This window comes from Pistacia vera, unplaced genomic scaffold (assembly GCF_008641045.1).
Source record: "Pistacia vera cultivar Batoury unplaced genomic scaffold, PisVer_v2 Contig1000, whole genome shotgun sequence".
Classification (NCBI taxonomy): domain Eukaryota; kingdom Viridiplantae; phylum Streptophyta; class Magnoliopsida; order Sapindales; family Anacardiaceae; genus Pistacia; species Pistacia vera.
The window spans coordinates 251,973-324,061 of record NW_022195029.1 but is presented as its reverse complement, the minus strand read 5'-3'; the positions used below and the strand labels follow the sequence as shown (position 1 = coordinate 324,061).

Below are 72,089 nucleotides of genomic sequence, written 5' to 3'. Positions count from 1 at the left end.
TTTAATCAATCATTTTGCCAATTTCTCTTTCGTTAACTCAAATATACATTAGGTCGTTAGTCTTGCTTTCTATGGATTCGACCTTGCTTACCCCTAACTACGGTACTTAGGTTTAATTTTGTGACTGTGATGACCGGTCTAACAGAATTTTGGCGCCTTTGCCGGGGAGCAACGTGCTTTTGACTTTGTGTGTATTTGGGTTTGTAAATACTTTAAGTCTAATTTTTCTATGTTCTTTAATTTTCACTAGGACAGTTTCATTCGTGTTTGTTTTTATTTTGCAGGAAGATCGCAATTGGGGAAACATTGCAGTGTGTCATGTGCTTCAAAGTTTAAGCGTGACCCGATTGTGATATTTTCTAATCTTTTTAGCTTTAGTTCTTTTTAGTGCTTGTTAATCGTGTGTGTGATGTTTGCATGTTTCGTGTTCATTTAGTTTCCATGTTTGTATTAGTTTTGCATATTTTGTTTTTATTTATAGGATTTAGTTTTTGATTTAGTAATAATTTCTTTTTGTTAGACTATTAGTTTTAGTTTGTTTGTTGTGTGGATTTTTTTTTTAGGGGGTTATCATATTTAGCTTTATTTTTCTTTATGTGTGGTTTTTGAATTTGCTTTTAGTTCTTTTTCTTTCTCTTTTTCTTTTAATTTTGATGTTGTGGATTATTGGTGGAACCTTTGGTACACTTGTGATGAATGCTTGGTAGATAGTCATATCAACCAATTTTTGTACCCTTGGATTGAAAATAGAAAGCATGTATGATGGATGATAATCTGTATCCCATGCACAACCATCTAGCTTCTAGGATTCCTATCATAGGCCAGCCGCCTAGGAATGGTGGCATTTATGAGTTTTCTCCCTTGGATGATATAGACTCCAAGTTGGAGTCTTTAGCCTATCAATTTGACACGTTCATATCCATACAAGGGCAAGGTTCTAGGCAACCACCTCCCAGTTGGCCAAGTCAGGATGTCTTTTCTATGCCTTCAGACCTTTTAGCTATTGAGTACGCATTTGAGGAACCAGCTCCCTACACTTTTGAGGGGCAAGTGCAAGATGCACAAGGTTTCCAGAGACGGAATGATCCGTATTCAAACACATTTGATAGTGAGTGGCATAACCATCCTAATTTTGCATGGAAGTAGGAACAATCTCAAAATGTCTCCCATAATATGCCATATAGTTTTTCCAATAACAGGGTAATTATTGGGACATGTATTCGGTCCAACCACCCGCCCAACCTAGGATCCCACCTCCCGTCCAATAGCCCACTCTCGAGCCTAGTCCACTAGAATCAATGATGGCTCAAATGCTCCAGACCATGCAAGAACAAAAAGATGATATGAATGGTAGGTTCAATGACTTAGAGCAGCATTATCAGATATTACATTCCCATTCCCAATCTATTAGTAAGCTAGAGACCCAAATTGGTCAAATAGCTGAAGCGGTTTATAAAAGAGAGGAATGTCATTTGCCGAGTCAAGCTGTAGATAATCCCAATGGTACACCTCACCAGATGGGGTGTTATGAACAAGCTAGGCTTGAGAGGGAATTATATGCTGAGTTTGGAGAGAAAGAGAGCTTAGAGGGAAACCAAACCGAGAGGAGTGAAAGAGAACCAACCATAGAGTTAGGTGTGCCGAGACATGAAAACGAGGAAGTTAGGGAGAAAGAACCATCCCCTGAATTTGACATGTCGATAGAACCTTCTCCTCAATCCCTAGAGTCGAATAATGCATCTAACTTTAAGAAAACTACTAGGATGGAAGAAATGGTTGAGTTGTTTAGACAAGGGCTGATTGGTATTCCACTTCTAGATGCCATTAAGCTCATACCTGCCTATGCCAAGTTCTTAAAAGACTTGTGCACATGGAAATGGCATATTAAATTCAAATATGCCTTCTTGGGACCTCGTGATACCCTATTTGTTGCTGAATGGCGAGGGTCATGTAAGGCACCGCCAACATTTCAACCACCTTAAGCTTGATGTTTGCATTCAGTCTGGCTGAAGACTTAAAACTTAGTGCTAGTAGGAGGCAACCCACCTTTTTAAATATGTTTTTATTGCTTTTATGTTTTTGTTGTTTTTGTCTTTGCAGGAATTGCCATGTTTGGAAATTCATTAACTAGTCCAAGGCTTCGCTTATGCATGCTCCACGAACTCCGTTGGTGACAACCCCATCATTGTTCCTCAGGTTGTATCTCACCACCTTATATGCTGTTATTATTAGATTTCTTGTTTCTCAAATATGTTAGACGATTTTAATGTTATTGATCATATTGCCATTTGAGATCATTTGATGCTAAGTTGGGGAGGATGTTTGTAGTTGTGAGTCATTGAGGACAATGACATTTTAAGTTAGGGAGTGTTGATTGATTTTTATTTTGTGGAGTATGTTGTTGATCATATTTTTGGAAAGTGTTGTTGATGATGCTTTTGTGGAGATTGTGCGTTGAATAGAGTGCTTAAATTTTTGTGGCATGATGATATTGTTTTTTGCTGAAAATTGTTGAATCTTACTCTTGTAAGTCCAAAAGTCGTTAAAGTGAACTAAAGCGAGTTATTTTTAAATTTTTTCATGAATTCATGCATAATCACCATTTTAGAAGCAATTGAGGTGCTAGTTGAAATGTTTTGTGAGGTTTGTGAATTTTTTTTTTTTTTTTTGTTGCAACATGTTTTTAAACATTGAACTATTGGTTTTTTTTTGCGCTAGGTTTGTCCATAATTGTGGTTAGACACCGTTTTGTGTAAATGTCATGTGTTTTAATGTTTATGCAAGTCTCCCACATAGTTTACATGCCTATGGAGCAAAGTTTCATTTATTATCTTGCGTGTGTTAAAAGTGCTTAAATGTTGCTTGATGATTTGGTTTTGATTTGTAGCCTAGTTGACTCGAGTGAGTACACTCGAGGGGTGTTCTACACCTAATCCCCTAAAGCTATCTAGCTTGAGAGTGGTTGGCCTAAAGCTCGTTACATGGGTCCTCTAGAAAGCTTAAGAAATCATTACATAGATCATGAGCTTTATAAAATAAAAAAAAATAAAAAATAAAAAAAAAAGTCTTGACTTGTAGCCTAGTTGGTTCGGGTGAATAAGTTCGAGGAGTGTTCTACACTTAGTGCCCTATAGCCATCTGGTTTGGGAGTCATTAACCTAAAGCCCGTTACACGGACCTTCCAGAAAGCTTAAGAAGTTAAGATTAAAAAAAAAAAAAATACAAGTGATGAATGAAAAGAAATTATATGTCAAAATCTTGTGCGGAAAATGAGCATTATGTTGCATGTACATAAGTTGGGGAGCGTTGCATGACATTTTAACTTTGTGATATGAATATGAAATGTGTGTTTGAGAAGCTTGAATGGAGATAGATAAATCTTGATAGAAACTTTAGTTCATTATTTAGGATTGTGTTGTTTGCTTGTTATGTTCAAATTCTTCACTTTACCTTTTGATGAATATCTTGGTTGTTGATGAATATGGTTGTGTATGATTTTGTGAGAATGTTGAAAGAGTTCTTTTAACTTTACTCGAGGACAAGCAAAGAGTAAGTTAGGGAGTGTGTTAGAGTCATGAAAGTGACTATATTTTGGTGATAAAAATACCCCATGTATGATTAAATTGAAGTATATTGAGACAATTAAAGAATTTATGAATTTATTCATGAAAATAGCTTCCTAATATTTTTCTTATGAATTAAACGTGTTTGGAATGATTTTGGAAAATATATGAGTTGATATTAGGTTGTGGTTTATGGATTAAGGGTGATTTTGTCTCATTTATACTGTTTAGGGTGTAAAATGTCATGTTTCAAGGGGTTGATTATGTCATGTTTCAATCGTGCAGGGACCAAATGGAAATTTGCCAAATTTTGTATAAAACTCCAGTGCAAGTTCGCAAAAACGTGGCTGTCGCCCACCAAAACTCTTCACCTTCTCCGATCAAGCTTCGACGACCCTTCATCTTCATTTCCAGTGACGTTTCAGCTTCCCCTTGCTCCGGTCACCATCATCCCGTCATCACCACCGTGAAACACGCCTTCCACCGCGACGCTTCATCTTCCCACCCAACGCTTCACATTCTCGGCCAGTTTTGGCCGTTTTCCCATGACGGTTGGACTCCCCAGGACTTGATCTCCCTTCGCCATAGCCAGATCTAACATTTCCAAGCTTCAGCCGCCGCAAAAACCGCCGGAATCCCCGACTTTGTCGCCGCGCCTCTTCATCTTCCAGCCCAGGTCTTGCTCATTTTCGATGACTTCTCACCTCCCCAGGACCTGATATGAACTCCCCATCACCAGAGCTTTCCATCGGTACCTTCGGATCCCATTTCCGCCACCGTTTTCTGGCGAAGTGCCGCTGTTCGTATTACGGGCTGTCCGTTGGTCGTTTTCGCCCCTTCTTTGCATCATATTGCTGTCGGTTGCCTCCTCTCCGCCATGATCAGCTCCGTTTCCACTGTTTCAACCTCCGTCATCACCACCATGAGCGGCTAAGTTCCCGGTTGTTCGTTACGGTGTAGGCGAGATCGAGATTGACTCCATTGATCTCCTCATCAGCTCTCGACTAGTTGGATGAGCCCGAATGTTGGATATTTGGTTAAGTTTCTTGTATTCAGATTATATTTGTTTTCGTTTCAGTTTGTTTGTGATGCTTTAATATTATTCTAATGCTCGACATGTTGAATTGATAATGTCCATTTAGAATGTTTATTGATATATAACTTTTCGCATAATTGAATATCGGTTTGAGATTATTGAATGTTGATTATGACTTTAAATTGCTTCGGCACTGATTGCAATCAAGTTGTAGTAGCGTTTAATATCATTTCTACTAGGAATGCATTTATTGTGTAATTAGTTGATTGGATGATACAGGTTGATAGGTTGTACTTGTTAACGTTGTANCACTGGACACAAATGAATGAATAATGAAAATTTGTTAGGGGTGTATTTGTAAACTTATAAGGTGTTTTTGTTATTTTTTAAACTAATAGGGAGGTAATTATTTTTTATAGGGTACCCTGGAAAGGAACGGGAACCTGCTGATTTTTTATAGGGTACCTTGGAAAGGAACCGGAACCTGCATTTTAGGTTCCGGTTCCTTGAATTGAAGAACTTGTACTGTGCGGTTCTGGTTCTGGTTCCTTTTTTTGGGAACCTGCACTGTGCGGTTCCGGTTCCGATTCCCCCGGAAAATACAGGGTACCCGGAACCGCTCACCCCTAGTTATACCACTAGAATTATAAGTTGACAAAATAACTTACAATCTCCCACTTTTTGTCAAACTTATGAACAAAACACAATCTTTTCATCCACAAACTTGTCTCAATACATATCAACAATCAATCAACAAGAGACAAGAATTAAAACAACACAAAAACATATCTCATAAGGACATAATCATCAAGGCATAGAGATAAGTATGAAACAAAGACAACAAGCAAAACATAATTAGCATGGTTCAATTAAAAACGGTTTTGCAAGATAAAAAATTAAACTAAAAAACTCTCTCTCAATTCATATTCTCCCCTTGAGTAACTAAACCAAGTCACATTCAAACGAATTATCAATAAACGGCAAAAAGAACGGTTAGTTTAGTTCAACAAAAAGAATTTGTTCTTTGCACATGAAAGAATAATATTAGCAATGACAATTTAATCAATATCAAACATGCACTTTCAAAAAAATAACACCTTGAAAAAAATCACTACATAAACCATAAACTATAAGAACAAAAACTGTATTAGTACCAACAAAAGCAAATTATAAAAGTTCAAAAAAAAATACCAGCAAGTGATCACTTCTTCTTAGAGTGATCACATCAGAAGTAACATCTTGTAAGGAAAAGATTCAGCTTTCATTCCCCCTCTTTGTTCATAATTTCTAAACCCTTGTGAGCACACAAAATTGAAAAAATTCAAACAACTCATTCAGTAGGTGGTGACATAAATGTTAGTGTGAGCATACAAGGAATCAATTTAAAACAATGTAATGACTGCTTTATACTAGGATACTCATAGAAATATATCAAGTAGAATACATTTATATTAGCAAAAGTAAATGGGCCCAAAATTTCCTTTTATTACATATAAACATTCTTTATACAAAATAAACTATCATTTACAAAATGCCATTAAAACAGCGGACAATGTAAAGTGTTAAAAAGTTGAGAAACAGACCTAAAATGTGTGTATGATGGCGAAGGAATCATCAACTGATAGTGTTTAGAAGGTTTTATTCTTCTTTTTCGTATGTTAGTTTCTGTTGCTTTATAAACATTTCTAAATAGTCAATTTTTGTTCCAACTTCGTTGAGTCAAATATATGATTATTTATTGCACGAGTTTGAGAGGTTGAGTGCAACATGGAAGCAATGCCGCCTTCAACAAATCTTTTAACCACATCTTCTCAGAAAATAAAACCAAAGAAACGAAAGAGTTGGTGATTACGAGGTGTGCGATGAAATGTGATCCTCAAGTTCTCTAAGTTTGTACTAATTTTGATCCTGACGTTATTGCTATACAGATCAGTCATTTATCATTCTCTCTGTTGATGTACTTTTTTGATAATGCGTTCTGTTGTTTGAAGTGTGATTGTGTAATGGGCCATGCGTATTTTAGGTTTGGGTCATTTGGTGTTACGAGATTCTCATATTTGATTATTTCTGGAGATGTAGCTTCTGATTTTGTTGTTGTATTTGAAGCTGGACTTGAATTGAAACGATTGTTGTGTTTGTTTTATTTGTTTCTTTTCTGCACATTAAGCACATTGATGGGTTACGAATGTGTTTCACGAATTGCATTAATGGGTACTTGGCATCTGAAAGATTTAATTCCTTTACAAAGTGAATTAACCTAAGTGGAATGAGTTGGTTTGTTGATTTTAGTGTTCATTCTTCATCATTGCAAAACAACCAACCATGAAACAAAATAAAGAACACTTAGGGTTTTACATGGTTCGGCAGCATGCCTCATCCACGGGACCTTGTCCAGATGAGCCATAAATATGGTAACATTTATAGTTCAATCACAAAGCTAAAATAAGCATCGTTGCAGAACACTCGGTTTTATAACGTTTCAAACTCCACCTTTTAGCGAACTTCGAACTACCATAACAAGCTCCACGTTCACAAGACCACCTAGTCAACTTTGAGCTCTTCTCAAGATACATCAATGAGATGCATTTCAGCTATAAAGCTTGAATTCCATCAAGAAACACAATGAAAGCCCACATTCTAGACATAAACAAATTAACAAAGTTTATCAAATGTATTTGTAAGCCTATCTAAGGCATATGAAACCTGATTCAAACAAAGAAACCTATAATCAGAGGAATAATTAGGCAAGAAGACTGCATTGGAGGAGACAAATATATAGAAACTTGGGCTTCAATGCAGGGGACAGGTGGCAAGGAATAACTTTATTGAACTCACTTTATAAAGTTTATTCTAAAATCAAAATGACACCTATCAAAGAGAATAAAACTTTCCAGCACATTGAATAGAATTTGATAAGTGTTATGGACCACACAAATAGTGTTGGAAAAGTAACCCGCCCGCCCGCGTGTGGCAGGTTACTGATTTTGGCGGGTTGGTCCTAACCCACTGCCAACAAAGGCAGGTCGGGTTAGGCTCGCCATTTTGGGGATTGGCTGGCCCAGCCCAGCTTGCCACGGGCGGGCCGGGTCGGTTAACCCCCTTTTTTATTTTATTTTGATTTTTGATTTATTTTGTTTTGTTTAGTTAACTTGTCAAATAATAATTAACAATTATATGAATAAATATAATTGTTTTCAGTTAACTTCTTTTCAAATACCAATAATCAAATCAATAAATTAATTTTTTTTTTTTTTTTGTTAACATTTCAAATATTGATTCAATTTTAATACCTTAAAATTGTAATATAAAAAAATTAAATTATTCATTTATCAAAATAAAATAAGAAATTACAATAATTATGCCTCGTTAAAACCTCACCCAGAAAACCCAATAGGACAAAAACTTGGTAAGGAAAAAAGAGTGAATAATTGACAATTAATTACAAGTTACAATTTACAAGACAACCAATTTTGGGGTTGATAGGACCTCCCTCATCCGTATCATCTATATTACAAAATTGAAATAATTTTATTAAAGTATCGTCGAAAACCTCGTCTTGATCTTGATGACGTGACCGTTCCCAATCTCGAAGACATGTGAGGACTTCAATCATTTTTTGTGAAAGTTTAGTCCTCCTTCATTAAAATTCTTACTTGTACTAAATGTTTGTTCGGATGAGACGGTTAAGATAGGAACAGCAAAAACATCCGACAAAGTCTTGATATACTGGAAAAATACATTTTCTGGTTTTCCAATATTCAAGACATCAAAGTTGGCTCTTTTTTGTGGATATGTTGGTAATATTTCGGGAGTTCCCAAATATTGTTGAAGCTCATTACTCTGTGATTGCATGGCGGACAGTATATTCGTTGTTGCCGTTAATGCTTCTGAAGGGAGGTTGTGCCTATGCTTCGGTTTCGGGTCCTTTCGACCTATAAATGCACTCCAGGTGTAGAAGTCTCTTGTTTCTTCTGATGCAACTTCCCTGTGTATTTCGTGTCTTTGCGGGTTCCCATACCTATTTTCATATTGGAAATATACCTTACAAGACATTTTTTTACCTCTCCTATTTGATTGGCAAATGCTATGTTTTGTAAAATTTTAGTTAATTTCTCTAAACCATTTTCTAACCTTCTTTTAATTCTAGGATCAAATATAGCACCTAAACAATAAAAAAAAAAAAAAAAAAAAAGAATGGGTTAAAATATTTAAAAAAAAAATTTCATTGCCTTTATTAGTTCTTTTAAAATTTCATTGTTTTTGTTTTTGTAAATAACTCTGAAATTTTTATAGTTGTATTACAATGGACTAGGATAATACACATCAGAAAGTTGTAAAGTGGATTGGTTAAAAAATTTTAAGAAAATAATAAAATACTTTAGCTATTTGCCAATCATTTCTACCAAACAATGAGGACCTCTATTATTTGTACAAAAAACTAATTAAATTGCATAAGGTAAACATGAATCAAGCTTAAATAAGTACTATTCCACTTAACGGATGTCTAATGCAAAAGTTCTAGGAGACATATTTGATTTTATACAAGCATCCTGAAATTCAGCATTTCTTTTATTACTACCAGTAATCTAAGCTAAACAATTTCTAATCTTATCAATATTTTCTTTAATTGTTTTCTATCATCTTTAACAACAAATTAATAATGTGACATGCAAACGTTGGTGAAAAAACTTCAAATTGTTATAAAAAGGATAATTACTTTGAAAAAAATTTATAGTTGTCGATTAGCACTTGCATTATCTAAAGTAAACTTATTACTTAGATAATATCATAATCTTCTAAACTTCAACAATTTTATTTAAATTTGTTGACCACTATGATCCACATCTATTAATCTAAATCTTAATAAAGATTTATTTATTTACATTCGTTATCAAAATAATGACTAGTCACATAAATATAATCTTGTTTAGCTCTACACTCCAAATATCGGCAGTTAGAGCCATACTAACATGACAACATGTATTTATTTTTTAATTCTAATTTATTTTCCTAAGCAATTTATTAAATCATTTCTAGTTGTAGTTTTAGAAAACTTTTAAATCCTGGAAAAAATGAATTTTAATAAATCTTTCAAATATTTATCTTCAGTCATATAATAGGTTGATCAGTTGCAACATATATAAAACTAATTGTTCCTATATACATCAGAATTATAAGTCAGTAGTACCATATTAGTTATTTGAGTTTGATGGTTTCTCTATTTCCATGTTGAGTAATATGTTTATTAGCATGCCTTTTTAAAGTACTAGTACCATTACTTGAAAAGCTTTATAACATTTCCACAATACTTGCATCTTGCTTTCTTATTTGAACTCTATTTTCTGCGTAGTAAAACTTATCGAATGCGTCTAAACGCTCAGTGTGTTGTGGCGTTCGACAACAGTTGATGAACTCGCTTAGCTTGAGATGAAGTGGACGAGGACGACTTCTACAACCACCGAAAGCTGTAGGTGTAGCAGCATGGGGAGGAATCGGGGGCATATTTTGAGGTATATCGGATTCTGAGACTGGGAAAGCGGGGCTATTTGAATCTCCTCTTGCATTCAGTTAGTAAATTCAGGGGACTAGGATTAGGATAATAGTTTCCTTCATCATTGAAATTGATGGGAGAGAAATATCTATCCATTGTAGTTGAAAAAAAAAATTGATGTAGAAGAAATAAAAAATAAAGAAGGAGAATTGGATATGGAAAACTGGAAATAAATTGAAAATTGAAAAAACTAATAAAATTAAAATAAGAACAAATTGAAAATTGATAACAAAGAGATTAAGAGAATAAGTGAGAGATTTCAATAGAGATAGAGATTAGAGAAAATGAGAGAATTTGAGTTGTGAGAAAATATGAGAATTAGGGCCAATTTATAGAAAAAAATGGGAAAAGAAAATGACGAAAAAGACTCCTCCAACTACTATAAAATGGCTATTTCCAGGGTAAAAGGGGAATTCAAAAAAAAATTAATTTTATTTTTTTTTGGCCAACTTGTTGCCAACCCACGGGTTAACCGGCGGGTTGGCAGTTGTTGCAACAACAACCTGCCGATTGGCAGTCCTTCTTCAGAAAGGACAAAATAGCAACTGTGGGTGTCGGGTTGCCATATGGCAACCCAGCCGCCCAAGGGTTGCATGGGTTGGGTTCAACCGGCCCGCCTTATTGGCGGTCTAGGGTGAACCCTCTTTAATGCGGGTTGGGTTAGGTTGACCTGCCTAACCTGACCTATTTGTTCCATCTCTATACACAAATATCTCAAAAGAATATAACAATTCATGTGTTTCTAGAAGCATAACATGTGTTACCCAAATAAATCTGCCATATACGTTGTGATCACTCTTACTCAAAGGTGCTCACTGATAAGGCATATAACCAACATAATAAAAGGTGGTCACTTTTAACACTGAAAATTTAAACGAGAATGATTGGCAAATTCAAAGTGAAGTATTCATACCAGACTAGTGTTATACCTAGGGGTGAGCACGGGTAGCGGGTAGAACCGGAATCGGGGTAAGAACCGAACCGGAATCGGGTAAGAACCGGAACGACCGGAACCTACCCAGAACCTGCACTGTGCAGATGGTTCTGGTTCCAATTTTTTGGAACCGCTACTGTGCGGTTTCTGTTCGGTTCTTGCATGTGGAGGAACCGGGAACCGGAACCGGAACCTATAAAAAGGGTACTCTGTTTGGAACCTGTAGGGGGTACCCGGTTTGGAACCTGTTTGGAACATGTTTTGGAACATGTTTTGGAACTATTTGGAACCTGCTTTGGAACCTGTTTTGGAACCTTGTTTGGAACCTGTTTTGGAACTTGTTTTTGGAACCTGTTTAGAACCTATTTTGGAACCTGGACTATAATGATATTTGTTAAATGTAATAATGTGGGAGTTTCTATTATTTTACATATAAAAAATTTAAAATGAAAAAGTTAAATTTTTAAAAAACATAATTAAATAAATATACGAATACAATTGTACTTATAATATAAATTACACCATATTAAAAGCTTTAATATATTATAATAATTAATATAAAGTTTTGATCAATTAAGTGAATAATTGGAATTATGATCCAATTAAAAGTGTTTTACATTTTTAATGTTATTAAAAAATTATTTTTGAATAAAATAGTATATTTGATTGAGTAATAATATATTTAGTTATTTACTTCAATTATCAAGTTCTAAGATATCTATAATAAATTAGTAATTATAATTATTTATGATAAATTGATAAACATAATAATTTAATTACTAGTTAAATATCATACTAATCAATTTAACATTACATTATAGTTAAATAATTACTTAATTAATTATATTTTATAACATACTTAATTGATTTTAGTATAACTAATTATAGCATTACATAATTGATTACTACTAATTAATTGACTTATAAGTTTAAACATAATTAATAGTTAATTAATTGACTTATAATTAGAAATTTAATTAATTATAGCATTACGTTATAGATTATAGTATAATTACTTAATCAATTATAACATTTTTATAAACATTAGTAAAACTTAATTAAATGATTAAAAATTTAATTAAAAATATTTACATTAAAAATTTATAGTATGATTACTTAATAGTTAATTCACTATAACATACATTATAGTATGATTATGTAATTATTATAACATTACATAATTAAATATTACTTAATGATATGTCATATTTATAATAGTAATTACTAATTACTACATAAACATTAGCATAATACTTAATTAAATGAAAGAAATTTAATTAATTAAAACATTACCTATAAACTTTCATTATAAACATTAATTAAGCATTACATTAATTAAATAATTACTTAATTAAATTATAATATTATTATAACATTATATATTATGATCACTTATTTAGTTATAGCATTATATAGTTAAATGATTACATAATTACATAATTAGTTATGAATTTATAACATTCATTTAAAAATTAGTAATTTACTAATTTAATATATTATTACATTACTTAATTAACGATTAAAATTTAATTAATTATAAACCTACCTAATATTTAATATAATTACTTAATCAATTATAACATTCCATTATAAACATTAGTATATTAATCAATGATTTGAAATTTATTAATTAAATATAAAAATTATAGATTTATAGTATGATTACTTAATTCATTATACATACATTATACTATTATAGTATGATCATATAATTAATATACATTACATAATTAAATGATTACTAAGATATGAGTTAGAGATATTATGTTTAAACTTAGCAATACTAATTACATCATAAACATTGCATAATATTAATTAAATGATAAGAAAATTTAATTAATTATAACATTACTTATAAACATTAAAGCATTACATTATAGTTAAATAATTACTCAATTAAATTATAATTTTATATATATACATTTATATTATCACTACTAATTATAGCATTACATAGTTAAATGATTACATATTACATAATAGTATGAATTTATAACATTACATTATACATAGTGATTTACTAATTTACAGATTATTACATTACTTAATTAAACGATTAAAAATTTAATTAATTATAACATTACCTTATATATTAATATGATTATTAATCAATTATAATATTCCATTATAAACATTAGTATATTAATCAAATGATTTGAAATTTATTAATTATAATATTAAATTATAGATGATAGTATGATTACTTAATTCATATAACATTACATTATACTATTATAGTATGATCATATAATTAATATAACATTACATAATTAAATGATTACTTAATTGATTATGAGTTATGATATTATGTTTTAAACATAGTAATACTAATACTACATAAACATTAGCACAATACTTAAATGATAGAGTTTAATTAATATAACTATTATTAAAACATTTCATTATAAACATTAATTAAGCATTACATATAGTAAATAATACTCAATAAATTTAATATTATTATAACATTATATGATCACTTACTTAATTATAGCATTATATAGTTAAATGATACATAATACTTAATAGTATGAATTATAACATTACATTATAAACATTAGTTTACTATACTATTACATTACTTAATTAAACGATTAAAATTTAATTAATTATACACTTACTTATATATTGTAATATGATACTTAATCAATTAACATTCCATTATAAACATTAGTAGATTAATTAAATGATTTGAAATTTAATTAATTAAATATTAAATTATAGATTTATAGTATGATTACTTAATCATTATAACATTATTTATACTATTATAGTATGATCATTAATTAATATAACATACATAATAAATGATTTAATTGATTATGACATTATATTATAAACATTAGTAATTTACTAATTTAACACAAACTTAATCAAATTATTATAATTATTAAATAACATTATTAAAATTTATGGTTGATTATTTATTAATTATAACATTCTAGTATAAACAATATTACAATACTTAATTAAAATAAGATTCAAGTGTGTCTTAGAGATTATGGTATGAGTTACCTACTTTTTCAGCCATAACAGGATTAATAACACATATTGGACATCAAAAACCTAATTAAAACTTGATTAATTTCCATAAACAAAGACCATTCACAATCACAATCACATTCACATGCATCGTTTTTTCGCCCTTTGCTTCTCCGCATCTTAACTAAATCAGAGAGAGACTGAACAAAATAGAAAAAAATAAAAAATAAAAAAGAAGAAATTCGCTTAGATCTACGACGAAGAGCAATCATATCCATCTTTGACACTTAATCTCACAATCACAACGCTTGCTAGAAATGCAGAAGACGGCACAAGCATGGTTCATCGGAGGTCCGAGCACCGCAAACTCAAACGGCCACCGACAAAAGCCTTCGTCTCTGCTGGCTGATTGGAACTCTTTCGCCTCTTCTCGAGAATCCGATTCCTCCGCATTCGATCTGAAAGCTGCTCTGCACCACCACTGACAAAGTTAGCGGCACATGATATGTTTTGTATGTTTGAGAGATTTGAGTGGACTCCAACACCATTCCAATGGTACAGAAGGCGTAAGTTTGGCTTCAATCAATATGGAGTTACACCAATTATTTTTATTATGTTGTATGGATTTATGAATTAGGGTTGATGAATGGGCCTACATGATATGTTTTGTATAATCTGCTTTGCGTGGTGTGTACAGGTTGTAATGTAAGTACTGATTAATATTAAGGGAAAGTGAAATAGTTTATGCGGTTCATTTCTTTTGTAAGAACTCTATGTGGAGTTTAGAGATTCCTATGTGTTCTGCTACCTTTTTTTTTTTTTTTTTTTTTTTTTTTAATTGGGTGTTCAGCTAAACTTTGACACTACTTTTTTGAAAAATTTGTCATACAGGCCATTCTAGCTGAAGCTGAGAAACAACACTCTATTCAATTTTAATGTTAATTGTGGCAAGTTCAGATTTTTATTTTTTTATTTTTTATTTTTTTTTTAATTTCCGTTTTTGGTTTTGAATTAGAATGGCGGTGGGGCTGATGAAAGGCCTGAGGACTCTAGGAAATCCACTTATGAGGTGCATGATGAGGCTGAGCAAGAATCCAGCTCTTAGGTATTCTCTCACTCTATTCAATTTGTTTATTGAGTTATTGTGTATGTTTAATTGCTGTGATTGGTGATTAATGGATCTCATTTGATGTTAATTTTTGCAGATATATCTCAGAGTTGCTTTGGGATCAGGGTGTGTACAGTGGCGAAGGAATCATCAACTGAATAGCTGTTTAGAAGGTTTTATGCTTCTTTTTCACATGTTTGTTTCCCTACTCTGTCTCAATCATGGTTATTATGGTAGTTGATAATGATAAAAATGTATATTTTATTACTAAATGTTGATAAAAAGAAAAATTACAATAAAGCCTTCCTGTTACAACTATACTACATGTTAAACTGTGTGTATAGTCTGAATCTGGATATTCTTGAAACTGTCATTAATTAACCAGATTAAACATCAACATCTTCACCTACTTTACTCATTTCAGATGTACATTGCTTCTTAATTGAGGACATTAATATATACTAACAAAGATATATTTTATTATTTTAATAAAAAAATGTATGAGATTGACATAATGTTTGATACAGATAAAGTTTATGTTGCATTTCATGATGAATCCTGGGGAATTCCAGTTTATGATGACAAGTAAGTCAGTTGTAATATTTAATCCAGTGAATATATAAATTATGAAAAATCAGTGCCAACTTTTAAATGGAAAATTATCATCAAACAGTCAACTGTTCTAGCTACTTGCATTGTGTGGTATGTTGATGGATTACAACTAGATTGAAATCTTGAAAAGGAAAGAATTATTCAGGTACTACTTCTTTTGCACTACTCAAATGTAACTAAAATTTACATATTTTAAGATACCTTCATCATAAATCTAAACATTTGGTCGATAACGTAGAGAAGCTTTTGCGGGATTCGATCCTCAGGTTGTTGCCAAAATGGGGGAGAAAGAGATCTTAGAGATATCATCAGACAGAGCAATAATGTTGGCAGAGAGCAGAGTGAGGTGCATACTGGACAATGCCAAATGCATAATCAAAGTAATTTTGAATATCCAATTCCTTAGCATATATTTACTTTTTCTGCAATCTCTTTCAATTGCAGTGCTCAATAGTTGCTTACTTAACCTCATTGTCCAAATGCAGGTCCTTCAGTAGCTTTATGTGGGGTTATGTAAATTACAAACCAGTTATTAATAAATACAGATACCCAAGAAATGTTCCCTTAAGGACTCCAAAAGCTGAAGCCATAAGCAAGGATTTACTGAAGCATGGGTTCCAAGTTGTTGGACCGGTGATAGTTTACTCATTCATGCAGGCGGCAGGGCTGACAATTAATTGGTATTCTCTCACTCTATTCAATTTGTTTATTGGGTTATTGTGTATGTTTAATTGCCGTGACTGGTGATTAGTGGATCTCATTTGATGTCAATTTTTGCAGATAGATCTGAGAGTTGCTTTGGGATCAGGGTGTGTATGATGGCGAAGGAATCATCAACTGAATAGCTGTTTAGAAGGTTTTATTCTTCTTTTTCTTATGTTAGTTTCTGTTGCTTTATAAACATTTTTAAATAGTCAATTTTTGTTCCAACTTCCGTTGAGTCAAATATATTGATTATTTATTGCACGAGTTTGAGAGGTTGAGTGGCAACAATGGAAGTGATGCCGCCTTCAACAAATCCTTTAACACCTATTCTCTTCTCAGAAAATTAAAACCAAAGAAACGAAAGAGTTGGGTGATTACGAGGTGTGCGATGAAATGTGATCCTCAAGTTCTCTAAGTTTGTTACTAATTTTGATCCTGACGTTATTGCTATACAGATCAGTCATTTTTTATCATTCTCTCTGTTGATGTACTTTTATTTGATTAATGCGTTCTGTGTTTGAAGTGTGATTGTGTAATGGGACATGCGTATTTGAGGTTTGGGTCATTTGGTGTTACGAGATTCTCATATTTGATTATTTCTAGAGTTGTAGCTTCTGATTTTGTTGTTGTATTTGAAGCTGAGACTTGAATTGTAAACGATTTGTTTGTGTTGTTTTATTTGTTTCTTTTCTGCACACTTAAAGCACATTGATTGGGTTACGAATGTGTTTCATCGAATTGCATTAATGGGTACTTGGCATCTGAAAGATTTAATTCCTTTACAAAGTGAATTAAACCTAAGTGGAATGAGTTGGTTTGTTGATTTTAGTGTTCATTCTTCATCATTGCAAAACAACCAACCATGAAACAAAATAAAGAACACTTAAGGGTTTTACATGGTTCGGCAGCATGCCTCATCCACGGGACCTTGTCCAGATGAAGCCAATCAATTATGGTAAACATTTATAGTTCAATCACAAAGCTAAAATTAAGCATCAGTTGCAAGAACACTCGGTTTTATAACGTTTCAAACTCCACCTTTTAGTCGAACTTCGAACTACCATAACAAGCTCCACGTTCACAAGACCACCTAGTCAACTTTGAGCTCTTCTCAAGATACATCAATGAAGATGCATTTCAGCTCTAAAAGCTTGAAATTCCATCAAGCAACAACAATGAAAGCCCACATTCTAGACATAAACAAATTAACAAAGTTTATCAAATGTATTTGTAAGCCTATCTAAGGCATATGAAACCTGATTCAAACAAAAGAAACCTAATATCAGAGGAATAATTAGGCTTAAGAAGACTTGCATTGGAGGAGACAAATATATAGAAAACTTGGGCTTCAATGCAAGGGGACAGGTGGCAAGGAATAACTTTATTGAACTCACCTTTATAAAGTTTATTCTAAAATCAAAATGACACCTATCAAAGAGAATAAAACTTTCCAGCACATTGAATATGAATTTGATAAGTGTTATGGACCACACAAATAGTGTTGGAAAAGTAACCCGCCCAGCCCCGCTTGTGGCAGGTTACTGATTTTGGCGGGTTGGTCCTAACCCACTTGCCAACAAAGGCAGGTCGGGTTAGGCTCGCCATTTTTTGGGGATTGGCTGGCCCAGCCCAGCTTGCCACGGGCGGGCCGGGTCGGGTTAACCCCCTTTTTTATTTTATTTTTGATTTTTGATTTTATTTTGTTTTGTTTAGTTAACTTGTCAAATTAATAATTAACAATTTATAAATGAATAAATATAATTGTTTTCAGTTAACTTCTTTTCAAATACCAATAATTCAATTCAATTAAATTAATTTTTTTTTTTTTTTTTGTTAACATTTCAAATATTGATTCAATTTTAATACCTTAAAATTGTAATATAAAAAAATTAAATTTATTCATTTATCAAAAAATAAAATAAGAAATTACAATAATTATTGCCTCGTTAAAAACCTCACCAAGAAAAACCCAATAGGACAAAAACTTGGTAAGGAAAAAAGAGTGTAATAATTGACAATTAATTTACAAGTTACAATTTACAAGACAACCAATTTTGGGGTTGATTAGGACCTCCCTCATCCGTATCATCTATATTACAAAATTGAAATAATTTTATTAAAGTATCGTCGAAAACCTCGTCTTGATCTTGATGACGTGACCGTTCCCAATCTCGAAGACATGTGAGGACTTCAATCATTTTTTGTGAAAGTTTAGTCCTCCTTTCATTTAAAATTCTTCCACTTGTACTAAATGTTTGTTCGGATGAGACGGTTAAGATAGGAACAGCAAAAACATCCAAGACAAGTCTTGATAATACTGGAAAAATACATTTTCTGGTTTTCCAATATTCTAAGACATCAAAGTTGGCTCTTTTTTGTGGATATGTTGGTAATATTTCGGGAGTTCCCAAATATTGTTGAAGCTCATTACTCTGTGATTGCATGGCGGACAGTATATTCGTTGTTGCCGTTAATGCTTCTGAAGAGGAGGTTGTGCCTATGCTTCGGTTTCGGGTCCTCTTCGACCTATTAAATGCACTCCAGGTGTAGAAGTCTTCATTTGTTTCTTCTGATGCAACTTCCCTGTGTATTTCGTGTCTTTGCGGGTTCCCATACCTATTTTCATATTGGAAATATACCTCTACAAGACATTTTTTTACCTCTCCTATTTGATTGGCAAATGCTATGTTTTGTAAAATTTTAGTTAATTTCTCTAAACCATTTTCTAAACCTTCNGGAGCGAGGAGAGGAATTGTGAGAGTTGGTCTTGAGTCAAACAGAACCCATAACGACAATGCTTTTAATATTGTGTTTTAGTTAGCAATTTATTTAATGCTTTTAATTTCCTGCAAGTAATTAGTTTCCTTAATTTTAATCAATCATTTTGCCAATTTCTCTTTCGTTAACTCAAATATACATTAGGTCGTTAGTCTTGCTCTCTGTGGATTCAACCCTGCTTACCGCTAACTACGGTACTTAGGTTTAATTTTTTGACCGTGACGAACCGGTCTAACAGACTTCCTGGAATTCCACCAAGTTTAATTTAATTTTCCTGGTTAATTTTCTGGAGCTTTCACCAGAATGGTTCTTAAACAGCGTGACAGCTTACATTCATCTTTTTTAAACTAGTGTTTATAACAATAATTTCCCTAAAATATAATCAATTAACAAAAATCCCCTTATAGTAATAACAAAACCTGTCGTTAAGATTTTGGTGTTAAAATCCAATGGTCAACTAACAGCTTACTAACGACAAGAAGAAAGGGTTTACTTATAAAAAATTGGGGACTAAAAATCACTACTGATAGAATATTCTACATTAATTCAATGCTCAACAATGAAACTGTAGCCCACAAACAATCAAATAGCAGTCGAAAAACATGAAACAATAGCCCAGTAAAATATAGAAAAAAGATACGGTAAAAATGGATATCAAATTCATGTATCAATAAACGTGACATTTATGAATTTTTCTTTTAAAAAAACGAATGATGTCCCGTCTGTTTGGTGTATAAATTCGATATATATTTTCGATAACTGTAATATTGTTCTAAAATATGTCTAGAGCAGTGCTTACAAAAAGAGAAGGGATTTTTAGACCCTATAATTTATTTATTAACCTACAAGTAAAGCGAGGAATTTTAATAAAGATATTAAACAAAATAAAAGAGTTGAATCTCCCACTTACAGAAAACTTCTACCACCTCTCTCTTGGCTCCAGAATCTCAACATCTTTTTCAAAACTATCAACCAATATTTTAACTAGTATTTTCAGGGCTATCAGATCTTGGATACAGAATTTTATTGAAACTTTATCAATTTAATTAAAACATTTAAATGAACAAGCAAATTATATATGGAAGCACAAGGCCTAGAACAATTCTTGACTGAACTGAATTCTCTAAAATTTTTATTCAAGTTATTTAGGTTGATCAATTCTTCACCACAGTAGCCCAAAAATAGTGGTTACAACAGAGCCCAGAAACAACATTAAACGTAGGCAAATTGTTCGATACTTAGCTATATGTGATTGGTGATGATTTGAATTCTTGACATTTGGCTAGATGTTATTGGTGATGATGTAGCGTAGATCAATGACTTGGATTTGATGATATATATATTTTTTCATATAATTGATGTTTGATGTTGTTTGTTATTAATGATAATATTAATAACTTTATTGATTAATATCTGTTTCACATTGACAACAAATATTGTCATTTACATATCAATATATCCCTTTACATCCACATGGTGGATGTCCCTTCACATTCACATCAACCCAAACTTTCACATTCACATTCATTCACAATTTCACATTAAATGTCTATCAACTACGTTTTTTGGCTTCTACAAAATTCACCTTAATGTAATTCACATTCATTCACAATTTCACATTAAATGTCTATCGACTACTTTTTTGGCTTCTGCAAAATTCACCTTAATGTAATTAGTTATTGATGTCTTTTTAGTATTTGTTGATGCGTGATTTTGGCACCAAATAAATACATGTGAGAAATACTGAGCTGACTCAGAAGACATACGTGTATAGGAGATTGAAATGAGTAAAAGATGGAGAACAACGTTTAAAGTGGTTCGGATGTTTAAGTAAGCGAATCCTACATCCATTGGTATTATATTAATATATGAGATCAGGTCGCGTTCAGCGAGCTGATTTACAAGTGATTACAAGAGAGAGAGAGAGAGAGAGAGAGAGAGAGTATATGTGCTATTCCAGAGGAAAATGCTGAGCTGACTCAGAAGACACACGTGTATGGGGGATTGAAATGAGTAAAACATGGAGAACAATGTTTAAAGTGGTTCGGATGCTTAAGTAAACAAATCCTATGTCCACTGGTATTATATTAATATACGAGATCAAGTCGCGTTCAGCGAGCTGATTTACAAGTGATTATAAGAGAGGGAGAGAGAGAGAGAGAGAGATAGTGAGAAGAGAGATAGAGGAGGATGAGAAGAGTATGTGCTATCTAAAGAGAAATTAGCTAATCCTATAAACGGGAGAACCCTATTTATAGTGGGATGAGTTAAGATAATGATTATAAATCTGGAGAGAAGAGGAGAGAGAGAGAGATGTGCTATTCTAAAGAGAAATTAGCCAATCCTATAAACGGGGAGAAACCCTCTATTTATAGTGGGATGAGTTAAGAGAGAGAGAGAGGAGAGAGTATGTGCTATTCTAAAGAAAATTAGCTAATTCTATAAACGAGAGAAACCATCTATTTATAGTGGGATGAGTTAAGATATATGATTACTAAATCTGGTGAGTGGGTCAAATTGCCGTGCAAATCCTTCCTTGTGTCTCGTTGTTCCCTTACTCAGTGACTTACTTACGTGTGCAGGGATGGATACGTGGACCTATCTCTAGCCTTTCATCAATTTGTGCACACCCACTGTCTGATAGGACATGCCGCTTCAGTCAACACATGACGTGGTTTGTGTCGGGATGACTGCAGGACCACTTAGCTGACAAGGCTCTACGTAGCCCTACTTTTTCAGCCATAACGGATTAATAACACATATTGGACATCAAAAACCTAATTAAACTTGATTAATTTCCTAACAAAGACCATTCACTCACAATCACATTCACATGCTCGTTTTTTCGCCCTTTGCTTCTCCGCATCTTAACTAAATCAGAGAGAGACTGAACAAAATAGAAAAAAATAAAAATAAAAAGAAGAAATTCGCTTAGATCTACGACAAAGATGCCGACGACGAAGAGCATCTATCCATCTTTGACACTTAATCTCACAACAATAACACTACAGACACCGAATTTTTGCACCGAATTTTTGTACCGGCCGCGCGGAACGCTTTCTCCCTTTCTTTATAATTTTTTCTAGTGAACGGCCGTCCATCAAATTTGGACGGCCGTCACTCACATGCCGCCCGTCCATCAATATGGTGCATCCGTATACGAGGACGGCCGTCCATATAATATGATGCCCGTCCATATTAAAATAAATAAAAAGTTGTAAAGTTTAGGGACGGCCGTCCATCCATTTTGGACGGGCGTCCCAAATATGGACCTATTAAAATAAATAAAAAAATTTGTAAAAGCTTGGACGGCCGTCCATCCATTATGGACACTGTCCTTAATTTTGGACGGGCGTCCCAAATAATGACGCCCGTCCTTCGCCCAAATATGAAAAAAAAAATTTCCATAGGACGCCTCCACCAATTTGTGATGGCCGCCCTTATTTTGGACAGGCGTCCGTATTTTTGGACACCCGTCCAAAATTAATTCTTAAAAAAAATATTTTTTAAACACTGGACGTTGTCCTAACTTTGTAGGCCGTCCAACTCGTATGGACGCTCGTCCATAATGTTATTAAATTTTTTTTAAAAAAAAAAATTCTCGCGTTTTAGGTTAAAACATTTGGGGGAAGTTTCAAATTTTTAACACAGCAGCCATTGCCATCTTCTTCGCCTTCCATCTGTGTCTTCTTCGTCTTCGCGTTTTTTCTTCTGGACTCTCGCGCTTCTTCTCTCCTGGTAATTAAACACTTTCCTTTTTCAAGTTTTTTTTTTTTTTGAAATGTTTTTTTTTTTTGGTTGGATGAATGTGTTGAATGGAGTTGAGTTGATGAGATAAATCCAGTCAATTTGGTGGGATTGTTTTGTGTGATTATGAATAGAAGTGTTCTGCCATTGATAAAGATAAATGGAGTTTATTCACAAAAAGTTTGTGTAACTACCGTGAAAGAAAATTGGTTTTAGGCTATGTATAAATTGATTTTAGGCACAATTTAGACACTTTGATCGAAAAAACAAGGATAAGAATACCACGATATGGAACAAGCCTAGACCTTCCAGTATCCGGCTTCAATGTTGTGTTGTTCTCATTTGCTTTCTATGAAAAATAATCAAGATAATGTACATTGGTGAGAATGGATTAATTTGTCAGGTCAACCTAATGGATTAATTGAGTATGGTGTTTTGGGTTTTGTTTTAAGTTGTACAGAGAATGTTTGCTTGATTATTGTGGATATATATATGTAGTTCTGGTGATTTTTGAGCTACATTGGTGAGAGGATTTTGCTTTTGTGAGTTGTTGATGGGTGAATGAAGCTGTCTTTTGTTGGTTGTATTGATATTCATAATCTTGATTGTTGATAGAATGTTTTATGCGTTATGTTTATCACGGGTTATGAAATGCCACAAACAGCATCACACAAAGGGGAATTGCAAGTTGGTAGGATCTTTATAAAAAAAACTTCTGGAAAAAAAAAAAAAAAAACTTACCTTTTGTGTTCAATAGCAGCTGAATCTATGTCAAACTGCTCTCATTTGATGCCAAGAAGATTAACTACTATCGTCAGCTTTTGTTTCGCTTTTTTGCTTTTTGATTAGTCCATCCATTAAATTCATGTAGGTCGATTTGTTATAGGGATACCCTTTTGTTTTGTTTCCTAAAAAATGCGCATTGCATCCCTGAATTTCCCTGACTACACAGCTCATTGATCTACAGAAACTGATGACTAGTTAAATTGATGACTAGTTGAACCTGCATGTTAGCTTCAATTTAAGCTATGTGTTTGACATCTCTTAAGGTACTATTCAAATTAACAAAAAAAATCAGCAGCACAATATTGTAAAATGTAGAATATACTGTATTAATCCTTATCTATTTGCACACAGTAACTGTCGGAGCTAATAAAAAGGGATAATTCAGAAGCAAACTGTGTTGTGATTGTTTGAATATTTAAGATTCATCCCAGTTGTATGTTTTTCACATATCATGTTCAGAGAACCAAGAAAACATATTTTTTAGAATGTTGTACATAATTTTCGACTATTCATCAATCCAGAGATCAACAATACTTTTCATTTCCAGTAGTAAGCTTTCTGGCATTCATCCACATGGATTTTATTTGAACAACAGTTTAATTTGGCTATGTGTCTTTGGCAGATTATGATGACGATTTTTAATGATACAGGTTTTAGAAGAAAGCAGAAAATGATGGGGCAAAAAATACAACCGTTCCTCAAGGCACATCCTCATCTCACTTCAATTTCGAGATTGGCGACATAAAAAACAATACGAGGACATGTCGAAAAGAGATTGCCTTGGAAGAAGTTTGGATTTAGGACTCTAACAAGTTTGGTTTAGGTGATGAAATCAATGGTTGGATTAATCATTTGAAATGGGACCGTTTAGTCAGTATGAATATGATGGATATAGGCTTTGATATATGAGTTTTTTGGTAGTTTGGATTGTAGAGACAGACAGTGATGAGTTTCAGCGTATACAATGTTCTTTAAATTAAAATCAGAACTTTGTAGTGACACCCAAGATTAGCAACCTGGATAGGATTGATTGTGAAGGTTTGGAAAACGTACCTAGAAACTGGGATTCCAGCAAGCTTGGTTGATGTTTCCGGAATAGGGACTTACCATCCACATAGGTGTAAATCTACAAAGTTACAGAATCCTGCTATGGAGTATTTCATAGATAATTGACTTTCACTTTAATGGTAGAAAGAGACAAATGAAATGTGACGGTTAAGGATTTATTGTTCATGGAGCAGCAGTAGCAGGGAGGCAAGTTAATTCAGCAAAGTTATTGATTAAGAAGTTGGGAAGATCCTGCAGAGAAAGGAGAAATATATTGGGATGCTGGTTACGTTAATATGTGGAGAAGTTGAATATTGAGATCACCCTGATGATGCAAAAAATAAGATTACGTTTTCTACAATAATGTGCGGGGGATGTGACATTGATAGAATGGGTTTGATTAAAAAGAATGTGGTAGGACAATGGTATCTATTAGGGATGAAATCGAGGGAGATGCAACGGTTCAAGAAGGTGTCAGTATTCAAGAAGGGGTTACGAAGGACAAGTTTTGTGCGCAAAAGAAGAAGAATAGGTACTGAACCTGGACCATCTGAGAATGTAGAAGATATGGGTTCTCATACTTTACAGGAAATAGAAAGCAGATTTGAGCGGATGGAAAGTTTCAAGAAGAGCATTTTTCACGAACTGAGAGGCAAAATGCAGAACTGCAAAGTGATTTCAACACTTTTGCATCAAGAATTGAAGAACAGTTGACATCATTGGAGACCGCATGACAAAGATTTTCAACATGATGAAAACTTCTCAATAGCCTCCTTACCCTGTCAACCTCCACCCCCTGCACCATGATGAAGATTTTTCCCTTTTGTTTATAAATATTGATTTGAGCGATGTTATAATAAAGATTGTAGTTTGTTTATAAATAAAGCTGTCTTTTGTTTATAATAGATTTGTCTTTTGTTTATAACACTGTCTACAACTCTTTTCATGTATATGTATATGTAATACTAGACTACCAAAACATAAAAATTCAAATCTAAAAGAAATGCTATCCAAAATGCCATATACTTAACGTCATTATCATGAATTCACTATCCTACACAATCAATGAAAATACAAAAAATACAATTGTTAAGCATACAACTCAACTGCATTCGGTAGAAATTAAACAAAGCATGAAAATTTATACCAAATACAATTCTATATGCTTCAACTTGGCAAAAATATCAAACATCTCCCAACGAGACATGTTCATCATTTACAAATCTCCTGTCCAGTATAGAAACTACTTTGTCCTGCGAGATTTGGAACCGGACCAGTGGACATCTGTCATTGTTTAACAACCACAATTTAGCACACAGATATGAAAACTTAAGCAATTACAGTTATACAAGTATATAACACATACTTGTGTAGTACAACATCATTTGACAACACTTGAGTTTCCGCTCGGCCACGGAAGACATGAAAGAAACTGTTCCTATTGTCGCTGTTACCGATGATCCTTTTCCTAAAAAGTATCATAACACATTAATATCAAGTCATATTCTAAACTTCAAATTAGTAAATAATGTTTCAAAAAAATTACTGAAATAATGTATAATCATACCAATCTTTGCTTTTGAATTTTTTCTTTTAACCCTACGTACAATTTCTTCAATCTCGACTGCTTTTTCTACATGGAGGACGACCTTTGCTACGAGCTGCCTGTGGACAAATGATTAGGGTATTCCCCTCTTTAGGGGATGTCCCCATCTTGACTAGTCAAACCGTTCTAGAAGAGATGTTCACTGTTGTACCAACCCCTCCCTCACTTTCCTTTTGCTCCAACTGTTTCCTCATGTCAATCATAAACTCCGTCATCATATTATATCTTCCTCATTTGTTGATGCCAGATCCGCTACTGTCAGCATTAATTAGACAACTTATCAAAACGTTGTCCTTCAATGTTGTGCTCCACCTATTATAACTGACCTTAATTTTCTATGACATCTATTCACATTCTTCCTCCAACGCCGTAAAATGTACTTTTTCCGGAACGTGTGAAACCCTTTTAGAATCACACAATAATGGCATGTCTGCATAAATCCCCTACTGACTCAACAAATGACAAGTACAACGAATATCACACGAACTTTCATCAAAGATAACTACTGAGGAACACAGTGACTATTATCTCCAAACCAAACTCTTCCCAAACTTGAAACTCCTCGCATGAATCACATTTTTTCAGAAAAGTTAACTCACAATAATCTTCCCGGCAATCTCATCTTGAAGCCTTTAAACTTTGCAGTTGTGTATGCACTTTGAAATTGTTTCTCAATGGGGTAATTAGTTATGCATGGTATCCAAGATTTAAAGATCTAAAATCAGCCTCCCTTTCTTTTTCCACTTTAGCTCGCAATGCATTATCATATTGTTCCACAAATTGTTTCAAAGTGGTTTTGGAATTGACACCCATCAAAAAATGCATGCATACTTTCACTACGTTGGTAGTAGACATACCTGCCCAGAAAGTATCTTTAAGAAATGCAAGCACCCTCGTACTCTTCTTGTACAATCCACATAACCATGCATTATCGTGAAGGTTGTGCACATCAACAAATTGGTTCCACCACTCTTCGAACTCTCTCACGCGTAAAGGAATCATAAACAACATTTTGCAACTTAACTTGATAGTTCATATTCTCTTATACCCCCTTAACTTTTCAAGCAGTTTCTTCATTATATGCCACAACACCACCTATGTCTTGTACCAGGGAAAACAATCTCATTGCATTTTGCATGGCCTTATCTTGATCAGTGATTATTCCTAGGAGTGACATCCATGCATTCAGCCAAGAACGAAATAGCCATACAAATGTCTCAGTGTCCTCATGAGAAATTAACCCACAACCTAACAACGTTGAATGTCCATGATGATCAACCCCCACAAAACGCAAATGGCATGTCATACTTGTTCGTCAGATACGTTGTGTCGAAGGTGATAACATCACCGAATTCTTTAATGCACCCCTACATCTACATCAACCCATAACTATTCTGTAATCGACTCTCTTCATCTACATCAATCAGTACAGAAATTTGAATTCTCCTTTTGCATTTCCTAAAATCTCAGTACTGGGAAGCATCTCCAACTCCAAGTCGTAACTTTCTCACTTTTCAATGTGTTCCTACAGTCTTTTTCAGAAACTCAATTCTCTACACCTCCTGCCTCAACTGAACATGACTGAAAATCTTACATGGTCTAATCCCAGCCACATCATTAACTTCAAGTCGCCTTTTCACATAGGTTGTATCGTTCGGTTAACCTTAAAATATCTTCTTTTGTCGACTTTAAGATCATGGTTGTTCAAGTACAACTGATTTAATTTCCCATTTGCATTCACCATTCAAAGCTGCACTAATCCGACTCTTACAATCTGTTTTGGCAACAGGTTGTTTTTTCAAGGTTATTTCTGGACTACATCTCTCCTTTCTAGAACAGAACATGCCACTGTCACATATCTCATCTCTCTATCTTCGCCTTTCTTTGACGTACGTCATTGCTTCAAATCCTTTTTGTTACCATACCGTTTGTAATCTTCACCACTATCACTGAATCAAACTCATTCCAATATGAGGCTCTACTTCTTCCTCTGCACATCCCATATCTTCTAATCATCACGTTCATTTCCTGATTTAATAGTTTTATAATACATAAATTAGAATGTACTAATACACACATCAAAATAAATAAACAATACGATACAATAAATTTACCTCAATATCTTGAAATGAGCAAACTGGGCTCTTCCATATTCTAAGGCAAACTTGCCTCTCCATATTCTTAATCGTATTCATAACAATCAGCAACAAATTTTCTGTATCAGTGTTTTTCTATGTAACATATATTCAATCCAAAATATAATACAAAACTAAATAAATGGATAAGTTATATAAAATGTTCACGGTAAAAAACTAAATAAATGTATAAATTATATAAAATCGTTATTAACCTGCACAAATCCTCTAATCTCCCTTTGAACAATCTCTGTAATCTCCCTTTCCTGTATCTCTCTTTCGACTGTAAAATTGGCTATGGTTTGATGAGGAAGTTTGATGAAATGAACAGATGATAGCTTTCGTTATTCACACGGTACCTGGAAAATGAGGAGAAAACGTTTTTGCAGGAAAAATGGCTGAGGAATGTAGACGCTGAGACAAGGAACAGACGACAACGTGAAGCAAAGGGACGACGAATTTTGGCGTTGGTTTTCTTTCGCTTTAGCTCTTGTAATTGGAGAAGCGTATTGGGAAGCTAATTAAACAAAAAACAATTATATACTAAACGCGAAATTTGTTTTTAATACATTGGCGAGCGTCCATAAGTAAGTACCCCGTCCACAATTAATGGACGGCCGCCACAAGTTAGGGACGACCATCCAGTGTTTAAAAATATTTTTTTAAGAATTAATTTTGGACGGGCTCTAAAATTACGGACGCCCGTCCAAAATTAAGGGACGGCCGTCCACATTGGTGGACAGGCATCCCCATGGAAATTTTTTTTTTTTCATATTTGGTGAAGGACGGCGTCCATTTTTGGGGACGCCTGTCCAAAATTAATGGACGGCCGTCCTAATGGATGACGGCCGTCCCTAGCTTTTACAAATTTTTTATTTTATTAATAGGGACGGGTGTCCATATTATATGGACAGCCGTCCCTCGCATATGACGCTCGTCCATATTTGTGGACGCTCGTCCATATTTGTGGACGCCGTCCAAAATGGATGGACGGCCGTCCATAATGATGGACGGCCGTCCCTACTTTACAAACTTTTTATTTTATTTTAATATGGACGCTTCCAATTATATGGACGGCCGTCCCTCGCATATGGACGCCCGTCCTATGCGATGGACGGGCGTCCATGTAGTGAACGCCGTCCAATTTGATAGACGGCCGTTCACTAGAAAAAAAATTATAAAGAAATGGAAGAACGCGTTCCACGTCGGCCGGTACAAAAATTCGGTGCAAAAATTTCGGTTCGGATGTTTAAGTACGAATCCTACGTCCATTGGTATTATATTAATATTAGATCAGGTCGTGTTCAGCGAGCTGATTTACAGTGTTACAAGAGAGAGAGAGAGAGAGTATATGTGCTATTCCAGAGGAAAATGCTGAGCTGACTCAGAAGACACACGTGTATGGGGGATTGAAATAGTAAAGATAGAGAACAATGTTTAAAGTGGTTCGGATGCTTAAGTAAACGAATCCTACGTCCACTGGTATTATTAATATACGAGATCAAGTCCGTTCGCGAGCTGATTTACAAGTGATTACAAGAGAGAGAGAGAGAGAGAGAGAGAGAGAGAGAGAGAGTATGTGCTATTCTAAAGAGAAATTAGCATCCTATAAACGGAGAGAAAACCCTCTTTTATAGTGGGATGAGTTAAGATAATGATTACTAAATCTCAGAGAGAGAGAGAGAGAGAGAGAGAGAAGAGAGGTATGTGCTATTCTAAAGAGAAATTAGCTAATTCTATAAACGGGAGAAAACCCTCTATTTATAGTGGGATGAGTTAAGATAAAATTACTAAATCTGTGAGTGGGTCAAATTACCATGCAAATCCTTCCTTGGTTCCTGTTGTTCACTTACTCGATTGACTTACTTAACGTGTGCAGGTATGGATACGTGCCGTCTCCCGCCTTCATCAATCTGGCGCACACCCACTGTACTGATAGGAACATGCCGCTCATGTCAACACATGACGTGGTTGCGTCTGGATGACTACAGGACCACTTACGCTGACAGGGCTCTATGTAAGTCCTACTTTTTCAGCCATAACCAGGATTAATAACACATATTGACATCAAAAACCTTTAAAACTTGATTAATTTCCATAACAAAGACCATTCACAATCACAATCACATTCACATGCATCGTTTTTTTCGCCCTTGCTTCTCCGCATCTTAACTAAATCAGAGAGAGACTGAACAAATAGAAAAAAATAAAAAATAAAAGAAGAAATTCGCTTAGATCTACGACGAAGAGCAATCATATCCATCTTTGACACTTAATCTCACAATCACAACGCTTCTAGAAATGCAGAAGACGCACAAGCATGGTTCATCGGAGGTCCGCACCGCAACTCAAACGGCCACCGACAAAAGCCTTCGTCTCTGCTGGCTGATTGGAACTCTTTCGCTCTTTCTCGAGAATCCGATTCCTCCGCATTCGATCTGAAAGCTGCTCTGCACCACCACTGACAAAGTTAGCGGCACAGATATGTTTGTATTTGTTGAGAGATTTGAGTGGACTCCAACACCATTCCAATGGTACAGAAGCGTAAGTTTGGCTTCAATCAATATGGAGTTACTCTAATTATTTTTATATGTGTATGGATTTATGAATTAGGGTTGATGATGGGCCTACATGATATGTTTTGTATAATCTGCTTTGCGTGGTGTGTACAGGTTGTAATGTAAGTACTGATTAATATTAAGGAAAGTGAAATAGTTTATGCGGTTTTTCTTTGTAAGAACTCTATGTGGAGTTTAGAGATTCCTATGTGTTCTGCTACCTTTTTTTTTTTTTTTTTTTTTTTTTTTTTTAATTGGGTGTTCAGCTAAACTTTGACACTACTTTTTTGAAAAATTTGTCATACAGGCCATTCTACTGAAGCTGAGAAACACACTCTATTCAATTTTAATGTTAATTGTGGCAAGTTCGATTTTTATTTTTTTATTTTATTTTTTTTTAATTTCCGTTTTTGGTTTTGAATTAGAATGGCGGTGGGGCTGATGAAAAGCCTGAAGACCCTGGGAAATCCACTTATGAGGTGCATGATGAGGCTGGAGCAAGAACCAGCTCTGGTATTCTCTCACTCTATTCAATTTGTTTATTGAGTTATTGTGTATGTTTAATTGCTGTTTGGTGATTAATGGATCTCATTTGATGTTATTTTGCAGATATATCTCAGAGTTGCTTTGGATCAGGGTGTGTACAGTGGCGAAGGAATCATCAACTGAATAGCTGTTTAGAAGGTTTTATGCTTCTTTTTCACATGTTTTTTTCCCTACCTGTCTCAATCATGGTTATTATGGTAGTTGATAATGATAAAAATGTATATTTTATTACTAAATGTTGATAAAAAGAAAAATTCAATAAACCTTCCTGTTACAACTATACTACATGTTAAACTGTGTGTATAGTCTGAATCTGGATATTCTTGAAACGTCATTAATTAACCAGATTAAACATCAACATCTTCACCTACTTTACTCATTTCAGATGTACATTGCTTCTTAATTGAGGACATTAATAATACTAACAAAGATATATTTTATTATTTTAATAAAAAAAATGTATGAGATTGACATAATGTTTGATACAGATAAAGTTTAGTTGCATTTCATGATGAATCCTGGGGATTCCGTTTATGATGACAAGTAAGTCAGTTGTAATATTAAATCCAGTGAATATATAATTATGAAAAATCAGTGCCAACTTTTAAATGGAAAATTATCATCAAACAGTCAACTGTTCTAGCTACTTGCATTGTGTGGTATGTTGATGGATTACAACTAGATTGAAATCTTGAAAAGGAAGAATTATTCAGGTACTACTTCTTTTGCACTACTCAAATGAACTAAAATTTACATATTTAAGATACCTTCATCTAAATCTAAACATTTGGTCTAACGTAGAGAAGCTTTTGCGGGATTCGATCCTCAGGTTGTTGCCAAAATGGGAGAAAGAGATCTTAGAGATATCATCAGACAGAGCATAATGTTGGCAGAGAGCGAGTGAGGTGCATACTGGACAATGCCAAATGCATAATCAAAGTAATTTTGAATATCCAATTCCTTAGCATATATTTACTTTTTCTGCAATCTCTTCAATTGCAGTGCTCAATAGTTGCTTACTTAACCTCATTGTCCAAATGCAGTCCTTCAGTAGCTTTATGTGGGTTATGTAAATTACAAACCAGTTATTAATAAATACAGATACCCAAGAAATGTTCCCTAAGGACTCCAAAAGCTGAAGCCATAAGCAAGGATTTACTGAAGCATGGGTTCCAAGTTGTTGGACCGGTGATAGTTTACTCATTCATGCAGGCGGCAGGGCTGACAATTAATTGGTATTCTCTCACTCTATTCAATTTGTTTATTGGGTTATTGTGTATGTTTATTGCCGTGACTGGTGATTAGTGGATCTCATTTGATGTCAATTTTTGCAGATAGATCTGAGAGTTGCTTTGGGATCAGGTGGGTATGATGGCGAAGGAACATCAACTGAATAGCTGTTTAGAAGGTTTTATTCTTCTTTTTCGTATGTTAGTTTCTGTTGCTTTATAAACATTTCTAAATAGTCAATTTTTGTTCCAACTTCCGTTGAGTCAAATATATTGATTATTTATTGCACGAGTTTGAGAGGTTGAGTGCAACAATGGAGCAATGCCGCCTTCAACAATCCTTTAACACCTATCTCTTCTCAGAAAATTAAAACCAAAGAAACGAAAGAGTTGGGTGATTACGAGGTGTGCGATGAAATGTGATCCTCAAGTTCTCTAAGTTTGTTACTAATTTTCCTGACGTTATTGCTATACAGATCAGTCATTTTTTATCATTCTCTCTGTTGATGTACTTTTATTTGATATGCGTTCTGTGTTTGAAGTGTGATTGTGTAATGGGCCATGCGTTATTTAGGTTTGGGTCATTTGGTGTTACGAGATTCTCAATTTGATTATTTCTGGAGATGTACTTCTGATTTTGTTGTTGTATTTGAAGCTGAGACTTGAATTGAAACGATTTGTTTGTGTTTTTTTATTTTTCTTTTCTGCACACTTAAGCACATTGATTGGGTTACGAATGTGTTTTCATCGAATTGCATAATGGGTACTTGGCATCTGAAAGATTTAATTCCTTTACAAAGTGAATTAAACCTAAGTGGAATGAGTTGGTTTGTTGATTTAGTGTCATTCTTCATCATTGCAAAACAACCAACCATGAAACAAAATAAAGAACACTTAAGGGTTTTACATGGTTCGGCAGCATGCCTCATCCACGGGACCTTGTCCAGATGAAGCCATCAATATGGTAAACATTTTATTTCAATCACAAAGCTAAAATTAAAGCATCGTTGCAAAACACTCGGTTTTATAACGTTTCAAACTCCACCTTTAGTCGAACTTCGAACTACCATAACAAGCTCCACGTTCACAGACCACCTAGTCAACTTTGAGCTCTTCTCAAGATACATCAATGAAGATGCATTTCAGCTCTAAAAGCTTGAAACCCATCAAGCAACAACAATGAAACCACATTCTAGACTAAACAAATTAACAAAGTTTATCAAATGATTTTGTAAGCCTATCTAAGCATATGAACCTGATTCAACAAAAGAACCTAATATCAGAGAATAATTAGGCTTAAGAAGACTGCATTGGAGGAGACAAATATATAGAAAACTTGGGCTTCAATGCAAGGGGACAGGTGGCAAGGAATAACTTTATTGAACTCACCTTTTAAAGTTTATTCTAAAATCAAAATGACACCTATCAAAGAGAATAAAACTTTCCAGCACATTGATATGAATTTGATAAGTGTTTGGACCACACACAATAGTGTTGGAAAAGTACCCGCCCCCCCGCTTGTGGCAGGTTACTGATTTTGGCGGGTTGTCCTAACCCTGCTGCCACAAGGCAGGTCGGGTTAGGCTCGCCATTTTTTGGGGATTGGCTGGCCCAGCCCAGCTTGCCACGGGCGGGCCGGGTCGGTTAACCCCCTTTTTTATTTATTTTTGATTTTGATTTTATTTTGTTTGTTTAGTTAACTTGTCAATTAATAATTAACAATTATAAATGAATAATATAATTGTTTTCAGTTAACTTCTTTTCAAATACCATAATTCAATTCAATTAAATTAATTTTTTTTTTTTTTTTGTTAACATTTCAAATATTGATTCAATTTTAATACCTTAAAATTGTAATATAAAAAAATTAAATTTATCATTTATCAAAAAATAAAATAAGAAATTACAATAATTATTGCCTCGTTAAAACCTCACCAAGAAAAACCCAATAGGACAAAAACTTGGTAAGGAAAAAAAGTGTATAATTGACAATTAATTTACAAGTTCAATTTACAAGACAACCAATTTTGGGGTTGATTAGGACCTCCCTCATCCGTATCATCTATATACAAAATTGAAATAATTTTTATTAAAGTATCGTCGAAAACCTCGTCTTGATCTTGATGACGTGACCGTTCCCAATCTCGAAGACATGTGAGGACTTCAATCATTTTTTGTGAAAGTTTAGTCCTCCTTTCATTTAAAATTCTTCCACTTGTACTAATGTTTGTTCGTGAGACGGTTAAGATAGGAACAGCAAAAACATCCAAACAAGTCTTGATAATACTGGAAAAATACATTTTCTGGTTTTCCAATATTCTAAGACATCAAAGTTGGCTCTTTTTTGTGGATATGTTGTGTAATATTTCGGAGTTCCCAATATTGTTGAAGCTCATTACTCTGTGATTGCATGGCGGACAGTATATTCGTTGTTGCCGTTAATGCTTCTGAAGAGAGGTTGTGCCTATGCTCGGTTTCGGTCCTCTTCGACCTATTAAATGCACTCCAGGTGTAGAAGTCTTCATTGTTTCTTCTGATGCACTCCCTGTGTATTTCGTGTCTTTGGCGGTTCCCATACCTATTTTCATATTGGAAATATACCTCTACAAGACATTTTTTACCTCTCCTATTTGATTGGCAAATGCTATTGTTTGTAAAATTTTAGTTAATTTCTCTAAACCATTTTCTAAACCTTCTTGTTTAATTCTAGGATCAAATATAGCACCTAAACAATAAAAAAAAAAAAAAAAAAAAAGAATGGGTTTAAAATATTTAAAAAAAAAATTTCATTGCCTTTATAGTTCTTTAAAAATTCATTGTTTTTGTTTTTTTTGTAAATAACTCTGAAATTTTTATAATTGTATGTATTACAATTGACTAATAGGATAATACACATCAGAAAGTTGTAAAGTGGATTGGTAAAAAATTTTAAGAAAATAATAAAATACTTTAGCTATTTGCCAATCATTTTCTACCAAACAATGAGGACCTCTATTATTTGCTACAAAATAACTAATTAAATTTGCATAAGGTAAACATGAATCAAGCATTAAATAAGTACTATTCCATCTAACAGGCATGTCTAATGCAAAAGTTCTAGGAGACATATTTGATTTTATACAAGCATCCTGAAATTCAGCATTTCTTTTATTACTACCAGTAATCTAAGCTAAACAATTTCTAATTCTATCAATATTTTCTTTAATTGTTTTCATATCACTTTTAACAACTAAATTAATAATGTGACATGCATAACGTTGGTGAAAAAACTTCAAATTGTTATAAAAAGGATAATTACTTTGAAAAAAATTTATAGTTGTCGTATTAGCACTTGCATTATCTAAAGTTAAACTTATTACTTTAGTAATAATATCATAATCTTCTAAACTTCAACAATTTTATTATAAATTTGTTGACCACTATGATCCACATCTATTAATCTAAATCTTAATAAAGATTTATTTAATTTACATTCGTTATCAAAATAATGACTAGTCACATAAATATAATCTTGTTTAGCTCTACCACTCCAAATATCGGCAGTTAGAGCCATACTAACATGACAACTATGTATTTTATTTTTTAATTCTAATTTCATTTTCCTAAGCAATTTTATTAAATCATTTCTAGTTGTAGTTTTAGAATAACTTTTAAATCCTGGAAAAAATGAATTTTTAATAAATCTTTCAAAATATTTATCTTCAGTCATATTAATAGGTTGATCAGTTGCAACAATATATAAAACTAATTGTTCCCTATATACATCAGAATTATAAAGTCAAGTAGTACCCATATTAGTTATTTGAGTTTGATTGGTTTCTCTATTTCCATGTTGAGTAATATGTTTATTAGCATGCCTTTTTAAAGTACTAGTACCATTACTTGAATAAGCTTTATAAACATTTCCACAATACTTGCATCTTGCTTTCTTCATTTGAACTCTATTTTCTGCGTAGTAAAACTTATCGAAATGCGTCTAAACGCCTCATGTGTGTTTGTCGTCGCGTTCGACAACAGTTGATGAACTCGCTTCAGCTTGAGATGAAGTTGGACGAGGACGACTTCTACAACCACCGAAAGCTGTAGGTGTAGCAGCATGGGGAGGAATCGGGGGCATATTTTGAGGTATATCGGATTCTGAGACTGGGAAAGCGGGGCTATTTGAATCTCCTCTTGCATTCATGTTAGTAAATTCAGCGGGACTAGGATTAGGATAATAGTTTCCTTCATCATTGAAATTGATGGGAGAGAAATATCTATCCATTGTAGTTGAAAAAAAAAAATTGATGTAGAAGAAATAAAAAATTAAAGAAGGAGAATTGGAATATGGAAAACTGGAAATATAAATTGAAAATTGAAAAAACTAATAAAAATTAAAATAAGAACAAATTGAATAATTGATAACAAAGAGATTAAGAGAATAAGTGAGAGATTTCAATAGAGATTAGAGATTAGAGAAAATGAGAGAATTTGAGTTGTGAGAAAATATGAGAATTTAGGGCCAATTTATAGAAAAAAATGGGAAAAGAAAATGACGAAAAAGACTCCTCCAACTACTATAAAATGGCTATATTCCAAGGGTAAAAGGGGAATTCAAAAAAAAAATTAAATTTTATTTTTTTTTGGCCAACTTGTTGCCAACCCACGGGTTAACTCGGCGGGTTGGCAGTTGTTGCAACAACCAACCTGCCGATTGGCAGTCCTTTCTCAGAAAGGACAAAATAGCAACCTGTGGGTTGTCGGGTTGCCATATGGCAACCCAGCCGCCCAAGGGTTGCATGCGGGTTGGGTTCAACCCGGCCCGCCTTATTGGCGGTCTAGGGTTGAACCCTCTTTAATGCGGGTTGGGTTAAGGTTGACCTGCCTAACCTGACCTATTTGTTCCATCTCTATACACAAATATCTCAAAAGAGAATATAACAATTCATGTGTTCTAGAAGCATAACATGTGTTACCCAAATAAATCTGCCATATACGTTGTGATCACTCTTACTCAAAGGTGCTCACCTGATAAGGCATATAACCAACATAATAAAAGGTGGTCACTTTTAACACTGAAAATTTAAACGAGAATGATTGTGCAATATTCAAAGTGAAGTATTCATACCATGACTAGTGTTATACCTAGGGGTGAGCACGGGTAGCGGGTAGAACCGGAATCGGGGGTAAGAACCGGAACCGGAATCGGGGGTAAGAACCGGAACCGGAACCGGAACCTACCCAGAACCTGCACTGTGCAGATAGGTTCTGGTTCCAATTTTTTGGAACCGCTACTGTGCGGTTCCTGTTCCGGTTCTTGCATGTGGAGGAACCGGGAACCGGAACCGGAACCTATAAAAAGGGTACTCTGTTTGGAACCTGTAGGGGGTACCCGGTTTGGAACCTGTTTGGAACATGTTTTGGAACATGTTTTGGAACCTATTTGGAACCTGCTTTGGAACCTGTTTTGGAACCTGTTTGGAACCTGTTTTGGAACTTGTTTTTGGAACCTGTTTAGAACCTATTTTGGAACCTGGACTATAATGAAATATTTGTTAAATGTAAATAATGTGGGAGTTTCTATTATTTTACATATAAAAAAATTTAAAATAGAAAAAGTTAAATTTTTAAAATAACATAATTAAATAAATATACGAATACAATTGTACTTATTACATATAAATTACACCATATTAAAAGCTTTAATATATTATAATACATTAATATTAAAGTTTTGATCAATTAAGTGAATAATTGGAATTATGATCCAATTAAAAGTGTTTTACATTTTTAATGTTATTAAAAGAATTATTTTTGAATAAAATAGTATATTTGATTGAGTAATAATATATTTAGTTATTTACTTCAATTATCAAGTTCTAAGTATATCTATAATAAATTAGTAATTAATTAATTATATATGATAAATTGATAAACATTAATAAATTTAATTACTAGTTAAATATCATNATACCGAATGGTGGTTTTGATTGCCATGTAAGACGACAATAGGGAATAGTCTTCTGTGAAGTGCACTAGTAATCATCTAATGAGAGTATATTACATTAGTGCACGTGATATATACAAGCTACAATGATATATCATTGTATAATTTTGTATGCATCTGTTGTGTGTTATATTTTTCCTTGACAATGTATCATTATAGCAACCTTACATGTTTGTCCAAAGACGTTACCATGCAATGAAGACTGAATGGGGAATCACTAAATTTATAGACTTGGAAATGTTTCAGAACCCTTTAAAGGGACACCTGATTGATGACACTTGTGTATTTGGTGGGAAGGTTTTTGTTGTCCAAAGCACTTCCAAAGGGGAGCGCTTATGCATGGTGAAGGCGCCTGCTACATATTTCCATACTTGGAAGTTTATAATTTTTCAACTTTAGCTGATAATTATCATTACTCCGGGCCATTTGGAGACCAAAAATGGTACATAAAAAATCCCTTTGACACTTGTGATTTAATTTACTTCTCATTGCTACTCAAATTAGTGATGAAGTTGCTTGTTAATGTTTTGCAGGAAAGTTGGTCTCAACCCTAGAGGAACTAGAGAAGCCAGGGCAGCTATATTTCACTTTATCTATTTATTCTTGGGTCAAGTATTCCTGACAATACTAAATTGTTTGTGAATTTCATTCTGCGAGACAAGATCAAATGAAATGAGAAGACTTTTTATTTCAAAGTACGTCTATAATGTGCGCACAAAAATTTTGTCATGTAAATTTCTTGGTTTCTTTTGAGTTTGATGGAGCTTTTTTATTATTTATCTTCAAATAACATCGTGGCTCCCTGTACGAAGAAGGCACTGGGTACAGAAAAATTCATGTCGTCCGCTAAATTGAAGGACCCGAAACTGAGGTACTTGGTTAATGACACTTGCGTCGTTGAAGCAAAAGTTACTTTGCCTGGTTTGATAAATTAACAGTCTCTTAATTATGATGAAACATGTTGAAATTACTTCTTTAAGGGTCGACAATTTATATATGGTTGTCATCAAATAATATCTATACAAATTTGGGGTGCGTTTGGTTCATTATTCTGATACTTTTTAGAATAATATTTTGAAAAAGGTAAAATTGGGTGGTTATTATGATGTAAGATTTAAAAGTTAACAAAAGCACTTCCTAGATTTGTTAATTTACTAAATACTCTTATAATAAAATATTGAAAGTTAACAAAAACTTTTTTTTTGGATAAGGTAAGTATGTATAAAAGACAAAAAATGTACAAATATGAGGGGCATACCTCAAGAGGATGACTGATAACTCTCAGTCAAAAACTCGTGGGAAAACTCACTAAGTCACGAACAGCATAAAGAGAGCATGCAAGCTCCCCACAAAGCAAGAAGATGCCATAAATAACAAAGCCACAAACCGGCATAAAAGAGCACGCAGGCTCACCACAAACACAAAGCCACAAACCGACACAAAAGAGCACACAGGCTCCTTACAAAGCTAATCAGGAAGATGTCATATCACACGGAGCTGAGTCGAGATCTCGTACTTAGGTGCTAGACCCAAAATCTTGGCCCGAACTAGATCACAAATAGCTAAGACGATATCTCTGCGAGAGCTACAATGCTGACGAAACACGCGATTATTCCGTTCAAACCATAAGAAATAAACTTTGGTGAAAGGACCAACCGGGAAAGAAGGTGGCTGAAGTCACCTTTTTGTCGAAGATGCAAGCTAGCCCACTGGAGCAGAGGGAGCCAGGACAGAGTAGGCCATGTAGAGAGCGTCCTGGTAGTGACCTCCCGCCAAACATAACTGTAAAAGTCACAGTTGAAAAACAAATGGTCATGGGTCTCTGTAGCTGATCTGCACAAAACACACCGGGAGGACGTAATGACACCATGAGAGCTGAGCCGGTCCATGGTGTAAAGCCGACCAAGAGAAGCGAGCCAGAGAATGAAAGAGTGACGTGGAGTATGCCCGGGAAACCACAAGAGATGATGAATCGAGTTCACATCCTGTTTGTCTCGCAACACATTCCAAGCTGAATCAATAGAGAAACGTCCAGATGGATGGCCCTTCCACACAAGATGGTCAGGATGACTCGCTGAAGGCTGCACTGTAATAGAGTCCCAAATATGCTGAAGATCTGCACTGCCCGAAGGAAAGTCCCACAAACCATCCCGAATAATGTCTGAAACCCGAGCATCCCACGGCAAACCAGTGGAAGTCAAGGTTCTAAAAGGGAGCAAGTCACACAAAGGACCCTGCGGAAGCCAGTGATCTCGCTATAACATGGTGTCCCTACCATCTCCAATACAAGTCACAATAAGACCCCGGCACCAAACCCTGCTAAGTGAGTGTTAACAAAAACACTCTTACCCACCCATTAAATACTGGCAGCCAGCCATCACTGTCGGAGGATGGTGGAAGTTGTCGTATCGGCGCATGACCAGTTGGAACTAGCCGGTCGTGTGCCAATATGGCCTTTTTCAACCAGATCCACTATGGATCTGGTCAGAAAAGACCAGATCTAGCCATTGACTACCAGATCTAGCCGTGTTTGGTCGCCAACAACGGCCAAAGATATGGCCATCGTTGATGGTCAATGACGACCATATCTTGGCCGTCGTTGACGACTAGCTACGGCCAAAGATCTGGCTGTCAACGACCAGATACTTGGCCGTATATCTGGCCAAAAAAGGATAGATCGGCGTAGTATCGACCAGATGTAGCCGATAGTGTGCCATTATACCTGATTCTGACCACCTTCCGGCGGTGGTGGCCGAAATCTGGCAAATGTGCGTTGGTGGGGGTGTTTATATCAATTTCTAAACTTTTTTTTAGGTGTTTAGTTAAATTAACAAACCTAGAAGGTTTAAAAATAATTAAATAAAATAGAATAGTATTTTCATAATAGGGAAATAAATGTGTATTTTGGATAGAATAGGAATAGGATAAGGGAAAAATTTGGAAACAAACGCACCCTTGATGTTAAAATTTTGTGTTGAGATTTTCTAAATGTTTTGTAAATCTTCTAATTATTCTTTAATCTTTCAATTATGTCAAGTTTACGATTTTCAGAATATTCTAGATATTTTGTAATCTCCTTATCTTGCTGTAACTGACATAATTAGGAGATTCAATAAATTGTATTCTTCCTATCTAAAGATTGTAACTCTTTGATGAAAATCAATGAATTGAAAATACAATTCTTCAAAACAAACATGGTATAAGAGCCATGTGTTCTGATCTAGATAATTACTCATTATAGAGCAATCGTCTAGAAATACACCGACGAGTAACTATCATTCCAGTCCTCGTCAATCTGAAAGGAAAAAACAACCATAACCAATCAACCTAAGTACCAGCCAAATACTAATCAAACCAAAATAACCAACCATCAACTTGAGCCACACAAACAACACTAGCCAAATATCAATCAAACACAAATCACCAGCCATCAACTCCAGCCAAGGCAACAACACCACAAATTGGAAATCAGTTGTTATTCCGACGTGTTGTCCCTAAAGTCAAGAGGAGTCTAGTTGTCATCGAATATATCAGATTGTCAAAGTCCCGAAGCTAACACTAAAACCTGATCGTCCCTGACAACTGATTGTCGAAGTTCAATCGTCACTGAGAAGATCAGATCGCCGATCTACTCCAATCATCTCCGAGAGGATCAAATTGACAAAGACCCGTAACCAATGCCGAAAACCGTCACCAACATCGAAAAAAACTAATTTTCATTGATGCCAAGAAAACCAATAGCGAAGTCTTCAATGTTGTTGTCGTCTTTCATCGATCTGACGCTAATCTGTCAAAGCTAACTACTCCAACCGGCTGCTACCGAGAGGAGATGCTAGTGAACTTTTTCAAAGTTGGGTGCCTCGTCTCTCATCTTTTTTTTTTTTTTTTTTTTTCTCTTTTACTTAAAAATATATAAAAAAAAATGGCTGAACCATCAGGGTCAAAACCTATTATTATTCAATCTGATGGGGCTTTCAATGTAGGAATTACCCTTACTGAATCGAACTATAATGTGTGGTCTCAGCTCATGGAAATGCACATTGCTAAGAGGGAAAAACTTTCCTATATTCGTGGAAAAAAACAACCACCAAAAGAGTCAGACAAGGGGTATGAAAAATAGTATGCTAAAAACCAAAAAGTCAAGCGATGGTTGCTAATGTCCATGTCTCCTGAAATTATGAAGCATTGCCTATGCTTATCTCATGCTCACAAGATCTGGAGTGCTCTTTCCAAAGCCTTCTGTGATGGAAGTGATTAGTTACTTGTCTTCTCGTTGCATTAGAGAGCCTTCACTGCTAAACAAAAAGGAAGGCCACATTCTTTGTGTATTATAGAGAGTTGACAGAAATATTTCAAGAATTAAACCACCACAATAAAGTGGTTATGAAGGATCCCAATGACATAATAGCATATCAGAAATTTGTAGAGCAATTACGAGTACACATATTTCTTCAAAGATTAGATGGAGAGTTCGAACAAATCCGTGGAGAAATTCTGCATAAAAACCTGATTCCAAATCTGGAGAAAAGTTACTCGAAGGTTCGACAAGAAGCGGTACATCATATTACCTTGAAGGGCGAAGAAGGGAACGTTGAAACTTCAGCAATGGTAGCTTAGACTAGAAGCCAACATGCATAGACCAAATCCAGCAAACCCAACAACACTGACAAGAAATGCACTCACTACAACAAATCTGGTCATACCAAGAGCCAATGTTTTGAATTGGTTGGATATCCAGACTAGTGGGATCACAGTCGCTATCAAAGGAAGAAGAATTCAAAGATAAATTCTATTGTTGTTGTTGTTGTTGTGGAAAAGAAGGAAGATGTTGAATAGTCCTCATCATTTGTAGCCACTGTGTGGCATCTAGACACCAACTTGAGTGGGAGTGTTCATATTTTCTAAATATTCTATAAATCTTCTAATTATTCTGTAATCCTCCAATTATGTCAAGCTTATGATTTTTAGAATATTCTAGATATTCTGTAATCTCGTAATTTTGTCAGGCATTATATTGTGTAATCAGTAACTGACATAATTAAGAGATTCAGTAAATTGTATTCTCCCTATATAAAGATTGTAACTCTTTAGTGAAAATCAATGAATTGAAAATACAATTCTTCAAAACAAACATTCTGCACCTGTATATTCTAGATTAAAGTCTCTATTTGAAACTCTTGGATACATTATTGTCAATTCTTTCTTTCATATTTATAGTTGGTTAGAACATAATTTTATCTAATCATTGAATGATGATCCAATCATCCAAAACCGTAATCGATACTCAATACTCAATATGTATAGACATTATTAGATTTCCTATAGTGGACCTAAAAGTAAGATTTCAAAAGTTAAATTAATTTGATATGCTATTACTAATATAACCTTAATAAAAGAATAAAGGAACTCACTAGTTATAAGGAAAGGGAGGTATATGTACATGAAGTAAGAATTTGTGGATGTAATATCAAGAAATTACTTTATTCTTTTCTTATATTTGGTGATTGAATTTGTAAGGCATCAAACATCCAACAATTATATTATAAAAGTCAGCCATACCTAAGTAGGAAGAAGAAACAATAGGCGAAATCCAATTAATTATTAATTATTCTTTCTGCAATTGGAAATATATATGGAGTTTAAGAACTCAAGAGAAGGAGTCATCTTAAGAGGTACATATATCTTCCATTCTTGATTTCAAATATAATAGTAAATAAGTTCATTTAGTTTTTAAAATGATTAACCACACAATGTTTCTTATCTAACAAATCTGTATCTTCTTCCAGTGTTAAGGGACGCTCCGCCTAGTCATTACTTGTTAAAAATTCACTCTTTCTCATCTTTTAGCAATATAAACAAGTTCATCTCAGACAATTTTGATGCGGGGGGCTTCCAATGGTATTTTATTTAATGACATAATATATACCTTGTTTAATTGTATATAACTTTTTGAAGAATTAAGCCAAATAGGGGACTTATTATTTGATTCAACAAGAGTAATATCAATATAGTGTATATTGATAATACATATTTAGATCTCTTTTTTAACATTTTGAATTTCATCTGCAATTACAGGAAATTGTGTCTCTATCCAAATGGGGACAAGGAGAATCACGGGGAAGGTCATATATCTGTTTACTTAGAATTGACAGAAATGAGTTCTCTCTCAATTGGGTGGGAAATCAATGTGATTTTTAATTTTTTTGTATTTGATCAGCTTCAGGACAAGTATGTTACAATGCAAGGTAGCTTATTTCTATACATATAATTCAGCAACATTATATTTTCTAGCTCTTTGGTATATATATTTTATTTTCTTTTTCTTTTTCTTCTGATGTAGATAGGAGAATAAGGCGTTTCCATTCAATGAAGACAGAATGGGGCTTTCCCAAATTCTTGGACCTGGAAACCTTTCGTAATCCAGCAAACGGATACCTTATCAAAGACACTTGTGTCTTTGGTGCGGAGGTTTTTGTTGTCAAAAATACTTTTAAGGGGGAGTTTTTATCAAAGATGGAAGATCCTGCTACTCATTATCATACCTGGATAGTTAAAAATTTTACGACATTAACTAATAAAAAATACTTTTCTGAATCATTTGGACCATACAAATGGTTTGTATTTGCGTGATTGATTTTGGCATTGATTGAATATATATTTACTTTTCTTCGCTATATATTTGCCTATAGCTTACGCTGATTAATGTCTTGCAGGTATGTTATTCTCTTCCCTAATGGACATAGTGAGGGCAAGGGAAAAAATATTTCCATTTATTTGTCGTATGATCGGTCTTTTAATGCTAAATTATTTGTAGATTTCACTCTACGTGTCAAAAATCAAAGGACTGCCCTTTAAAGGGACACCTGATTGATGACACTTGTTTATTTGTGGAAGGTTTTTGTTGTCCAAAGCACTTCCAAGGGGAGCGCTTATGCATGGTGAAGGCGCCTGCTACATATTTCCATACTTGGAAGTTTATAATTTTTCAACTTTAGCTGATAATTATCATTACTCCGGGCCATTTGGAGACCAAAAATGGTACATAAAAAATCCCTTTGACACTGGTGATTTAATTTACTTCTCATTGCTACTCAAATTAGTGATGAGTTGCTTGTTAATGTTTTGCAGGAAATTGGTCTCAACCCTAGAGGAACTAGAGAGCCAGGGCAGCTATATTTCACTTTATCTATTTATTCTTGGGTCAAGTATTCCTGACAATACTAAATTGTTTGTGAATTTCTTCTGCGAGACAAGATCAAATGAAATGAGAAGACTTTTTATTTCAAAGTACGTCATAATGTGCGCACAAAAATTTTGTCATGTTAAATTTCTTGGTTTCTTTTGAGTTTGATGGAGCTTTTTTATATTTTATTCTTCAATAACATCGTGGCTCCCTGACGAAGAAGGCACTGGGTACAGAAAATTCATGTCGTCCGCTAAATTGAAGGACCCGAAACTGAGGTACTTGGTTAATGACACTTCGTCGTTGAAGCAAAGTTACTTTGCCTGGTTTGATAATTACAGTCTCTTAATTATGATGAAACATGTTGAAATTACTTCTTTAAGGGTCGCCAATTTATATATGGTTGTCATCAAATAATATCTACAAATTTGGGGTGCGTTTGGTTCATTATTCTGATACTTTTTAGAATATATTTTGAAAAAGGTAAAATTGGGTGGTTATTATGATGTAAGATTTAAAAGTTAACAAAAGCACTTCCTAGATTTGTTAATTTACTAAATACTCTTATAATAAATATTGAAAGTTAACAAAAACTTTTTTTTTGGATAAGGTAATTATGTATAAAAGACAAAAAATGTACAATATGAGGGGCATACCTCAAAGGATGACTGTAACTCTCAGTCAAAAACTCGTGGGAAACTCACTAAGTCACACAGCATAAAAGAGCATGCAAGCTCCCCACAAAGCAAGAAGATGCCATAATAACAAAGCCACAAACCGCATAAAAGCACGCAGGCTCACCACACACAACCCACAACCGACACAAAGAGCACACAGGCTCCTTACAAAGTCAGGAAGACATATCACACGGAGCTGAGTCGAGATCTCGTACTTAGGTGCTAGACCCAAAATCTTGGCCCGAACTAGATCACAAATAGCTAAGACGATATCTCTGCGAGAGCTACAATGCTGACGAAACACCGATTATTCCTTTCAAACCATAGAAATAAACTTTGGTGAAAGGACCAACCGGGAAAGAATGTCTGAAGCACCTTTTTGTCGAAGATGCAAGCTAGCCCACTGAGCAGAGGGAGCCAGACAGAGTAGGCCATGTAGGAGCGTCCTGGTAGACCTCCCCCAACATAACTGAAAAAGTCACAGTTGAAAAACAAATGGTCATGGGTCTCTGTAGCGATCTGCACAAAACACACCGGGAGGACGTAATCCCCATGAGAGCTGAGCCGGTCCATGGTGTAAAGCCGACCGAAGGAGCCAGAGAATGAAAAGAGTGACGTGGAGTATGCCCGGAAACCACAAGAGATGATGAATCGAGTTCACATCCTGTTTGTCTCGCAACACATTCCAAGCTGAATCAATAGAGAAACGTCCAGATGGATGGCCCTTCCACACAAGATGGTCAGGATGACTCCTGAGCTGCACTGTAATAGAGTCCCAATAGGCTGAAGATCTGCACTGCCCAAGGAAAGTCCACAAACCATCCCGAATAATGTCTGAAACCCAGCATCCCACGGCAACCAGTGGAAGTCAAGGTTCTAAAAGGGAGCAAGTCACACAAAGGACCCTGCGAAGCCAGTGTCTCGCTATAACATGGTGTCCCTACCATCTCCAATACAAGTCACAATAAGACCCCGGCACCAAACCCTGCTAGTGAGTGTTAACAAAACACTCTTACCCACCCATTAAATACTGGCAGCCAGCCATCACTGTCGGAGGATGGTGGAAGTTGTCGTAGCGGCGCATGACCAGTTGGAACTAGCCGGTCTGTGCCAATATGGCCTTTTTCAACCAGATCCACTATGGATCTGGTCAGAAAAGACCAATCTAGCCATTGACTACCAGATCTAGCCGTGTTTGGTCGCCAACAACGGCCAAAGATATGGCCATCGTTGATGGTCATGACGACCATATCTTGGCCGTCGTTGACGACTAGCTACGGCCAAAGATCTGGCTGTCAACGCCCAGATACTTGGCCGTATATCTGGCCAAAAAAGGATAGATCGGCGTAGTATCGACCAGATGTAGCCGATAGTGTGCCATTATACCTAATTCTGACCACCTTCCGCGGTGGTGGCCGAAATCTGGCAAATGTGCGTTGGTGGGGGTGTTTATATCAATTTCTAAACTTTTTTTTAGGTGTTGTTAAATTAACAAACCTAGAAGGTTTAAAAATAATTAAATAAATAGAATAGTATTTTCATAAATAGGGAAATAAATGTGTATTTTGGATAGAATAGGATAGGATAAGGGAAAAATTTGGAAACAACGCACCCTTGTGTTAAAATTTTGTGTTGAGATTTTCTAAATGTTTTGTAAATCTCTAATTATTCTTAATCTTTCAATTATGTCAATTTACGATTTTCAGAATATTCTAGATATTTTGTAATCTCCTTATCTTGCTGTAACTGACATAATTAGGAGATTCAATAAATTGTATTCTTCCTATCTAAAGATTGTAACCTTTGATGAAAATCAATGAATTGAAAATACATTCTTCAAAACAAACATGGTATAAGAGCCATGTGTTCTGATCTAGATAATTACTATTATAGAGCAATCGTCTAGAAATACACCGACGAGTAACTATCATTCCAGTCCTCGTCAATCTGAAAGAAAAAACAACCTAACCAATCAACCTAATTACCAGCCAAATACTAATCAAACCAAAATAACCAACCATCAACTTGAGCCACACAAACAACACTACCAAATATCAATCAAACACAAATCACCAGCCATCAACTCCAGCCAAGGCAACAACACCACAAATTGAACAGTTTTGTTATCCGACTTGTTGTCCCTAAAGTCAAGAGGTCTAGTTGTCATCGAATATATCAGATTGTCAAGTCCCGAAGCTAACACTAAAACCTGATCGTCCCTGACAACTGATTGTCGAAGTTCAATCGTCACTGAGAAGATCAGATCGCCGATCTACTCCAATCATCTCCGAGAGGATCAAATTGACAAAGACCCGTAACCATGCCGAAAACCGTCACCCATCGAAAAAAACTAATTTTCATTGATGCCAAGAAAACCAATAGTCGAAGTCTTCAATGTTTGTGTCGTCTTTCATCGTTCTGACGCTAATCTGTCAAAGCTAACTACTCCAACCGGCTGCTACCGAGAGAGATGCTAGTGAACTTTTCAAAGTTTGGTTGCCTCGTCTCTCATCTTTTTTTTTTTTTTTTTTTTTTTTTCTCTTTTACTTAAAAATATATAAAAAAAAATGGCTGAACCATCAGGGTCAAAACCTATTATTATTCAATATGGGGCTTTCAATGTAGGAATTACCTTACTGAATCGAACTATAATGTGTGGTCTCATCGCATGGAAATGCACATTCTAAGAGGGAAAAACTTTCCTATATTCTGGAAAAAACAACCACCAAAAGAGTCAGACAAGGGGTATGAAAAATAGTATGCTAAAACCAAAAAGTCAAGCGATGGTTGCTAATGCACATGTCTCCTGAAATTATGAAGCATTGCCTATGCTTATCTCATGCTCAAGATCTGGAGTGCTCTTTCCAAAGCCTTCTGTGATGGAAGTGATTAGTTACTTGTCTTCTCGTTGCATTAGAGAGCCTTCACTGCTAACAAAAAGGAAGGCCACATTCTTTGTGTATTATAGAAGTTGACAGAAATATTTCAAGATTAAACCCCACAAGAAAGATGGTGTATAAACTTTACAGATATTAAGATTAGTTTTGGTATTACATAACACTGGAGAGAATAGTATAACAATGTTGCAGTTACTCTGATTGAAATTGTAGTGGATAGTGGGCTTCTTGAGCTTTTGGCATCGAGGGGAGGTGTGTGCACCAAGAATTAGTGTATTGCCATGGCAGATTTTCCCTGCTCTCTACAAATATGGATTGGCTGTGGCGACGGCAGAAACAGGTCTTGTAGAGAAATTGACATTTTTATAAAGTAGGAGAAGTGTATCTAAATGGTGTCCAAAATCCATGGTTATTAATAGTTTAGGACTGGGGTTAGCCTTGCTGAGTGTTATTATAATATTCGTGGCTATTTCACCCAAGTACCATGTTCACCAAACTAAACTCAAAGTACTCAAATTCCAGGGCTTCTCTTCTTAATGAAAGAAGAGAAAACGATAGATCGAGATAATTAGATCGAATTGTAGAAGTTAGATTGATTTACATATGTTTTCTATGCTAAAGTTGTTTATTTGTTTTTGGACAGTTAAGTTGATAGATATATAGCTTAAAATTTTTGGTAACATAGTGGAACAAAATGATGATGGCTTTGAGATTCCCACATATTATATGTGGAGATTTTAACTTTTACTGGTAGTTTTACTATAAAGAGTTAAACGATTTTGTGGTGCAATGCAATATGAGAAGACTTGGCTAGGAACTTCCAATTTGTTATTATTATTTTCAGAAAGGAAAAGAGAAAGAAAGAATCTGTCAGTATGACCCTAGAATGAATGTGATTTGTCATAATACCGAATGGTGGTTTTGATTGCCATGTAAGACGACAATAGGGAATAGTCTTCTGTGAAGTGCACTAGTAATCATCTAATGAGAGTATATTACATTAGTGCACGTGATATATACAAGCTACAATGATATATCATTGTATAATTTTGTATGCATCTGTTGTGTGTTATATTTTTCCTTGACAATGTATCATTATAGCAACCTTACATGTTTGTCCAAAGACGTTACCATGCAATGAAGACTGAATGGGGAATCACTAAATTTATAGACTTGGAAATGTTTCAGAACCCNTTGGGGTTTTCCAGAATTTATGTCGTTAGATACATTGAAAGATCCAAAACAGGGTTATTTGGTGGATGACAGTTGCATCATTGAAGCAGAAGTTAAATTGCTTGGTTCGGTTAGTTTGAACAAGTCAGAGCTCTCCTAAACGTATTAATGCTTCCCCAGCAATAATAGGTTCAGGTTGTGATAAATAAATGATACTTAATGTTTGTCTATAATTCTGCATCTTGTAATGTTGCACGGTATGAAACTAAGGGTTCTAATATATAAGATTTGTGGTGCTACTTTGTTTTTATTCACTAGTGCTGTTGTTCTTAATGTACTATCTTGTGTCTCATATTGAAGCTTTGAAGTTATTTGACCATGCTTACAATTGAAACTCAGCCACAAGTAAGTGAAATGATCAATCAAACGGATTTTAAAATTTTTCAGCTCTAAGAAAACTAAGGCTCGTAACAGAGCTTGAAAAAATGAATCTCTAAATTGATCTTTGCTAGTTACATATAAGGTTGCAACTCGCTATGCTACTTTTTCCTTTTTTGGTCTCTTAATGATGCTTTAGCTCCGTAAATGGGTGGATATCATCAGATATCTGTCATATGGAATTATCAATAGCATCGAATATAAAATGTTTTGGTAATTGCTTTCCAAAGAACGTTAGAGTTAAATCTAGAATTGAAACTGTAGTAATACAATTGCAGAATTGGAAAAGGTTTAGTGGTAAAAAATGCAGAATCATCATTACTTTCGTGCCTTGTACCAATCAGTTTAGAATTGTTAATCAAGAAATTACTCTATTCCATCATGATAAAATACCCGAAGAAACCAAAATCTGTTGTATTTGGGTCATAATGGATTATACAGTTCATCTCAACCACAAACGTCCAAATCACCAGGGGTGAAAAAAACCGGTTCACTGGTATATTGAACCGAACCATTTTTTGGTTTAAAAAAAAAAAAAAATTAAACCAAAACCGATCCGGTTTTGGTTATAAACCGGTTTAAAACCGAACCGAAAATTCGGTTCGATTAACCGGTTAATTATAATGGGCTGCATTTGTTTGGCCTAATTCGGTCAAACCCTCCACTTTGGCCCTTTTTCTTTTTCCAAGTTTTTTTAACTTGAATTAAAGTTATATTTATTGTAATTGAATAATTTTAATTCATATAATTTTAATTTACATCAAGTATTAATAATTTTAAATTACATTAGTGAAGACTTAGGGATAAATTTTTTAAAAATTGAAAAATATAAAATTATTTTTTTATTTATTAAACTGATTTAAAAATCCGGTTCAGTTAATCGTTTCTGTTATTTCAAAAAATTGAAACCAAACCGAATATTCGGTTTACAAAATGTGGCAAACCGAAACCCAAAAAAAACCGAATTTTCGGACTAGTTTTGGTCCGATTTTTCGGTTCGGTCCGGTTTTCGATTTTTTTTTTCCACCCCTACAGATCACTGAAACTCCTAAAATAACTTTTTTAGAAGACAAGTTTTGCGAACTTTTATCAACTTCTAATACAAGGATTATATGAAAAATATGCATAGAACATTAATTTCTGGGTATGCGGGTGGGATACACAGGCCGGGTTCGCTTCTCAAGTATTGGATCATGGAATTCACAGGCGACATTAGTCTAGCAGCTTGGCTACTTTATTTATGGCTCAAACAATAAGGATCACAAGAAGGACCAAATTATTCGGGGTAAATATTAATTTAAATGGGAAAGGCTGATTAAAAGAGAAAATAGAGAGAAAATCTTTCAAATTATGAGGGAACAGAGTAGGCTAGCTTAGAATCATCAAGGAAATTACAATAATCAAGCAATAATTTCCATCTGAATGAAATCTGATAAAAATCTACTCAAAACTCAGCACTCTTTTTAAGCGTTTGGTTTGTAAAATAAAAAATGATATCCTTACAAAGAGGTCTACAAAGTGACATCAGCAAGAAGAAAAAAACAAAGAAAAAACGGAAAAAGAGAGAAAGAGAGAGAGAGAGAGAGAAATCATGAAAATCAAGGGTGAAGATTGTCTTTGTATACCCCCTTTATATATATCTTTATAAAACTAGCATTGCTCTTGTAAAATACACTACGAATGAGAAAGGAATAAGGCGGGGAGTAAAATGTTCACATATTTGTAAGAGAACTTTGTATGTATAATATTATTTTATTTTTATATTAAATATTATTATTTTAGATAAGGAGCAACACTAGGGAAAGCAAATCTTTAATGATGTGCATCTCTGCTTACCCGGGGTGTTGGACCTGGAACCGACCCTGTGAGGGTTGGTTTTGGTTCCAAATTTGGAGAAAATCGGTATTGTACGAGTTTAGGTCTGGTGCCACCACTTTAGGTTTTGGACCCATGAACCAAAACCGAGGCCCATGTATCTACGGTTGAACCGACGGGTACCTGAGGTGTATTTGTAATTTTTGCAAATAGTTGGGGGTGTCTTTAATTTTCACAGGGTATATTTGTCATTTTTTTGAACAAAAGGGGTGTATTGTTATTTTGCATGAACAATGTCGAGTACCCGGACCTAGAACCAGAAGCTATGGTACAAGTTCCGGTTCCAGGCATTTAGGAACTAGAACCAACCGGGTCTGGTTTCTAAATCCTATTAACCACAAAGTCCGGGTCTAGGTTTGGGTTCGGTTTAGGTCTAAGGGATTGGGCTTATGTACTCCCAACTATTATGAAAATAGAGGAAAGAAAATTGGGTTCAAAGCCGATGAGTTCCACATATCAGAAATTTAATAATAATTAATAGCTGGCTCATTCAAAAATTAACTTTATAAACTCTTAGTAATTCTCTGCTCTCTTTACTTTCTACGCAACAATATTATTTTTCTACAGTTGGAAATATGGAGTTCGAGAACCCAACTAAAGGAGCCCTTTTAAGAGGTATGTATTTTACGCTATTATTTAAAGTTTTTATATAAATGAACGAATTGATAATTGATAAACCTTACCAGATTTTGGTCGTTAACAACAGCTAGATCTCTGTTAATAATGGCTAGAATTTGGCGGTTGTTAACGGCTAGATTCTGGCCGTAGGTATTGTCAGAAATGGCTATATCAGCATCGGACCAACTAGATCCAGTTAGTCATGTACCGTTCCGATGACTTCAGCCTACTATCTGACAATGGTGGCCAGCGGTTAGCTGTCCTCTTGGTTGGCTGGGGTGTTTTAGTTAAATTTTAAACTTTTATTGTAGAGTGTTTAGCTAAATTAACAAATGTAGGGGATTAAAAAAATAATCTAAGATAATAATAAGAATAATAATATGATAATAATATTAAAATAGAAAGACAATTCAATAATCTATATAACATACCCACCAATTTATTCCAACTTAACCAAACACATTTTTCTAAATATTTCCAAAAATCTTCAAAGTAATCTATCTTCACATTAAAATAACATTCCAAATAATATAACATTCCCTGAACCAAACGCACATTTGATGTTAAAGGATGCTATGCTTAGGGGTGAGCATAATTTTAGGGTAAAACCGAAACTGACGGGTACCCAAGGTTTTGATTTCTGTTCCTACCCGGAACCAACCCTCATAGGGTTAGTTCTAGTTCTCAAAATCGAAATCGGTACTGTGTGGTTTCGATTCTAGTTCCACCACTAGAGGAACCAAAATCAGAACCGATAATCGGAATCAAAATCAAGATCCAGGTATGTGGGTAGGAATCAAGATTGAGCTTAATTTTTGTAAACTATGGGAGGTGTAGTTGTAAATTTTAAAGGATTTATTCGTTATTTTTTTTAAATTTGGGGGGTAATTGAAATTATCCTAGGTACAGGAATCGAAACCTATGTTTCATGTTCCAATTTCGGTTCCAAATATAAAGAACCAACCAGTTCCGATTTCGATTCCTTTAATTTGAGCGGGTACCCAGACCCGCTCACTGCTAGCTACGCATACTCATTTCTTGTTAAAAATTTGGTTTTCCTCATTTCGAGACAACACGAGACTGTGAATTAAGTGGCTCAATTAACTTATCTCCACATGGTACTAAGGGGTGTCTTGGCAACCAAGAACAAGAACAAGAATGCAGTTAACAAGAATTTTTTGGATTTCGGTCCACCACGGTATGATTATATATAGCTATCTCTAGACAGTCTGATAGAGTTCATATTTGACAGAAGATGGTGATTAAATTTCGTATTTTCTTTCTTATATTCAGGAGCTGCCATATGCAGGTGAGCTTTATAGAAGTATCTCTTTTTAAAACATGAGGATCAGATTAAATTTTTATCAAACTTCAAGGACTAAATTGTTTTTGTGCAATTGAAAATGAAGACTGAATGGGGAATCACTAAAAACAAGGTTACTTGGTGGTTGACACTTGTATCATTGAAGCAGAAGTTACCTTCAATTGAGATTTTTTTTTTTTTTTTTTTAATATTTTGTTAATGGGCTTAATACTTCATATGTGATTTTACATTTCATCAAGGAGCCACCATACGTAGGTGGGCTGGATTAGACTAGCAGCTTCGCTATTCAATAATCCATGGCTCAAACAATTAGGAGGGTAAAGACATAATCAGGTTAAATATGCATGGGAAAGGCTAATTATGAAAGAAAATAAGGAAATAAAATCTATCTAGTACCTGATTTTGGTAAAAGATATTTTCAGGGGTAAATTATATTTCTTAAGTTATACAAATAGGCTTTTATGGAAAAATTCCTTGATTTATCACTTAATTTTACATTGTTCAACTCTTTATTTATGGTAAAATTCCTTGATTCGTTTCATAATCTTTTCTAGGAAATAATCCCCGCTTCTTATTTTCTATAGATTACTTCCTTGAGATGGACTCTACCAAGAAGAGGAAACTTACCGAAACAAGGAGACCCAAAGTCATCTTATCAAAAGTATAAGTTAAAAACTCACAAACATAGGGCAAAATTCAGCATCATTAAACACTTTGCTCTCTCTCTAGACCTGACAAAATGAGTCTAGACCTGCGGCTCCACCCTACACCCGAGAAAAAAATATAGGGTGCAGGTCCTTGAAATTGAACTCGTTTTTTTCAACCCGTACCTGGCCCGACCCGTATTGTCAATGGGTTAGAGGGGGTAAACCTGTGGGTGCCCACGGGTACCCGTTTATTATTTAAAGAAAAATAAAAAATTTTGAAATCCCTAATATCCTAAAAGTCTATCACTATCAGTTCGACTCTCCTCCCTCCCGCCTCTCATCTCATCCCACAGACGCAACGCAACTCTCTTCTCTCATCGTCATCATCTCCTCTCTCACAGTCTCATATCGTCACACTGTCACTGACTATCCTCCCTCCCATACAAACGCAACTCTCCTCTCTCACATCATCACCGTCGTCGTCAACATCTCCTCTCTCACACTGTCGTCGTCGCTATCTCCATTCTTCATTACTTTTCATTTTGAGTCCATCACACCTCCACTATTGCAAATCTGTGAGTTTTTACCAAAGATTGTATTTTTATTCATTTTTTACATCTGGGTTTTTCTTATTCCGTCAATTGCTATCTGGGTTTTGCTATTGCTTTAGAATCACATGCACACTTTTTTTACCCTTACATGAGCTTTTCATTCCAGTATACAGTTGTTAGTGAGCCCCAAAAAGATTCAAAAGTCTTGACATATGTGTACCTAGTTGTTGATGGTCTATTTGAGGATATCACTCCTCTCGATGGTCTGTCCGAGAAAGAGATATGTGTTCTTGATGATTGGGAGAAGAAGTTTGAAGCTAAGTACCCAGTTGTTGGTCGTGTTGCTTCTTAAAGTTATGTGGGTGTTGGGTGGGAAGGATTGTGTATGATCTGAACTTGCTGGTATAGCAAATAATTGGATTAATAAAATAAATGGGGGTTGTGTGAATTTGGCTTTATTGTTCTTTTTATTTTGTTTGGTTTGCAGTTGTGTGCTCTGGCTATAGTTTGCCCCATTTTGTTTGTAGGATGATTCATTTAATTCTTGCAATGAATTTGGGATCCTTGTTGGTCTCTCTGGTTTACTAAGATGCCTCTGATTGTTAGTATCAGTAGGAATTGTGTGGCTGCAAACTTGGATGCATGAATGAATAAAAATAAAGGACGATGGAATGAGTTTAGGATTTTTGTGCACTTTCAAAAGTTATTCCTAGGGTGAATGCTTATGTCTATGTATTTGTAGCTTGATTCTATTGATCTCTTGGGAGGAGCTTTAGTTTCTAGGATGTGTGGTTTTGTTGACTTCATGTGTATACAGTTGTTAGGAGTGAATTTTGGGGGTGTAACTGTCATAACTGAAAACTGTTTGGGGTGAAAAAAAAAAATTAAAATCTGGAGAGAGAAAAAATGGGCACTTGCAGGTCCACCCGTACCCGCATAGGGTAGGGTATGGGTCCAATATTTTGGACCCATATATCTCGACCCGTATTGGGCCTATACCCGTGGGACCCGTACCCATGATAACCCGACCCCAACTCGGCCCACCCCCCCGTTTTGCTAGGTCTATCTCTCTCTCACTCTATATATATTTATTGGATGTATGGCGTTTAAGAACTCAAGAGGAGGAGCTGTCTTAAGAGGCATATATATATCTTCCATGCTTAATTTCAAGTATAATAGTTAATAAGTTTATTTAATTTTTATCACGATTAATCATGCAGTGTTCCTTATCTAATAAATATGTATCTTCTTCCAATGCTAAGGGGCGTTCCGCCTAATCATTACTTGTTAAAAATTCAGTCTTTCTTACTTCTTAACAAATTAACCAACTTCATCTTAGACAAGTTTGATGCTGGGGGCTTCAAATGGTATTTTATTTATTGACATAATATCTACTAATGTTTAATTGTACAGTAAAGCCTCTTTATTGTGATACTCTATATAGGAATAAACTCTACATAGTCATAAAAAATTATATTCCCAATTTGGGATAGTTATAAATAAGAATAAACTCCACATTGTAATAAGTTATAATTTTTCTAATTCCCGTCTTAAGGAAAATTGCCTCCACATTGTAATAATTATATGTATATAGTAAAAAAATATATTCTATGTTACATTAAAGGTTTAAGATGAAATAAAATATTTATCTAAAGTTGCTTGGGACAATAATTTATGTTTTAGAGTTGTTACCACATCTTTTAACTTGCGGGTACATTACTCGCTAGCATGGACATTTTCTTGTTGAAGCCAAAATATTTGTAGCCTTTCAAGCATGTTTAGAGCTTCTTGGTACGAAACTTTTTGTATTTCCGTACTATCATTCTCATAATTATTTCTTTTTTCTTTTTGTCTAATTGTAGCAATGATTTATTCTTCTGTTAAAGCATACATGACTTGTTGCTCATTTGGATGATTAAGGAAGACATTAATATCCATTTGATTAATGTAGTGAAGCTGTCAAATCTGATCACTCAATTCTACAATGACTTTTTGATTCTCCTCATCCATTTCAATTGTAATTTGCAATTCATCAACATCGGGGGTCTTAATTTTGTTATGCTTAAAACAATTGGCAATTGTCTGTGGCTTTACATCAATTGACCATGCAACAACTGCATTTACAATTGCATCAAAGACAGTTATCTTTATTGGTTCTAAGACACGATCTTCTATCCGTTTCAAAAGTAGGCAATTGAAGCGTTGAATTGAAACTCTAATACTATTAAAACATGAATTGAAATCCTAATATTGTATTACTAAAACATGAATTATAAAATAAGAAATTTTTGTAACTACACCTCTATTAAGTTATAACCTCCTCATAGTAATAAAATTAGTTAATCCCACCATTATGACTATAAAGAGGTTTTACTGTATATAACTTTTTGAAGAATTAAGCCAAATAGGGGACTTAATATTTGATTCAGCAATAATAATATCAATATAATATGTATAGATAAGAATGCATAATTGGATCTCCTTTTTAACTATTTGAATTTCATCTTCAATTACAGGAAATTGTGTCTCTATCGAAATGGGGACAAGAAGAGTGAAGGGGAAGGTCATATATCTGTTTACTTAGAATTGGCATAAATGAGTTCCCTCAATTGGCAGAAATGAGTTCTCTCCCGACTGGGTGGGAAATCAACGTGATTTTCAATTTTTTTGTATTTTATCAGCTTCAGGACGAGTATGTTACTAATTGCATGGGCAAAAAATGATCTTGGGCCTTGTCAGGCCGAAGCATGAAACATCTACTCTGTGGCTCAAGGCCATGACCCAATTCCAGTTGGGCGTACATCGAGGTTCATGTCATGTGCCAAGCCCATGACACCAACCTAGCTTCTTTCCAGATTGGGTCACTCAGATTGGGCCTCATCATTAGCCCATTGGCCCATGATATCTACTAAGGGTCCAGAGTCCTACTCAAACTCTAATACATCTACTTCCTATTTGGTCTTTATCCTAATTCACCCAGATCCTGTATCTTATGTGAATTAGGACTCTCACTTCTACAAAGGTAAGTGAATCAAAAGCTTTCCTATTCACCGAAACTATACCATTATGGACTCAGAGTCCTACTAGGATTCGAAGATCCTATGAGCACTATATAAAGAGAGGTCTTGCCTCTCATAAAGCATCCATTATTCAATAACACCTACTAGCTCCTAGGTTCTTGCTCTTAAGAACTAACTCGAATTATCTCTAATTGATTTAAACAATTGAAGATCATTACGCTCTATGGAGTTTACCAGAACCTCATAAGTCGCGACAACCTATCTCTAGCGTTCGCTCAACCTATGGTTTTACAATCGTGTACCAACTAAGTATCATCTCTCGATCTCAACCTAGTCCATTAGTTCATTCAATTCTTGTGCCCTTAAGAATCAAAAGCATTAGGTATAATAGTAAAACTTAGGAAAAATTCTTAATAAAAATTAACAAGCATAAATCAACACATAATCAAGAAATTGGGCTGCATCTTAGCCCTAGAGAATAAATTTAGTTGATAATCAACATGAAAGAAACAATCATCTTCATTGAAATAAGAAACATGAGTTCAAGAAAGAAATAAGAAGACTTCTCTATATTGCCAATCAAAAGCTTCAGAAATTCTATCACTTTGATCTTCTCTTGCGTTAGGCTCCTCTAATTCTCCCCAAAGAACCCCCAAATAATGCTAAAAGACTTCTATTTATATCCCACAAGGGATAGGGTTTTATTTTCCTTAATTCTCTTTGGTTTAGGACTCTTAACCCTATTTTCCTAAACAAAAATGGATGACAAATTCTTTAATTGTCGTGACTATGCCCCGGCACTGTGCTGTGGCATGGTAGCTGCTGGACAAAGTGTGCTATGGCACAGTAATTACTTTTTTTCTTTAGTCCAAATCTCGCATAATTCCATAGTCCTTCATAGATATTGATTTTTGAGCACGATAACGATGGAATCTAGAAAAGTGGTATGAAATGTAACCCTTTAAATTAATTTTCCAACAGTCAAAGAATCGTCTTAATTCGAGTTCTACAGCTCGATATATTTTTGAAAGACCGAGGCATGCTCAAGCTGCAGTGTAATCTAGAATCTTCTCTTTACTTAAAACCTCCATAACTTCTTCAATTCAACTCCAATTTTTGATCCATTTGTTTCTACTTGTCACTAGACCTGGCAAAACAGGTTTGGACCCCCGGGTCGGTCCGTACCCAGGTAAAAAATATAGGGTACGGGTCCAATAAATTAAACCCATTTTTTGTGACCCGTACCCGTACCCGGTCCAATAAATCACGGGTCATACGGGTGAACCTGCGGGCACCCGTATTTGCCAAGGCTACTATTCACTATTCACTGAATGTCTGAATCCCTAAAAGTTTTTAATTTTTTATCACGCAGAGATCACACTCACGCCTCCCTCTCACAGAGTCACAGTCTCACTCTCAACTCAATATCTCATCTCTGATCTCTCAGTCTCAGATCGCAGCCGCATCTCATCAGTCATCACGAATCACGCTCACGCCTCCCTCTCACAGTCTCACTCTCATCTCAACATCTCATCTCTGATCTCTCAGTCTCAGATCGCGGCCGCATCTCATCTCTTAGACTCTCCCTAAACTCAAATCTCTCCTGCCTCTCAATCTCTCAACAGTCATCAGTCTTCTTCGATTAATCGTCAGTGAGGAACCAGCTTCGATTCGTCACTTTGTCAGTTCGTCACTTGTTGCTTCGTCAATCGTCAGTCATTCCCATTCCTGGTTCGGCAGTACCACAGTCTCCGGTCGCCGTTACTCATCCTCGTCGGCTAGTAATGAATACCTAACCCATATTTTGTGTGTTTGTTTTATATTGATCACTTTGACTTGTTTTATTGTTTGACTTGTTTTGATGGAAAGAGACGTGAGAAAATGAGAATTTTACTTGGTTTAATCTTCTTTGAGTTGTTTGGGCAGAGAAAATTGGGTAGAAAGAAAATGTGAGAAAGTGAGAGAAATTAGAATTTAATTTAGTTCTAATCTAGTTTGAGTTGTTTGGACAGAGAGCAAATGTGAAAAAGTGAAGATCACAGATTTCGGAATTTCTTATTTAAGAGGTTCTAATCTAGTTTGAGTTGTTTGGACAGAGAGCAAATGTGAAAAAGTGAAGATCACATATTCTCATTACAGATTTCAGAATTTCTTATTTAAGAGGTATTTTGCAGTTTGCTTTGTTAAATTATTTTCTAGTTTTATTTTCATCTTTTTGCTTACTTCTCCTTGTAATCTAAATCCCGAGCGAGGGATGTATCATGTATGTGTATGTATAATGTAATAGATGGGTATAAAATATAAATGAGGATTGGGAGTATCATGTATGTTACAGACTTACAGTATGTATAATGAGTATTTTATTCATGTGTTTGTGTTGGCCTGTTGGGTTCCCCTGCTGGCTGCTGTTATGATTTCAATTTAATTGATTAATTAAATTAAGGATGTTATTCTGGGGTGACTATTACACTTAACAAAGAAACTTATCTTTAGGGAAAAAAAATAATTATGAAATAGAGAGCTTTATAAGAAATCCGAACCAGAGCTTAAACAGGTAACAGAAATGAAAAAAATTATTGTAAATCCTCTTCTCTTCTCGAGCTGGTCACATTGTTCTACTGCTAATCTGCTATCCTCTGTCTTGTAAGAATTGATCCAAGACTAATAAATATGTACCTTTGAAATGAATCTACCCCTGTTACATTGATTGAGTATTAATTAAAGCATTTGAAATCCAAGGACAAAAGACTATATGGAAAGTCAATGGCCAATCACCTGCTTTCTTATTTCAGACATGCATCTCCCAATTCATTGCATGCTTGTGAATACCAAATTTCTTCTAAACCTGTAAGTTATAATTGATGTATTTTTGACCTTTAGATTTGGCCTAAAGTTGTAGAAACAGTAATGAATAAGCATCCCTTGAGGTAAATAATGGTCAAATTAATAGCGAATAGGATTAAACAACTTTTCCAAACTTGATAAGGAAAAGCCAATTTGGAATAAATTTTGACTAAACTTTCCTTACATTTTACCAATATTTTTTATTAGAATTTGTACCCTAAGTTTATTTTTTTACTTTATTTATTTAATATGGTATTAAAGTAAAATCTATTGACCCAAAACCCTTTTGATGTTAAAATTGGTTGTGATTTTGTGAAATCAAATTTGTTTTACATGTTTATTGGTATCATGGTATGATAACATTTTAATATATATATTGTAGTCTCAAGCATTGCAAGTGACGATGCTTCTAGGGTAATGCCATCTCCTTCTAGTTCTAGTATTCCTACACTTAGTTCTAGAAATAAACGTAAAACATCAGAAGTTTGGAATTATTTTGAAATATATGTTGAGAATAACACTGAAAGGACTAGGTGTAAGGCATGCAGTAAATCTTATGCATATGGTAGTGCCACACATGGGACTAAAAATATGAAGCGTCATATACAGAATTGTCCAAAACGTGCCAACCATGATGTAGGGCAATTATTGATTGATCATGATCATAGATTGCAAAGTAGAAAGATTAGTCAAGAGACTTATCGTGAATATATGGCCTTATCAATTATTCAACATAACTATGCAACATAACTATCCATATTCATATGTGGAGAATCAAGGAACTAGGAGAGTCTTTTCATATGTGTGTAAGGAGCTTGTGCATTATTCTAGGAACACTGCTAAGGCGGATGCTTAAAAATATTTGAAAGGATGAAGAAAAAAACTAAGCTTGAATTAGGGAGGCTGACAAGTAGAATATGCTTAACTTCTGATGTTTGGACTTTTGATACAATTGAGGGATATATTTCTTTGACAGCTCATTATATAGATGAGGATTGGGAGTTACAGAATAAAATATTGAAATTTTGTCATATTCTCCTCCACACTCAGGGGTTGTTTGGCAGAAAATATCATGAATTTCTTGCAAGAGTGGGGTATTGAAAAGAAAATTTTCTCAATTAATTGGTAATGCAAGTAGTAATGATAGGATGGAGGATATCGAGGAAACAGCTTGTGTGCAGAATGCTTTGTATGTAAAGGTGAATTTTTCATGTGCGATGTTCTGCACATATTTGAATCTTATTGTTCAATAAGGGTTAAGAGCTACTAGTGTTGCTTTGAATAAGATTCGAGATAGGGTGAAATATATTAAAGCAACTGAGGCTAGGAGAATCAAGTTTGGAGAACTTGCTGTACAAATGGGAGTGAAAAGCTCAGTGGGGTTGAGATGGGGTTTCCACTAGTATGAATTCGACATTTTTAATGCTTGAAACAACGTTAATATTGTCCTGTGTTTGTGGCTTTGTCAACAATAGATCCTAGTTATAAATTTGTCATCAAATGAAGAATAGGATAGGGGGGAGAGATGCAAGTTCTTGGAAAATTTTATGATATTACGACTTTATTCTCAGGTTCTAATATCCTACAGCAAACTTGTACTTGAAATGTGTGTGGGAAATTCAATACGTTAATTGAAGAGAGTACGAGTGAGGATGAAGTTGTTAAGAGATGCAAAACAAATGATCCCAAAATTTACAAATATGGGATTCTTATAGTTTTGTGTTGACGATTGCAACTATTCTTGACCCACGTCTCAAGTTTCAGTTTGTGGAGTATGCTTTAACAAGTTATGATTCAAATACTACCGTACAGAAGTTGGAGGTTGTTAAAAATAACTTGCAAAAGCTTTTTCAAGCTACGAGCTAAATGTTGTAAAGAAGTTCGCCTCACCTTCAGTTGTTTTTCTGCGACTAGTTCTTCTTCTAGTAGGCGTATAGATCATCTTCTTGTAAGTCACTATACTTTTATTTGTTTTTATATTCTTATGATAAATAAGAGTATTGTTTATTTTTTTTTAATTTTTGACATTTAACTGTTTAAATGATGCAGGATTTTGACAACTATGAGAGTGTTTTCATCACTAAGAAATCCAAATTAGACTTTATTTGGAAGAGATGAGGGTTGATCGCGTCAAATATCAGATTGGATATCCTCGATCATTGGAAGAACAATCATGATCGTTATCCATACTTACCATGATGGCTCGTGATATCATGGTAATACCAATAACATCCGTAGCCTCGGAGTCCCCTTTTAGTATGGCAGTAAAGTGCTCAACAAATATCGAAGCTCATTTCGACCAAAAAAATGCAGAATCTTTGATATGCACTCGAACTGGCTATATGGATATGAGTTTAAAGGTAACATGTTAACATAATATTCTTATATTTATTATTTACATTTATAATATTTGTAGTTGATCATTGTTTTGTAGATGATGAGGTGAAAGATGATCGGATGATGATTTGATGTGCCATTGACTGATCTCGAGACTGTGGAATCAAGGACTCTATCACGCCACTGTGGGATGAACATTTGCTGTCCTAAGATGTTTTGTTGAATATTGGATTATGTATTTGTTTATTTTAATTCGTATTATAGTTTATTGACTTATTTGTTTGTTTATGTGTAATTGTGTATTAGTGATTTTGTATTTGTTTATTTTGGTTGGTATTTGTAGTTTGTATTATATGTTATTGTTTGTTTATGTGTTATTTATTTATTTTGGTTCATATTTATTTATTTCTTAATTGAATTGAATTTAGAGTAGTTGATTTAGGGGGTGTAATGTAAAAAATTAAAATTGCAGGAATTTTGGGGGTGTAATTATCATAATTGAAAACTATTAGGGGTGAAAGAAAAACTAAAAATCTGGAGAGAGAAAAAACGGGTCCACCTGCGGGTCCACTCGTACCGTATAGGGTAGGGCACGGGTCCAATATTGGACCCGTATATATCGACCCGTAAGGACCCGCACCGTATGACCCGTACCTGTATAACCCGGACCGTACCCGGCCACCCCACCCGTTTGGCAGGTCTGCTTGTCACTCATTCCCTTGTCGATATGACTTTCATTCAAGTATAACCTTTCACACTAATAACCTGAAAAACACTCAAAACCCGTGATCCCATAAAAGACAATTATGAAAATATCAAGCAATTTTACTAAATTAAGCCTAATTTCTCACAAATAATCCCCATAAACCACTAAGTAAATGTGTATTTTCAAGCTCTTATCACAACCCCAAATAGCTTCTTGCTAGTCCCGAGCAAGCTAAGCGATAAAACAAGTCTTTTAGCTTGAAAACAAAAACAAAATAAAATCTATTCTAAACTATCTTAAATCGCTTCTGTAGATTGTCACGGTTGCATTTAGCATATGTAATAAGCTTTAAACCCATAGGCGGCCCTAATTGGACGAGTTGTAGTCTCGTGAGGGTTTCCAATGATGATACCAACAAACACCAAACCTAACCTCACCTAGACTCAAAACTAAAGACTCAAACAAACATTTTAGGATCCATACATATAATCATCTCAAAAATTGTGTCAATGTGAACAAATCAATAATTAACAACACGCAATATAAAGAATAAGCAAATTTCAACTAAACTTTTGTTATGACTCTCTCATAATCATTCACAAACCATCACCAAAAACCCGGATGATTTTAGCATAGCTTTCATAAGCAAAGTAAGAAAAAAAAAAAAACAAATGTACAATCAAACTCCATATGCTCACTTTTAAACCACTCTCACTAATGTAGAATCCAATTACTACCTCGGATCATTAGGTCTTTATCATGGTTGTAACGTTAGGCTAGGATAATGGTTTATGAAAGAACAGAAAGGATGTTTAACAAAATGTAAGAGACTTAATATTTTACAGTAAATGACCATGAACAATCTCTTCCTTACTTCCCTTCTTATTCACCCTCTACCCTTTCACATTGATTGAACTCTTCCTTCAACATTAGCACAAACCCTCATGTATGTAGTCATTTCAGTTCTTCTCCCCAGCTACTTCTTCCTATTTTTTTTTTCAATTTTTTTTTCTTTCTTTTGGATATTTTTTCTTAGGAAGATAGTAACTCTAAAAAAAAAATTGTACCCCACCTTGCTTCTACTATCATTTTTTTCTTTACAATCCGCAACCTAACTCATTGCGATATATTTATTTTCTTCTACCACACTTTTTTCATGAGATTTTCTTAGAAGGTCACCAAATTAAGTCTTCACAATAAGATGGGTTGAAAGTGTTTTAGGCTTCTCATCAAGTGAGATATAGTGGGGTTTAAAACAAAAAAAAAAAAAAAAAAAAAAAAAAGGCTTACCAAGTGTATATATAGGCTCAAAGGGTTAACTAGGGATAAAATAATATAGGCTAGCTGAAAGGCTCAATCGTTTCAAAGAAAATTGCCTAAATCAATCCTAAGCAATGCAGATTCTAGGATCGCCCAAGTGGTTAGCAAATGAGTTCTAGAGTTTATATACAATTTTCACAAAAAATTTATTGCCATAAAAACACACATAAAACGTCTCTAGTTTCTTAATTATCAACCATCAAACCCATTCCCAAGAGAGTCATAACTAAATGCAATTGTCATCTACTATCATCTTTACACTACGCGAAAGTTAATAAAATCTCAATGTCACAAATTTACAATCACGGTCTTATCATTGATATGTATGAGTTTCGAAACAAATAGAGTACATTAACTCTTTGACCCTACAACACACCAAAACAATTCTACCCAAAAGTTTTAAAGAGATAATTCAAAGCAAAAGATATTCAAAGATGTCCATCGAATGAAACTAAATTTGGCCAAAAAAAAAAAAAAATTATATTCCTTACCTCATGTTAGAGGAACATTGTCCTCAATGTGCAAAGAGAACAACTACAATACCTTTGTGTTCAGATGAATATGGAGATAATCGCATGAAGGCATGCATAACATTTGCCGTGTCCAATAGTCATTGGAAATCTAGTGTAAAAAAAAAAAAAAAAAAAAACAAACTATACACCTTTCTTGGCCAATTTGTGTGCATAACGAAATTATGGGTGAAACATAAACAACTAACATATCAAACCAAACCAAAGTTATCACAACTTACCACATTAAACAAAAATCTAAAATAAATTCAAAACCAAAACCAAAATTAAAGTAAAGAGTTTGGGTTGCCTCCCAAGAAGCCTTTATTAGAGTTGTAAGCTCGACTTTCGAGTCCTTCAATCTGGATCATCTAGGAAAATCCAAGCCCTTCTATCCTTCAACCACCATACATATAAGGCTCAATCGTGTTCATCTACCCTCTCAAATTCAACCTCCATAATCCCTGAGTTGACTAAATAATTTTCTAGGGGTGAGCTAGGGTAGTTTTCTTCTATGGTTTTTGCTACTTTGTCATCGAGGATGCTAATCTCAAAGCAAGTATCTAACTTGGGTGGACATTTCATAGTATCAAAAACGTTAAATTAACTTGTCATCCTCTAACGTTCGCTCTAACATACTAACTCAAATTATCTCAATCAAATTTAAGCAATTGAAGATCATTACGCTCTAGAAGTTTACCAGAAGATAACCTATCTCTAACGTTTGCTCAACCTATGATTTTACTACCGTAGACCAACTAAGTATCATCTCTCGATCTCAACCTAGTCCATTAGTTCATTCAATTCTTGGGCCCTTAAGAACTAAAAGCATTAGGTATAATATTAAAACTTAGGAAAAATTCTTAATAAAAATTAACAACCATAAATCAACACATAATCAAGAGATTGGGCTACATCTTAGCCCTAGAGAATAAATTTAGTTGATAATCAACATGAAAGAAACAATCATCTTCATTGAAATAAGAAACATGAGTTCAAGAAAGAAATAAGAAGACTTCTCTATATTGTCAATCAAAAGCTTCAGAACCTCTGTCACTTTGATCTTCTCTTGCATTAGCTTCCTCTAATTCTCCCCAAAGAATCCCCAAAATAAAGCTAAAAGAATTCTATTTATATCCCACAAGGGATAGGGTTTTATTTTCCTTAATTCTCTTTGGTTTAGGACTCTTAACCCTATTTTCCAAAACAAAAAAAGATGACAAATTCTTTAACTACTGTGACTATGCTGCGGCATGGTAGCTACTAGAAAAAGTGTGTTGCGGCACAGTAATAACTTTTTTTCTTTAGTCCAAATCTCGCATCATTCCATAGCACTTCAGAGATGTTGATTTTTGAGCGCGATAACGATGGAATCTAGAGAAGTGCAAACATATGAAATGTAGTCCTTTGAATAAGCTTTCCAACAGTTAAAGAATCGTCTTAATCAGAGTTCTACAGCTCAAGATATTTTTGAAAGGCTGAGGCATGCTCAAGTTGGAGCGTAATCTAGAATCTTCTCTTTACTTCAAACCTCCATAGCTTCTTCAATTCAACTTCGATTCTTGATCTGTTTGTTTCTACTCATCACTCATTCCCTTGTCGATATGACTCTTCATTAGAGTATAACATTTCTCACTAATAACCTGAAAAACACTCAAACACACCCGTGATGTCATAAAAGACAATCATGAAAATATCAAGAAACTTTATCAAATTAAGCCTAATTTCTCACAAATAATCCCCATAAACCACTAAGTAAATGTGTATTTTCAAGCTCTTATCAGTCCTTATAGAGCTCTCCATCAGGGAGTAGTCCTTTCCTAAAAGGGTCCATTGTTGTTTCAAGATTGCAAGATGGGATGAAGATCTTCTCCTTATTGAACCAATTGACATACTCTCAGAGTGGCTCTCCCTGATTATGGTAGACCCTGTATAGGTTGGCCAACAACTTGTCAAGTTTCTTGCTGCTAGCAAACTGTTTGAGGAAGGTATTGGTGAGCTAGGCGAAGGAGATTATAGTGTTGTGGGGAAGGTTGGTGTACCATTGGAGAGCTGATCCTAAGAGACTGGAACCAAAACTCTTACACATGCAGGCTTTTCTTAGGTTTCAGGGTATGGAGGCAGTAAACATCCGCTGTTTGTAGGAGGCAATGTGATCATCCAAGTCGATTGTACCATCATAAGGCTTCATGTTTGGGAAGGTGAATTTGTGGGGAATTTCTACTAAGGTTATGCTATCCACAAAGTGTGAGTCGGCATAGCTATTGGGTAGACTTTTCTTGGCTGAGGTTGGTACTCGAGGTATGCACCTTAGCATGGCTTCCATGTCAGCCAACTTCTTGGCCAATACTTGCTCAAGGGACAATGCGGTTGATAACATGTCCGCATTAATGGTGTGATGGTGAAGTTGTCCACCCGACATACTAGGATGAGCTGAGTCGAGAGGTGAGGCATGGAGGTTATGACCAACATAGAGAGTTACTTGGGAGCTAGAGTCTCCACTCATCCCTTCTAGAAGAGTGGAGCCAAGTGTGACTGTTTGTGTGCTTCGGCCAGTATGGATAGTGAGGGGGGTAGTTTGGGGGCCACTCGACCCATGAGGATGAGTGGAGTCGAGTGGTGCTTGGTAGATGTAAAAGTGTCCACTCAACCCATAAGGATGAGCCGAGTGGAGCTTGGTGATGGGGCGTGTCACTCACATTCACATGGTTGGGGTGGCTGATGGTGGTAGATGTTTGTAGCTGGTTTGGGATTATTTGAGTGACTGGATCAAGTGTGAGTGATGGGTCAGCTGAGAGGGGTTGTGTTTGCATGGCTGGGTCAGATGTGTTTATTGTGGTTAGAGTCGAGCCATCCGTTAAGGATGACTGGAGCTAGGAAGACTGAGGGTTTAAAGCCAAGGATTTGGGGTCTAAGGTCATGAGAGGTTGCACGGAATTCACTGGGACGCGAAAGTGGTTCTATAGTACCGGGTTGAATGGGAAGTCGAGAGAGTAGAATTGAGTTACCTTTTCTTATAGGGTTTGGTTCTCAGCCCGAATGTTGGAGTTCTTGGCTTCCAACACCGTGACCTTGTCTATGTGTTACTGCATTAATATAGTGAAAGCCTCGACCTTAGCTGCGAGGTCTGCTGAGGCATTATCTATGGTTTCTGCCATGACATGATTCTTTGTAGAGCAGATTGTCGAAGGAAGGTTAATTGTTAGAGGCCCCAACGTGGGCGCCAAATTGTAGACTATAAAAATCTACGGTTACGAAGAAGGACTGATCCTGTGAGGTTGAGGCCATCGACGATCCCTTGAACCTGCACACAAAGAAAATAAACGCAAAGCTTACGTAAAACATCGGTGTGATGTTATTATAGGCACTCTGACGCTCAAGTTAGCAAGGTTGAAAAAGGCTATTTAGTGAGGGCTAAAGGGAGGAAGGGTTACCCAAGTCTAATCAGAGACTAAAGCTACGGAAAAGGTGTATAGTTCTTAGGAGCAAGAACTTAGGAGCTAGTAAGTGGTATTGAATAATTGATGCTTTATGAGAGGTAGGACCTCTCTTTATATAGTGGTCATAAGACCTTCGAATCCTAGTAGGACTCTAAGTCCATAATGGTAGAGTTCTAGTAAATAGGAAAGTCCTGATTTACTTGCCTTTGTAGGAGTGAGAGTCCTAATTCACATAAGATTCAGGATCTTAGGTGAATCTTATGTGAATTAGGATAAAGATGGAATAGGAAGTAGATGTATTAGGGTTTAAGTAGGACTCTGGACCCTTAATAGATATCATGGGCCTAGATGGGCTAATGATGAGGCCCAATTTGAGTGACCCAATCTGGAGAGAAGCTAGGTTGGTGTTATGGGTCTAACCTGTGACACGCACCTTGATGTAGGCCCAACCAGAATTGGGCCATGGCCTTGGGTCACCTAGTTTCAGGTTTGGGCCTGATAAGTTTCAAGACGGTTTTTTGGCCCATACATTATTCAAGGTAGCTTATTTCTCTACATATTGTTCAGTAACATTAATCTTTTCTAGCTCTTTGGCATAGATATTTTATTTAGTTTTTCTTTTTCTTCTGATGTAGATGGGACAATAAGGCATTTCCATTCAATGATGACAGAATGGGGCATCTCCAAATTCTTGGACCTGGAAACCTTTCGTAATCCATCAAACGGATACCTTATCAATGACACTTGTGTCTTTGGTGCGGAGTTTTTTGTTGTCAAAAATACTTTTAAGGGAGAGTTTTTATCAAAGATGGAATATCCTCTACTTATTATCATACCTGGATAAAGAAACATTTCTGAATCATTCAGACCATACAAATGGTTGTATATGTATGATTATTTTTGGCATTGATTGATTATATATTTACTTCTCTTCGCTATATATTGCGTATACAAATTACAGCTTACACAGATTAATGTCTTGCAAGAATGTTCTTCTCTACCCTAATGGAAATGTAGATGGCAAGGGAAAAAATATTTCAATTTTTCTATCGTATGATCAGTCTTTTAATGCTAAATTGTTTGTAAATTTCATTCTGCGTGTCAAAAATCAAAGGATTGGACCTCAAATTGAAAGAAAATGTTAGTTCAATTGGAACCGTCAATGATTTTACATTTTTTATGGAAGGTTTTTCTCATGAAATTTGGTATTATGAACCTGTGCTTCTTCCTTGATTCCAGTTGAAGACCATATGTTTTGTCCAACAGCTAAAAATTGGGGTTTTTCACAATTCATGTCACTAGATACATTGAAAGATCCGAAACAGGGTTACTTGGTGCATGACAATTGCATCATTGAAGCAGAAGTTAAATTGCTTGGTTCGGTTACTTGGAACAAGTCGTAGCTCTCCTAAACGTATTAATGCTTCTCCAGCAATAATAGGTTTAGGTTGTGATAAAATAAATGATATTTAATGTTTGTCTATAATTCTGCATCTTGTAATGTTGTAGAGTATGAAACTAAGGGTTCTAATATATAAGATTTGTAGTGCTACTTTTTTTTTTATTCGCTAGTGCTATTGTTCTTAATTTGTACTGTCTTGTGTCTCAGACTGAAGCTTTT

At 34.8% G+C, this 72,089-nt stretch overlaps 2 protein-coding genes and 1 pseudogene across 17 annotated transcripts; all 3 read left to right on the top strand.

Annotated features, from left to right (window-relative positions):
• The first annotated feature begins 14,171 nt into the window (after window positions 1–14,171).
• Window positions 14,172–17,247, top strand: LOC116133024. 16 transcript variants are annotated; one of them, XR_004128532.1, is made up of 7 exons: window positions 14,172–14,632; window positions 15,082–15,171; window positions 15,272–15,347; window positions 15,702–15,759; window positions 15,848–16,166; window positions 16,272–16,466; window positions 16,567–17,247. XR_004128532.1 is itself a non-coding variant. In XM_031418788.1 (6 exons), exons 1-5 carry the CDS (start codon window positions 14,619–14,621, stop codon window positions 16,301–16,303), a joined length of 315 nt encoding a protein of 104 aa, XP_031274648.1. In that variant the 5' UTR covers window positions 14,172–14,618; the 3' UTR covers window positions 16,304–16,466; window positions 16,571–17,247. The 16 variants fall into 16 exon arrangements, 2 of the variants coding, with proteins under 2 accessions (XP_031274648.1, XP_031274578.1); XR_004128524.1 differs by having other exon boundaries at window positions 15,272–15,369; XR_004128550.1 differs by having other exon boundaries at window positions 15,272–15,759; window positions 15,848–15,931; window positions 16,053–16,166.
• Window positions 17,248–30,552: 13,305 nt separating this feature from the next.
• On the top strand, window positions 30,553–33,057 carry LOC116132650 (annotated as a pseudogene).
• An 11,436-nt stretch (window positions 33,058–44,493) lies between these two features.
• Window positions 44,494–45,764, top strand: LOC116132564 (ubiquitin carboxyl-terminal hydrolase 12-like). The gene is made up of 5 exons (XM_031418256.1): window positions 44,494–44,581; window positions 44,696–44,807; window positions 44,985–45,154; window positions 45,250–45,523; window positions 45,623–45,764. The coding sequence occupies exons 1-5, from the start codon at window positions 44,542–44,544 to the stop codon at window positions 45,762–45,764; spliced, it is 738 nt and encodes a 245-aa protein (XP_031274116.1). The 5' UTR covers window positions 44,494–44,541.
• The last annotated feature ends 26,325 nt before the right edge of the window (window positions 45,765–72,089 follow it).

Coding starts and splice junctions, on each gene's coding strand:
- LOC116133024 (XM_031418788.1), top strand. Junction 15,172..15,282: donor AGCAAGAATCCAGCTCTTAG/GTATTCTCTCAC, acceptor GATATATCTCAG/AGTTGCTTTGGGATCAGGGT. Junction 15,348..16,052: donor ACTGAATAGCTGTTTAGAAG/GTTTTATGCTTC, acceptor TTCGATCCTCAG/GTTGTTGCCAAAATGGGGGA.
- LOC116132564 (XM_031418256.1), top strand. CDS start 44,542: ATGGAGTTTAAGAACTCAAGAGAAGGAGTCATCTTAAGAG. Junction 44,582..44,695: donor AGAAGGAGTCATCTTAAGAG/GTACATATATCT, acceptor ATCTTCTTCCAG/TGTTAAGGGACGCTCCGCCT. Junction 45,155..45,249: donor CAAGTATGTTACAATGCAAG/GTAGCTTATTTC, acceptor CTTCTGATGTAG/ATAGGAGAATAAGGCGTTTC.